The sequence below is a fragment of the Gobius niger genome (assembly GCF_951799975.1).
Source record: "Gobius niger genome assembly, chromosome: 23".
NCBI classification, from domain to species: Eukaryota; Metazoa; Chordata; class Actinopteri; order Gobiiformes; family Gobiidae; genus Gobius; species Gobius niger.
Window position 1 is genome coordinate 13,235,592 of NC_136874.1, and position 71,615 is coordinate 13,307,206.

Genomic DNA, 71,615 nt, shown 5'->3' on the forward strand with positions numbered 1-71,615 from the left:
CCTTATTGTTTGACTGCTGCACTAAACTGTAATAATAAATGCCACTGAGATGAGTATTGGATGTTCATTTGGCTCCCTCTTGTGGTGAAACTGGGTAATCATGTGGTCCTAGAGTTAGAAATAAAAACATAATGTGTACAGCTGTCCGATACTACACATTTTTAAGATGCATAATTATGAAGTAAAATACTGTTGATTTATTTTTCAGTGAAGCCAAAAAATGTGTGAAACCAAACCAAACAAAATCATGTGGAAATCGTGATATTTACAAAGAAAATGGCATGAAAACACAGAAAAACAAAAATAATTCTAAAGAATAAGGTGCACGAGATGAACTACATCTACTTTATAGATCCAAGTGAAGCATTTGTCGCTTAAATATTTACTCACAGTGGAAAAGTGGAAAATATTTTACTCAAGCAAGAGTACAGATAGGCCTACTTCATTAGAATTTTACTCAAGTAGAAGTAAAAAGTACTGCATGATAAAAACTCTCAAAGGAAGAGGCCACCGTTTTTCCATACTGTGATTTGTTCTTACCTGAGCGTAGACGAGTTGATACGTACCTGTCTGGTCTTTGTGCCCGTGGAAGAGCGCGTTCACTTCTAACTTCACCCCCTTTGGAGCCATAGGAATACATTGGGAGAGGCCAAATGCTAACAACATCTTTGGTCGTTTTGCGTGACTGAGCGCACGCACAAAGACCAGACAGGTACGCATCAACTCATCTAAGCTCAGGCAAGAACATATCACAGTATGTAAAAACGGTGGCCTGTTCCTTTAAGAAATACAATTTCTTCAAAAAGTTACTCAAGTACGTGAACTTAGCTACATGAAGCCCGCCTCTGCTTTTAATAAGAAGCTTTAAAAACGATAATTGTGTTGTCTCGTCTGAGAGATAAGCTAGCTATAGAGTTCGGGAAAGTCCACAGTTACCATGGAGATCCGCCATCTTTGCAGCTGTTAGCATACATTTCCATAGACTAACATTAGCTAAACACAGTATAAAAAGTGGTGAAAAAAGCCGTGGAACAACTACGTTAGCTGCAGAGTTACTACTGGTAAATACATCTAACACACTGTGGTGTCCAAGTGTTTTAATGTGAACATTAACTCCAGTATTTTAACTTTTAAAATCTCCATTAATTTACAATTGCTGCTAATCCCATATTGCTTAGCGATATGACGTCACATTCCCGAACTCTATTCCCTTATTTTTTGTTTCCTCTTTTTTTTTTTTTTTTTTTTTTTTTTAAATCTGACTTGCGCTATAATAATTCTTTCACTGCTTTGTTAAATGTATTTGTTTTTATAATTTATATTTTTTGTTTTAAAGAGAAAAGGAAAAAAAAAAAAGCTTGCAGTTGCGGTGACGTCAGACCAAAACAGGAAGCGCTCGCTGCGGGCTAACGTTAGCCTTTAGCTCGCCTCTGGGGACGGGGCTCAGAGAATGGACTCACAATGATTATATCAGAGTTTACGTCGTGATCACCCCGCGGACACCTCACGCGCTACCCCACATCCAGCATTTACTGTGAGTACAAGACGTCTCCAACGATTTCTGCCTGCGTGTTGTCGGACTAAAGTTAACGTAGCTCGATGTAAACATTAGCCCCACAGCGACAGCCTGACACTTGTTTTCTGTGGAGAATGACTTTAACACTGGCCTAGTGTGTTTGACTGAGCGTTATGTCTGTTTGCTCTGAAGGCCCGGTCCAGAGCCATCGGAACATGACATGGAGGACCGAAAGCTAAAGCGCAAGAGTCCCAGGACATCTACAAGTGGCGCAGTTCCCCCCTCGGGATCCTCCGCCCGGAAGACCAGCACTGCCACTGGGGGGAAACAGCAGAGCAACGCCGCGGGGACCAACTCCAGCCAGAGGAGCAAAGGCCGGAGGTAATGGGTCAGCCAAGTCAAATCAACAGATGCAAAATCACGGAAATTTCCCATCATATTTTATTAAGTTGCTTCTTTATATGTAAATTGTAGCATAATAATATGATAGTTATGCCAGCCTACCCACATGGGATTATTATTATTATTTTAGGGGAGTCAAAGAGAAACCCAGGCATCAGACAGGTCCGGGCGCCAAGGCTAACCCAGGCCAGACGGCGCCCATTGTCCAGCACTCGTTCCTCACCGATGTGTCGGACGTCCAGGAGATGGAGAAGGGCCTCCTGAGCCTCCTCAATGACTTCCACTCAGGCAAACTCCAGGCCTTCGGTAAGCGAGCGCTCACACAGGGGACCAGGATTGTGTTTTCAAAAGATTTCTGGGATTCTTGGCACATATTGACATAAAGAAGTATAGTCCTGTTTGCTAATCCTCTTGTGCGATCATGTGCCTCAGGGAACGAGTGCTCCATTGACCAGATGGAGCAAGTGCGTGAGATGCAGGAGAAGCTGGCCCGGCTGCAGTTCGACCTTTACGGGGAGGTGGATGAGATGCCGGAGGATCAGAAGAAGACCGCGTCCGACACTAACATGGACAAACTGTTGCTCAATGTAGGTCACACAAGGTCACAGGGGAAGCGATTATGAATGCACTTAATCTGCTTTTAGCGTCAGGCTTCAGTGAACAAGCTGCATGTATTTACCATTCCGCAAAGTGTAAGTATTAGTGTTCCTGCCTCTGCTAGGAAAGCAAGGGAGTTGTACTTTTGCAAATGATTAGAGAATAGTTTTACTGTGTGGAACCATCCCTCACTAAACTGATTCTGTCTCTTCTTTGCAGCTGGAGGAGCTGAGTTCTTCCATGTATCCTTCAAAGTTGTCAAGCAAACCCTGTTTTAAAGGTTGTTTCTTTTCTTCTTCCTGAGAGAGCTAGATATGTTATTTCTAGGGATGCACCGATACCACATGCTTGTACTCATACTCGTACTCATTCATGAGGTCCCGATACCAGGAACCGATACCATTTGACGTGTGGCCAGCGCAGCTACGAGGCGCAGCTCTCAGCTGAGGAGAGAAGAAACTGGAGAATTCTTTAGTGTAAATACAATATTCCACATAGATCTGACTTTATTACAGACTGCGCTCTCTAAATCAGAGTCTGTGCTGGATTTAACCAGAGCTAAATGTGTTTACAACATACAGGCTAACGATGCTAACTCGCGGCTAGTAGCAGTTTTGGCCATTCTGACGCCGTTTTATGCCCATGGGGTTTATTCATCTGAAAAACTAACCCAGCGACTAAAAAGTCTTCAGAAAATCCAAAATAAAGAGATACAGCATGTTTATATTGAGGGAAAATGAGCTGCAGCAGAACAATAAAAATCTTTGCTACACACGAGAAAATCCACACGGAGCTGAAGTAAAGACGAAAAGAGACCATTTAAGTAACATCTCAATGCTATTGTTAAATAAAAATACATAAATGAATAAAGCACAGGCTTTGCGAGGTTTTGGACATGGACTTTTGTGTCTATGATGGACAGTGCAATAAAAATGAAAAATTATATTGAATGAGAATAAAATAAATAATAAATGGCATCAGTACAATTCTAATATAACTGCTTTTAAATGTGTAGCAAATGAGTAAATTTACTAATTACAAACCAATCTGCTGTGAAGAATGTTGAAGAAAATGCCTTGTACTCGTATCGGTATTCGGTATCGGCAAGTACTTAAATCTAAGTACTCGTATCGGTTTTAGAAAAAGTGGTATTGGTGCATCCTTAGTTATTTCTATTTGTTGTATTTTGCTGAATGTCAAAGTGACTTGTATCGTGTTTTACCCTTAACTTAATTGTTTTAGACAGAAGTTAAACCTCGCCGATAGCCAGGAGGTCCCCAGGACGGCTGCCGTGTGAGAGGACGCACACCCTTCCACAGAGATGGCGTTTTAAAAAGATTCTGTGTTTTGTTTTGGTTTGGGAAATGACGCGGAGTATCGAACCTCACCAGCGTTTTCTGTCTCGTCGGGCACTCCAATCAGGGCGCACCGTGACTGGCTGAGCAGACAGACTAATCACTTTTATTTTTGTACTGCAAATGAATTTAACCTTTTTAAAATCTATTTTCTCATCCACGTCTATAGCCTCATCAGAGTTCTATGTCGGAGCAGCAGTGTTTTATTTATTGACGTAGCCACTTGTTACCGATCGATTTGCAATAACGCTAACCAAAGTTAAGAACGCAAATGTGCTTACGGTGGGTTCAAAAGGATTTCCGACTTATTTAAACGATTTCTGTTGTATTATACTGTCCGTGGTCAGTCAAAAGGAAGTGACGATTTGATCAAACTCTAAAGAAATGGTCTTTTATGGACAACATTATCATTGTTCTGTTTTATGAATCTAAATCAAAGGGTCCCAAACAGTTTTTTTGGCTGGGACCCCAAAAATTGACACATAAACAGCTCGGGTCCTCCATTGTATAAAGTTTTTGCTTCTTATGCTACTTCTGGGCAGGAAAAAAAAGTACAAAGTAATATATTTTCTTCCAAATAGTCTTCCAAATGTAGTGGAGTCAAAGTGCTCAACACAAATATGACTTAAGGAAATTACAGATCCTTGTACTATACTTACAGCAGTACTAAGTAACATGTTTACCTCAATAAATCCTTTTCTGAAGGGCTAATACAAGTGTTAATGGGATGATTGGGGGGGTCTTCTATCGCCCCCTGGTGTCTCTGGCCAGAAAACCACAATTGCAACTTCGCTGCCACCAGGTTGGAGTCACCAATACACACTAATGCTGTGTTTTTCAACCTGTTTTGAGCCAAGGCACATTTTTTTTCCATTGAGAGGCAGAAAATGTTAGAAAATGTAACTCTGTCGCCTATATTAATATATATTAAGTTGTTCTCATCAAAGTGTCTTGAACAGGAACACCGTACAGTCTCGCTAACCACAATGCCACTGTCACCGCCACCTGCTGCATCCATGCAGCACTAATTCTCTTGTCCCAAAGAAATTAGCTACCTAAAAGTATTGCATGGTTACTCTGCCGATCACTTGACAGCACAAATACTTCAAAACGATACATTATTTGCGGATAATGATGATTTTGTTAAAAAAAAAAAAAAAAAAAAAAACAATTAGGTGAAATCGGAAATTGGCACACCAGACAATATCTCATGGCACAGTAGTTGAAAAACACTGCACTAATGGAGTCGCGAAGAAGAAGCTAACAGGCTAACGGGGCAAAGCTAACTGCGGGCTAGCGCCACGTAAACAGTATTTACAGCCAAGTTTAAGTGAAAAAAAATGATCTCCATTGTGTAATTGAATGTACAATATCCCTCTCTCACTTTGTCTTTTCTGTCTGCGTAGTATTTACTCTCACGGACAATTAATGAGTAAAAAACTTAACATGATGATATGACAACTGCAGTGGCGCTTATGGCCTCTAGGGGCATGAGCTTCTTAGTACTGCTTTAAGTACAGGACTGAAGTAAATTTGATTAATTACTGCACCTCTGCACATGATATTGCACATGATTACTATTAATTTATTAGTTTTCTATGAGTCTTTAACATAATAACATAGGAATAACCCCGGGGTGTGAATCCTTCCCGGACCCGCTGCATCGTGAGTGGTTTAAACGTAATCAATGTTCGCACGATCATTCTTATACTCAGACATAGACTCGTCTTTCGTTCTCTGTAACTTGCAGTAGCTTTAATCCTCATTGTTACCGGGTCAGATGCCAAAATGTCCTGCAGCACTGAATGTAAAACCCAAGCTGTGACGTGTAAGGTTTCTCACGACGCCGAACGATTTGCACATACCCAAAATGCATTGCACACGACTCGCACCGAATGAGCTGCTGGAACCGTGAGAATGTTTTATCTGTTGACATCACTGTACGCCTTAATTTGAACTTTTATTTCCATGCCTTATCAGAAACTTCCACGCAAAGCATCTTATTCCATAATCTTTTCTCATGTTAATTCATGATCTACTTTTGAATTAATTTATCATTTTAATAAATCTTATGGGTGAAAGTTTAAGGCTTTGTTGTGTTTGATTATTATTGACTTGATGTCCTGCAGAGTGAGGAGATGATGAAAGGAACACTCAGGCTACTTCACTTTTCTTTTAACTTCTAGTTCCGTTCAATGTGAAGACAATAGGTTGCGTTTATGTTCTGGAATTTGATGTCATAATCTCAGATGGAGGGAGGGCCGGGGCCAATACAACTTCACAGGAGAGAAACGGTATTTGAAAGAAATCTCCAAAATGAAAATTGGCAAATGTTGTACTTTATTATTAATGGGTTCTGACTGGTTTCACAAATCTGCCATATTATTTCAAAGGCTGTAAGTACTTTCTACTGGCCAATACCATGCATATGTATTTGAATATCTTCCAAAATCTAAGACGGAAACCAGAGGAGGCTTTGGCCGTAGTGGCGCTGAGACTGGTCTGTTGAATGTTAAAATGGCCCAGTCTATTCCTGTGTTTAAGTTGATGAAAACCCACCTTTTTGCTCTGGGCAGGTCTCATGTATCACTGTTGTTTAATGTTTGTGTATCTTGTGTACTTAATGATGTTTGTCGTACAACACTATGGCAGATGTATCTATATCAATGTGCTCTCTATATATATATAAAGTTGACATTGATGTGAAAATAAATGGACCTTAAATCACAACTGACAGAGAAGACACTGAACTTTGAGACCATTTTTGTTTCATGTTGATTGTCCCAGGAATGACAGAGATATTAATCAAAAACTAAGACCAAAAAAAAAGAAAAAGAAAAGTAGCTAACCGTTTAAACCAGTGGTTCTCAACCTTTTGGAGCTGCGACCCCCCATTATAACAGGCAAAGCGGTTCGTGACCCCCCGCCCGGGTTACACCGTGAGAAATGGGAACATTAGCCAACGTAATTCTTAAAAACAAAGAAAAAAAACAAATGACTGGAAAAAAAATCATCAAACTACAAACAAATAATGGCACTCTGGTAACATAGCAAACATGCTACAATAAAACATTAGATTATATGCTAATGAAAATATGTATATTTTATCTAAATGATCTGGTGACCCCCCTAAATTTGTCTCGCGACCCCCTTGGGGTTGAGAACCACTGGTTTAAACTATAGAGTTCAGGAATGTGATGTCATACTGCTAAGCATCATGGGATTAGCAGCAATAATAAACTAATGGAGTTTTTAAAAGGTGCAATACTGGAGTTATTGTTCACATTAAACCACGTGGACACCACAGTGTATTAGATGTATTTACCAGCAGTAGCTCAACAGCAAACAGAGTTGTTCCACTGCTTTTTCTCCACTTTTTACACTGTTTGTACCTGAAGTTAGTCTGTTCTGAAGCAGAGAGCGTAGTATTCACCTCCGCTTCATTTGTGACGGAACACCGTGGAGCCCTGTCACGCAACTTGTAGCTTTCAAGTGGGAAAAATACCAGTTTCCTGGAACGCACCAAGCTCTGAGTGGACAAGGTGAAGGTCAGCTGCTCTCAACCGACCCTGTGCTGGAAAGTAAAGTCACATTTACGCATTACAAAAGCTGAACTAGCACTGACTCGCGCTGAACTTGCCATGTACTCGTGTAAAAGTAAACTGGGTGAATTACTCATGCGCACTGGGGCCGGACGGAGCAGCGCGCACAGTGAAGGAATGCGCGTTTGTTGGTGCGTCTCCAGGTTACACAGACCGAGGCCCCGGTGTCTCACGGACTGCACTGCGCTCACTCTGATTTAGCGGGAGCCTCCCGGGACAGGCAGAATGTCCACCGGCCCGACCCCTCACTCTGTGAAGCGCTGGCAGCTCCATGGCACGGACTACGAGGCGCCCGGGAGCCGCAGCCTGGCCTCCACCTCCGACACCGTGTTCAGCAGCTGGACTCCTCTGAGCAACAAGGCCAGCAACCTGCAGGTCAGTGAGGGATGAGGATGGGAAATGGATCAAACCATCCACTCCACTAGCACTTTTGGAGCGTCACATTTGTAGAGATGCATTTTTTGAAAGAAATCTTCAAGATGAAAATCGAATATTGTCACCCCTTTTGGCCAACTTTCATTGAATTAATTGGATCGTAGTTTATATGTGCTGGCAAAGAAGACATTTTGTGGAGATAACCTTGACGGCGGCGCATCGGTTAAAGTGATAGTCTGTAAGTTTGCAAAAGTGAGGAGAGACGGCGTGAAATTTGAAATCAAAATTTAAAAATGAAATTCCTCCCCTCTTCAACCAGAAAGCCTATTAGTTTGCAAAATGAGGAGAACGGGAATTTTCAAAAGTAAAACGATCAAGCTCCTCCCCCTCCCCCTCCTGATTGGACCCTGACAGGCTTGTTGACGTCTCATTGGTCAACACAGGAGGATACTAGATGGATAGTTGCTGAGATCCAGGAAGGAGGGACTTTACACAAAATGATATATAACTTACTTTACATCAAAATGCAAGACAAGGTGGTCCATTTTGCACGTTTTATAAAATTTGCAAAACATTAAGACTTCCAGACTGTCACTTTAAGAAGGTCCCCGGTTCGATCCCGGGCTAAGGACGGGGCCTTACTGTGGAGTTTGCATGTTTGTATACTAGGGCTGAAACGACTAATGGATTAATCGACAACTAATCGATTACTAAAATAGTTGTCAACTATTTCAGTAATCGATTAGTTGTTTTCTAGTGAACACAGACTAAAATAGAGCTAAAAAGACATGACAATTCTGTATTCTGATGAAAACCTACTTTGTTTTTTAAAGTGAGGGTCTGCAGTGTTTTGTACATTGTAAATTTCACAAATATCTGTCTTTGTCTCGTCCAATCAGAAAGCAGAATTAGCACAAAGAGCCTCCTACAAATGTTTACTTTAAGTTTACTCCATCAACATGTCCTCAAACGGCGCCACTTTAGCTTATGTGATAAAAAAATGTTAAAAATACAATTTCCGTGCACCTTTCACAGCCAAGCGATTAATCGATTAATCGTAAAAATGATCAGAAAATAATCGGTAGTTGCAGCCCTGTTGTATACATGTACTTGAGGGGAGTGGTGTGTTCATGTGTCGTATGTGACAGCCGATTTCTGAGCTATCTTTATTTAAATGAACCTATGACATACAAAGGGTCAAAGGTCATACAAAGCCTAGGTTAGGTTAGGTTAGGTTAGGTTAATTTATTTGTACCCGACCCGTGGGTAAATTCGTTTTGCAATTCTGAGAACTAGTCGACACATTAAAACACATTTTACAAAGATAAAACATCACACATATAAAATACAAAACTTATAAGTGCTCCACATACTAACAGGATGTGCCTTTGGTACAAAAAACAACTGAAATTTAAGCCACTTGACAGTAACAAAGATAAAAAACCTGTGTCAGGGGCAATTTGATCCCGACTTGTTCATAAAGGAAAGGGCAGCGGGAACAAAGCTTTTCTTAAAACGGTTCGTGTGGCTCATTGGCATCAAAAACCGACGCCCAGACGGAAGCAATCGAAACTCTGAGTGCAAAGGATGCTCAGTGTCTTTTGCGATGCTTCGTGTCGTCCTCTCTAACTGTCTATCATGCAGAAAGTCCAAGGCCAATGGTCTGAGGCCAATGACTTTACTTGACCACTTGACGAGCTGATTCAAGGCGTTTTTGTTTCTAACAGAAGAGCTCCCGTACCAGGCGACCAGGCAGAAAGCTCGGGTCGCTTCGATGAATGCCCGATAAAACAGTGTCATCACAGTTTTATCTACATGAAAGAAGGACAGTTTCTGAAGACAATACAGTCGTTGGTGGCCCTTTTTACAAACAGCAGCACAGTTTTCATTAAAATTCAGTTCAAGAATCTGTTTGTGCAGTTGTTTGAGAAGAGGGTCGACCTGGTCCTGCGCTGGTTCAGCTTATGGACCGACCGACAGAGGAAACACCTGCTCCACTCGCTGCTCGCCCAGTGCACCGGCTCGCAGCTCAAGTACGTCTCTTTGTGATCATTTCAGCGCTCAAACTGCCTTCACTACAGAGCCGTTTTACTCTCGCTCGCACAGGTACTGCAGGGATCTGTTGATTGAGACGCTCCCGGTGACCAGAGTGGACTTCGCCACGGTGCTTCCCAGATTCCTGTCGCTGTATGTGTTGTCCTTCCTGTCCCCGCGCGACCTCAGCTCCGCCGCCCAGGTGTGCTGGAACTGGAGGGTGTTGGCTGAGCAGGTGAGGAGCTGCTATGTGGGCCAACAGAGACGGAAATGTTAACTGAAGCATTATATATTCAGGAGACTGGTACCTGTGGCCTGTAACATAGTCATGGAAACTTCCTGATGAGAAGTATTCTGAAATCCCCATCTCTTCCCTCAGGACTGCCTGTGGGTGAGCCGGTGCGTCCCGAAGGGCTGGTTTCTCCCGTACACTCCGGCTGAGAAGGAATACGGCGCGTGGAAGAAGCACTACGTGTCCTGTGTCTCCACGCTGGACTGGCTCACTCCCCGAGAGGCCGCCCGGCTGTACGGCACCCTGAACCAGAGGAGCAGCGGGGCCGAGGAGGAGGAGGCGGAGAGGCGCAAGGAGCGACGGATACGGCAGATCATCAGGGAGAGGCTGCAGCATGAAAAGAGTAAGAGGGGGATGGCGATGTGTGGCATGTTCTGTTTCATCCCTCCTGAACCCTGGGTGGACAATGTGTGGCCCAGTGCTTTATAATACTTTTTTGTTCAGATGAAGTGATGAGAACAAGGAAACCCTGGGGCAGCAACATGAAATCCGTCAACATGATCACCCAGTTTACAGCAGCACAAAGCTTCAGCTCGTCACCTTCCACTTCCGTCCACTCTCCGCACCTCTCTCGCCCCCTGGAGGAGGGCTGGGGCAGCACAGCGCTCAGCCTGCAGAGCACTGACCGCTCCGGCCTGGTCAGGTAAGCACCAGAGCACGGCTTACAGCATAACCTCAAAGTCGATTGATTTGAAATGTAAAGACTTTTTCCCAGGCCTCCTTCCCGATGCGCACCGTCAGATTTGGCCTCCTCCAGCCGTCAAAGAGACCCCGAACTCCTCCTGCTGATCTCAGACAGAATTCCCGCCTATGAGGTACAGGAGTGTGACCGCACGTGCAAATGTTCCTCCTCCCGCTGATATCTGCGTCCCTGATCCAGATGGTCCTGAGTGGGGTGAGGGCGGGCGTCACGGTCATACTCTACGACCACAGGCAGACCCTCTCCGCCCTCCGGACCCAGGCGGAGGGGGCTCTGTGTGGGCGCACCGCGCTGAGGCTGGGGGTGCTCGCTCCAGGCGGGACGGAGGAAGTGCAGCTGCTTCAAAGTGAGTCGACTATTGTTTGTCTTTCGATCTATGGTTTTGAATGATGATTGACTGGATTGATTTAAAGCAGACATTTCCACAAACAGTCGTAAAAGTGGGACAGGTCATGTGATGCGGTGGGACATTGAGGGACAGACATCAGCACTGAGGCGAGCAGGTTCGGACATTCTCGGGATTGTTGATTTTCAGATAGTGTTCAAACTTCAAGCAGTACAAAGTAACTTGTGTGCCTTAACAAATCCTTTCCGTCGTGTTAATGGGATGACTGGGGGTCTTTCATCTCCCCCTGGTGTCTCTGGCCAGAAAACCACAATTGCAACTTCACTGGCTCTGGGTCAGAAGCCCCAACACACACTAATAGAATCACAAAGAAGAAGCTAACAGGCTAATGGGCAAAGCTAGCATGCGACGACACCTGCAGTGGCTAATTCATCTGGATTCTCAGGAAGCCCCCTGTCAGAAGTGACTCTGCTGGCCCCCGACCACAGGGAATTCTGGGAGAAAATGTGTCAGTCTCTCCGCCAAGCTGAAGCAGGAGGCGGGATCGACGTCTTCTGCCCGCTAGCTGCCTCAGGTGGGCGCGCAGACACGCTCATACACTAGTCCCCGTGTCCTTAACTTTACTGTTGTCCCGTCAGCTTCCGGAGTCTCGCTCATGCAGAGTCTCTCCGTCCTCACGGGGTTAGCGGTGCGGGCGCCCATGGGTCTGGCCACGGGCAGTTTCCAGAACAGTAAGTCTCGCCCGAACCAATGCAGAGGTGTTCAAGCTCTGCCCTGACTGCATTTCTGCTGCAGTCCTGGGAGAGTGGAGCGACGGCAGCCTGAGCGCTCCTCTGCCCAAAGCCCCGCCCCCTCCTCTCCGGTACCTCCACGACGGCGCCGCGCAGAGCTGGGCCACGCAGGCGCAGTGGATAGAGGCCAGTCTGCGCGAGCTCCGGGCCTCGTCGGGCGAAGCGCTGCAGCGAGTCAGCGCCCAGGTCAGGGGCCGCGCCCTCGGTACGACAACAAATCTGCAATGTACAATAAATAATGACAAGACACACGCCTGGCCTAGCTGTGAATTGGCTTGTTGCACGGTGTGGCTATGCTAGTTCCTCTGACCCGAAGGTGTGAGCGCCTGGACTTCCTGTCTGTTTTCTTTTCCTGGAATAATAATCCTATTTTCTAAAGATTACGTTGTGGCCGGTGAGTTCCCGGTAGATGATCATTTACTGTGTGTTCAAATCATGATGAACGAGTTCAGATCAGAGACACCTGTGATCATAAAGGATTGATAGTTTGTCTTGAAGCTAAAGGCTAACATGCTATGAAAAAATATATATAAAGGCACTATTTCAAGTTGTGTAATGCATTAACCCCTTAACTCCCACCTGAACCGAGCACATTTTCTCGACGAAAACAATGATGGAAATGTGGCAAAAATGTCACAAAAATGTCACAAAAAATTGACAAAAAATTGACAAAAAATTGACAAAAAATTGCAAAAAGTGACAAAAAAATGACCAAAAATGTGATAAAATATGACAAAAATATGACAAAAATATGACAAAAATGTGACAAAATGTGACAAAAATGTGACAAAAAAATGACCAAAAAATTGCTTGAATGTGACAAAAAAAATGACCAAAAAATTGCAAAAATATGACAAAAATATGACAAAAATGTGATAAAATGTGACCAAAATGTGACAAAATGTGACAAAAATGTGACAAAAAAATGACCAAAAAAGAAAAAAAAAGTGATAAAAATTTGGGGGAAAAATGGCAAAAATGTGATAAACAAAAGTGACAAAAAAGGGATGAAAAATGTGACCAAAAAAATTACAAAAATGTGATAAAAAATTGACGAAATAAAAAAAAAAAAAAAAAAAAAGTGACCAAAAAATGACAAAAAAGTGACAAAAATGAAAAAAAAAAAGAAAATCTGATGACGTGAGGAAAAAAGATCCTCTCGGTTCAGGCGGGAGTTAAGAGGTTAAATTAGCCTTTAGCTTCAAGACAAACTCACTGACCCTTACAAACATAAACGTCTCCTCTATGGAAATATTTCTACCAGGAACTCACTGGTCTGAGCTAATCTTAATGGAAATGAATACGAACAGGAAGCACTAGCGCCCACAGCTTCAGCTCAGAGGAACTAGCGTAGCCACATTGTGCAACAAGCCGATTACGTTTCTGTTTTTCAGGTCATTATTTCCAAGAGAACATCTGCCCCTCCGCTGCTCAGATGTCCACGGCCTTAAACCAGGCTCTGACTGAAGGGCTGACCGCTGCCCTCGCTCAAGAAGAGGTACAAACAAATACATTCCCTTCATCCGCTTTATTCATTTACCTTTTGACAGTTTTAAAGCACATGCATATCGTTGAGAAGCTTTGTTTACTGAAAATATGGCCGTGCACTTCCTTGGACAGTGTTTCATTCAGGTCAAATGAAAGGATCTGAATGCAGAAAGTGCCTTGGTTTTACTTTCCTTCTGTAAGTTTTGGCTCCTAAAGACCATAGAGCACCTTCGCACAGAGCATTTGTTTGACATAAACCCCTGCAGCACTTTCAAATAAGACTTTTTGTAAGTTTCAATTCTCCTGAAGTTTTTCAAAATGTATCTGCTGCAATGTCCACTTAAGCTTCACTTTAAAACATACTTCTAAATTCTAATTGCAATTGTAACAGCTGCCAAAGCCAAAGAGTTTGTTTTGACTTTCCTTCGCAGACCAGACAAGTGGAGTTCCTTTCCGCCTTCCTGACCAGACACGTGGGAGCGAGCGCGGCTGTGGAGAGCGAGCCTCAGAGCGCGGTCACACTGGAGCCCGATCGGCCCCAGGTAAAGATGATGATGTTAGCTTGTTCTTGGAGCAGGATGCTGACCGCCCTGTGTGTGTGCGTAGGCCCTGTTCGACTGGAGAGGGGCAGTGGTCAGAGAGATCTACCACAGCGAGCGGATGTACCTCAGCAAACTGGAAGCCGTGCTCAAAGTATGAACTAAAATCATTGACTGTTTTGATGTACTGAATCCAAACATCACATTGGTTTTGCTCAATCTATCCTGTCTTCAGATGACTCACCGTTGTTCATTGTCCTCCCCTTTGTAGGTTTACCAGGAGCCTCTGACGGCGGCCCTGGACTCCAACAGAGCCATCCTCAGCGTCACTGACATCCACATCATCCTGAGCCCCGTGTCGCACATACTGGAGCTGAACAGGTGCTGACAAACACACACACACACACACACACAAGGCCGTGGGAACCCAGGGTGCTGAGGGCGCTGCAGCACCCCCTGGTGGATCGTTTGTGAACTGCAGGCAATATTTTTTTTTTTTTTTTTTTTTTTTTTTATTATTCATTCAACATAAAAGCACAAGATACACTTACAGATAGTGCACCAACCCAAAAAACCCTCCCTCCCTCCCTCCACCCCCATTTACACTCATTCTCACTCATTCACACTCATTCACACAAAAAGGGCTTTTACCTACAGTACAGTACTCAGGCTCCCACAGTATACATCACTGCAGTCAGCAAAGAAACAAAGTTCGTGGCACAGGAAACTGCAGGCAATATTAACCCCTTAACTCCCACCTGAACCGAGCACACCAGCTTTACCCCCAGTCCAAAAGCTTCTGGAAAAAAGGTGTGAAAATAGCAACAAAACTGAGACGAAGACAAGGATGGAAATGTGAAAAAAGTGAGAAAACACTGACGAAAAAGTGACAGAATTTTTTTTTTAAATGACAAAAATGTACAAAAATTTGACAAAAAAGTGAGAAAAATTTGACGAAAAATTGAGATTTTTTTTTAAAAAAATGACAAAAATGGACAAAAATTTGACGCAAAAGTGATAAGAATTTGACAAAAAAATGTGAATAATTTGACGAAAAAGTGACAAAAAAGTGAGGAAAAAGATCCATTTAGCTTTGTAGGTCTTTCAAATGAGGCGTTTCACTGGCCTACAGGATTTGGGTAAAGCTGAACTGGAGAAAATGCTCTCGGTTCAGGCGGGAGTTGAGAGGTTAATAAATAGGATTTATGCACAGGAAAAGGTATTTTGGGGGTAAATTTAGTCCCTTAGCGCCCCCTAACTAAAATATCTTCCCACGGCTCTGAACACACACACACATAAGGCTGTCCCTGCGCCCTGTACATGAATGCGTCTGTCACAGAGCTCTGCAGGTGGATTTACACTCCCGGCTGCAGCAGTGGAGCGCCCAGCAGTGTGTGGGAGAGGTCTTTGTCAAATTCCTCTTCAAGCTCAGGGTTTACACCAACTACTTCAACAACTACCCCACCGCCCTGCACGCCATCGACGAGGTGAGGCCTGCAACTTTTCAAACCCTCTTTCATTCTTTGATCTTGGGGATAATCAATCAAAAGCTGTGTTTCCGAAAGAGTACGAGCACTTGTGATGTGATTATTTCCAGTGCAGAGAGAATAAACCTGCGTTCCGGGCTTTCCTCAAGAGAACAGACCGAACACTGGCGACCCACATGCTCAGGTAGGAGGTTCCCCGCAGGGTTCATGTAGACGTGTGTGTCTGTGTGTGTCTGTGTGTCTGTGTGTGTGTGTGTGCGTGTGTGTGTGTGTGTGTGTGTGTGTGTGTCTGTGTGTGTGTGTGTGTGTGTGTGTGTGTGTGTGTGTCTGTGTGTGTGTGTGTGTGTCTGTGTGTGTGTGTGTGTGTCTGTGTGTGTAAATGTGTCGGTGCAGTCTGCAGGAGCTGCTGCTGTGTCCGCTGTGGAGGATCCAGGAGTACGTCACTCTGCTGCGAGCCCTGTCCGTGCACACCCCCCCAGGACACGCCGACCACGGCCCCCTGTCCTCAGCGCTCGGGACACTGCGCCAGTACACACACTTCCTACAGAAGGTAACTGTCTGACACCACCACACGTATGTGGATGTTTGTAGGAGGTGGTGTTTGTGGTTAGCCTTAGGATTCTTATATGTGGGGAGTTTCTATGTCACTCTAATCAGGGATGTCGAACTCATTTGGGTTGAGGGCCGAAATCCGGCTTCCTCTGTGGGTGGCGGGCCGCATATAATGTTAACAGGAAAATACTATTGAGATTTTTTTTTTGATTTGATGACAGGATTGTAAAAATAAAAAAAACAGCATACACTTTACAAGCCACAAGTCACAAGTACACTTACCATGTGGATATTATTTGTTGTTTATATCCTATTTCTTATTATGACAGTGCCCTCTGCTGGACATGTGTGGAATTCTTTCTTTTTTTAAATTTAAGTTGCCCCCTAGTGCAGTGGGGGTCGCCAGATCATTTAGATAAAATAGCCATATTTTCATTAGCATAAAATCTAGTATTTTAGGCTATTGTAGCATGTGTTTGCTATTTTACCAGAGTGCCATTATTTGTTCGTAGTTTGATGACTTTCATTTTAGCCTTTTGTTTTTTTTTCTTTGTTTTTTAAGAATTATGTAGGCTAATGTTCCTATTTCTCACGGTGTGACCCGAGCGGGGGTCACGAACCCCTTTAACTGTTACAATGGGGGTCGCGGCTCCAAAAGGTTGAGAACCACTGCCCTAGTGGCTGGAATGAGTACAATGGTTATTTCCTTGAATAATCACAACACCATCTATCCATCTAAATTTAGCAATTTATTGTTATTTACAGTCTTTGTGTTTCCCTGGGGCCCCTTTGCTGTGGGGCCCCTCTGCAGCCTGTGTCAGCTCCGCCCCTGCTCCTGCTCCAGCCCTGTCTTTGAGCTGCAGCCTTACGGACACATTTTACTATGAGAATGTTTCCTGCTAACAAGGGCTGCATGATGTTGAGAAAACCTTCGATTTGGATGTGCAAAGGATATGGATATTACTGAATTCTTTTTATTTACTGTTTCAACACCGTCTGCTCCATCCATTATGAACACTAATTGTAAGTAATAAAATCTTCCATATTCTACGTGTAATGAAAGTGACCTTTGTTTCAGTTAAAGCTTTCCTCACTCCGCGACAGACTGATGGAGGAGACGCAGCAGATGATACACGGCTGTCCGGTAGGAGATAGTTTCACCTTTCCAGTACGCCATACTGATTGTTAAATGTATTGTATTCACTGAAATGCTGCGCTTCTTTGTAACAGAACCTCGTAGAAGGAAACCGGCAGCTCATCACCACTGAAAACTGCGCCCTGTATACGAGCCCAGAGGAACAGGCCCCAGACAGCGTCCGGTAATCACAACAGAAGATGTCAAGAATTGAATTTGAAGTAACTGTATGTGTTTGTAGGAGCTTCGAGCACGTGGCGGATATGGGCCTGTTCCTGTTCAGCGACGCTCTGGTTCTGACGCGCCTCCGCCTCCGTCAGGTCCCCTTCAGCGTGGCCCAGAGGAGCGGCCACGCCTTCGTCGCCTCGGTGGCTCTGCACAGGCTGACCGTGAGGGAGATCGGCCACTCGCGCTGTACGTGTCGCCATGGCGTTCATCGTGACCGCCCTCAGTGACTCTTGGTACGTGCGGCTTTAACGGGACGCCTGTGTGCAGATGTGTCCCACGCCTTCGTCCTGGAGGGCCCCCGTCGCTCCTGGGTCTGCGCCGCGGACAGCGAGGCGGACAGACGGCGCTTCCTGTCAGCGCTGCGGATCGCCATAGAGACGGCTCTGGCGGGGCATCAGGGTTGAAGACGCCAGGGACAGAACAAGGTAGGAATACACACACGCTTTTCTGTTAGAGTGGACTTATACTGCGTACAAGTGGGATACAACATGCAGTACCTCTCAAAAGTTTTCACAATGTCGTCACCAGAAAGACGGTTAAACCATTTCAGGTGATGACCTTATGAAGCTCTGTACTTTTTGTCTACCTCTAAGTGTTGATATTTCATAATGTGTAAAGTGATGTTGTGCAGCGCTCTCATATACAGATACAGACGGCATCTCTGGAATCGCCCATATATGGTCATGTTTGAAGCAGTTGAGGGGGTAAACAAAGGAGAAAAATGTAAACTTTCTATAATTTCTCCAAAGCTACTTTGACAAATGCTGAATTATGAATATAGTTTTCTACTAAATAAAGATACAAAGACATGGGGAGGAGCAAAGTGGTTCAACAGCCCATAAAAACAGAAATAACAGAGAATGCTAACAGGATGTGTCCATCATGCTACATGCTAACGCTAGTCATGACTGCCGTTTTTTCACCTTTACTGAACAATCTGCTGTGAAAAGTGGAAAATTGTGTTTCCCAAAATCTATTCCCTTCCCCCTCGGCGAGGCCGCTCCCCCTTGTATGACGAGATGCCGTCTGTATCTATATGTTCATGTTCAAAGCAGCCAGAAGGAAAACAAAGAAGGAAAAAAACTAAACTTTCTTTGATTTCTCCACCATTACTTTGACAAATGCTGAATTATCAATATATTTTTTACACTAAATAAAGAAACAAAGACATGGAGAGGAGCGGTTCAACAGCCGGTGTAACATAGATAGCAGAGAATGCTAACAGGATGTGTCATGTTAGCAACATGCTACATGCTAATGCTTGCTATGACTGCCATTTTTTTTTTGCTTCTACTGAACAATCTACTGTGAAAAAGCATCCATATGGACTCGATTTAGACTTGACTTTCTTTGTAAGTTTATATTCCACCAGAAAACAGCTAAAAAGAGTGAAAAATTGTGTTTTCAAAAGATACTTCCTTCCCCCTCCGTCAGGCCACGCCCCCTTGTTTGATGCGTTGCCGTCTCTATCTCCACTTTAGGACTTTTCACTTTTGTTTTCTCTTAAGTCTTCTAGTATAAAAAATCTTTATTGAAAACCAACAGTAACACAAATGAAACATTCAGGATCTCGAACAAAGGACCCCGTCTTTTATTTACATTATTTCCACTTAAACACAATTTTACACTTTGCTCCAAATATACGAACTCATCAAGGAATCCGGATTTAACAATAACACGTTATTCCCCACGCATCGTCTACATTACATTTTACATTGGACCTCTAGTGACGCAATGTTTTAACACATAAAACAACACAGAAGCTAAGATTGTGTTCCAAAAGAGCACCACAGATGAGGTAAAGTGACATGAGCAGTGAAAAAATAGAAAACTCCACAGTATAAAACGGTTCTCCTCCCGGCCCGTCCCGCCCTCCGCCGTCAGAGTCTGCGGTTCACCAGGTTGGGGTTGTTGTTGTTGTTGTTGTTGGCCGCCGTCGCCTGCTCTCGGGCGCCGTTGGGCTGCTGCGTCAGGATCCGGCCGTGCCCCCCCGAGGACGCCGAGCCGCCGGACCAGCCTTTCTGCGAGCCGTAGCTCTTGGGTTTGGGGATCCTGGTCGGCCCGGGGCGTCGGAATGATTCGAGGGGTATCTGCGGACGGGAGAGGCACAGTGACAAGGCTGACGGTGACAGCAGAGGCACGGGAAAGCAACAGTGACAGAGAAAAGGGCGAGTAAAAACGGGTGGAAGAAGCAGCAACAAAGAGGCGACAAAAGAGCGACAAAAGAACGACAAAAACGTGCCGGAAAAAGCAACAGAAACAGTTAAAAAAGCAACAAAAACAGTGACCAAAACTCGGCGAAAATACGTTAAAAAAGCAACAATGACAGATAAAAGGGCGAGTAAAAACGGATGGAAAAAGCAACAACAAAGAGGCGACAAAAGAGCGACAAAAGCGTGCCGGAAAAGCAATAATAACAGTTAAAAAAGCAACAAAAACAGTGACCAAAACTCGGCGAAAATACGTTAAAAAAGCAACAATGACACAAAAAAGGGCGAGTAAAAACGGATGGAAAAAGCAACAACAAAGAGGCGACAAAAGAGCGACAAAAGCGTGCCGGAAAAAGCAATAATAACAGTTAAAAAAGCAACAAAAACAGTGACCAAAACTCCGCAAAAATACGTCAAAAACATACAAAAAACATATAAAAACGCTTCAAAAATGCAGCAACAAAGTGACAAAAAAAGTTTATAGGTCTTAGCTTTCAAATTGAGTGTCACACTGGCCTATAGGCATGGAGAAGCTTTTAGATTTAGGTAAAGCTGAACTGGAGAAAAATTGCTCGGATTAAAATGGGGGGTAAGAGGTTTAATGATACCAGTTTGGTAATGGGGGGAAAAAAAGTATAATTTTTTTCCCAATTTTTGCCATTTTTTCCCCTATATTTCCCCATTATTGGATCTATTTTTTCCCCAAAGGTTGCCCCATTTTTCTCCCTTTTTTTGCCCTATCTTTTCTCATCCCCCCCCCTAATTTTTACTCATTTTTTATTTTTCTTGTTACTAATATTTCCCCAATTTCCCTCACTTTCCAATTTTTTTTAGCCCATTTTATTCCCCTTTTTTCCTTATTTTAGCCCCATTTTCCCACCAGCTTTTCCAAATCCCCCCTCATTTTATTCCTCATTGTTCACACATCTCTTGACATTGGAAATGAACCCGATATTGTAAATGTGCAGAACTTCCACACATTATTGTTCTGTGTTCAAATAAGTTAGTATCAGAAAGTGTAGCAGTCCCCAGCCCTAGCTACGACTGACCACTAGATGTCACTAGATCGTCTTATTTCACTGTGAGTGCTCAACCTAGTTAAAAAAAAGAAAAGTAGTTGGGTTTTTTGGAGCGTGAATTCTTTTTAAACTTCCTGTTTAGCGGAGTTATTGTGTGACCCTCCCTCTGCCAAAATGTACCAAACCTGAACGATTATGTTGACGTTCCACATGTCTCCCTGCCTAATTTATGCCTTTAGGAGTGACATTTTTCACGCTCGGAAAAAGGGGAGAGTCTGTCGTAAACATGTTGTGTTTTTTTCCCCTAACTTGTTCTCTAAACCTTCATTCTGAACCCCAGAGCGTTTACTCTCTGTGGCATGTTAGTAAAAGTGACTGATCCCTGTTTAAATGGGGAAACTTTTTTTGCAATAATGAAGTCCATGTTTCAGAGCTAATGGTCCAGAAAATGTCCCGTGTGCAGGCACATACGTCCCGACACGGACCCGAGACTCCGGTGTGTGGGCTTTGTTACACACACATCAGCGGTGCAGCAAGAGTTCAGCTGAGAACTTCCTCTGTCCGCGGCTCAGCCATGACGACACCGCTGTCGCCCCGGCAACCAAACACAAGCTTTGTTTTGGTTCTTGTGTTGCAGTGGGAAAGGGCTACTTTTACACCGACTCGTGTCTCACATTTACTCCATAAAACCCCTTTGTTAAGGAAGGCTCAGGTCCTGCAGGCCCCGCTTTGCCCTTTTAAAGTCAGGGCTGTGTTTACGAGACTGAGAGACTGTGCACGAGCGGACGAACGCTGGGAAACGCTTTGATGTGCTGCTTTTTCTGTTATTTCAGGACTATTTACACTGTAGATTCTCACTGAACGTATTCATTTATGAATGAACACAGGTGGAATTACGTTTTAACTGGGTTTATTCAGGTGGCAGCAAGTTAAATTGAATGATTTTTAAATGTTTTTTTAATGCCCAAAAGCTAGATTTTTAAGGCAACATGCAAAGAAAGTCTGTGCATGTATAATCTATCTAAAAATAAAGATATTTCAAAGCAAACTGGACACAACAGCAAACTTTTGAGCAAACATTATGTAAAACTGTATCAGAATTGCCCAACATTTTCTGCAAAACCTGCCATTGAATGTGTTTTGGAGCATTTTGTTCCAGGCCTCCAGGATAAAAGAGTGAAACAATGTCTCTATTTCCAAATAAATCTTGATTTAAAGCCTGTTGGAATCAATAAACCATTTTTTTTAATGACAATTAAAGGGATATTTCAGGATTTTTTTTCAGGCTTTATATTTGAAGAGTTTAGTGATGCTAGGCTAATGCTAGGCTAGTGCATGTCTATGGTAACTAGTAGCCTGCATTCAAAACAGTCTGACCCAAGCACAGAGCACCTGAGGCAAATCACTTCTAACACCAGACTAACCATATACATGTCTGTGCCGACTGAATACTTTTTGAAATACAACCATTGTGCATCTGAAAGAACTTGTATTTGAGCAGCATCTGCTTCCTGGTTGTAGCTACGCAGCGGCGGAGTGATCTGCTAGCTTACCGGATCTACAGTAGTTTGTTTACCTGCGGCCGCATTACTACACGTGGAGGAGCTTTCTACACATCAGATATGGCAACGTTTGGAGGACGACCCCATGATTTTGAAGAGGTTTTTTAATGCAGGCTACTAGTTACCATAGACATGCGCTAGCCTAGCACTAGCCTAGCATCACTAAACTCTTCAAATATAAGGACTGCATCAATTAAAAATATATATATATCTCCAGAAATGAACAACACTCTGGATAGCTAGGAGATTAGGCCCTATGTAAAAAAAAATCCTGAAATATCCCTTTAATGCCTGATCTTTAGCTCATGACTTTTAATGCTCGACCTGTTGACTCTTCAAAATCACTGCCCATATTTTTGTTTCCTACATAATCCTACATGTTCATTCACAGTTTCACGTCTTCAATGAGAATCACACAGTGTAAATAGTGTTGAGCGTTTCCAAACTTCTGACCAGTGGCGTTGGACGTCGGTTAAAGCGACTCCTCCTCCTTCCGTGATCCGTCTCTGCCTTGAACAAACATTTTGAACTGAAGCGACCGTCTCCGGGCACTCGTCCCCCCCCCCTTTCGGATGTGCAGCTCCTGAATCAGAGCCCGTCTGCAGTGACTCAGGGGGTGAGCGAGGTCGCAGACGGCGGAGCAGCTGCGCCCGGGCTTTATCAGGTGCTCGCCTAATGAATAGAGTGTTTAGCCCCCGCCTCACTCCAGCTGCGCTCCTTTCCTACTCACTTTTAAATCCCCTAACCGCGGTATGAAGAACAATGTTTTCTTTTTTGGTTTTTTTATTTGATCACAGCAGCGTTTTTACATGGCTTCAAAGCATCATCATCATCATCATCACATAATTCATCGTCTACGTGTTTACTGCGAGAAAAGGGACAACACCAGGTTTATTTGTTTGGCGGTCACACTTTACTTTGCATGCATCAAAAATAACATCACACAATCTTTTCCAAAAAAAATATATATATATAGATTTCTCCCCCGTTGTTACTCTTTAAGAAACAATCCACACGTGCCACGACGTCCAGCTAATCGGCATAAACCACGAGATTTGCACACAACAACAACAACAAAAAAAATCAACAACAACAACAAAAAAACCCCAATGCAGCCTGTTTTAATATGAAGTATAAAAATAGTATGGTACATCAGTGTGAAGGGTCTGCGCGGCGGAAAAAAGCCACGGAGTAAAATACAGTAAGTGCACAAGTTAAAGGAGGTGTTAAAACAAATGCTTTTGAATACTCTGGGTCCATGCAAAGAGTTAACTCACACATAACGAGGGCCGGGTACCGTTACTTGGTTTTCGATACCGATATCTGAACGTGATACTTTTTTCGATTCCTGTTTGCCGTCAAGAACCAGAAAACGGAATAGTGTTTGGAAGATCTGCAAATTTACGATTTAAGGTTCAGCTCCAATGTCAAGGAATGTGTTATTAATGGGGGATAATTTGGGGGAGAAATGGGGGGGAAATATGGGAACAAATAAGAAAAAAATGGGGATAAATTTGAAAAAATGGGGGGAAATAGGGAAAATATTAGTTATATGAAAATGAGCAAAAATTAGGGGGAAAAATTGGGAAAACGAGAAAAATTGGGGCTAAAATAAGGAAAAAATATTGTTAACAATTGGGAAAAATCTGGTAATTATTAGGTATTTTTTTTAGAATTTTTTTTTGGAAAAAATTAGAAAAAAAAATTCAGAAAAAAAAATTAGGTATTTTTTTTAAAGTGAAACAACCAAGTCAAAGTCCTTCAAAGGGGCGACATGCAAGTTGGCCATTTTATACTCACTACTGCCACCTCAGGTCATATATGTAACTGCACCTTCTATATTAAGCTTGTTCATGACGGCAATTTGGACCCGAATTAACACCTTTTTGAGTGACAGTGCAAGATTGGACAGGTCTGGGCTCATTCTACGCATTAGGACATTGCTGGAACATGCAGAGGGAGTAAAACACATCATTTTAACATTTTTAAACTCCGTATAGTCCCTTTAATGCGGTCCCGGGACCATCAACATCAAAACTTGGATCTTTTTTCAATACTTTCTTTTTTCCAATACCAGACTGGTGTCGTTTAACGGTACCCGGCCCTACACATAACCAAGCAAAAACATCCACATTATGACAAATGCATGGCTCGAGGAAAGGAAGAAGTATGTATCGGGTTGTGGCGGGTTGGGATGAGCGTCTAAGAGGGTTTCACTGAGTCACGGGGTGGATTCTGTCACACGGGATGGGGATGAAGGGTCAGTCATAAGCATTACTTACTGTAATCTGTGCTGGTCTTTGGACTGGGCTGGAGCTGGGCTTAATCATTATGCTGCTTGTGATTTTGCTGTTGCCCTTGGCAGCGGGGGGGGCGCCGCAGTTGGCCAGCGCTTGGGCCCTCTGCTCCTGCGCCCCGGCGTTCGGTGCCGGGCCGCTGATGCTCTGAATGAAAGGGCTCCCGAGGTGAATGTGTATCTTGTTGTCTTCCGTGGTGATGACGTTTGGCCCCGTGCTGTTGGACCTCTGGACCTGCCAGCTGCTCTGTCGCTCCGGGGTCACCCTGAAGACCGCGTGTCCGCCCAGCACCTCCACCGGCTCGGCGGACACGAGCTGTATCGGGGACATGGCTCTGTCGGGGGTCACGGAGCCACACGAGTCTGGGGTCATGGCCCTGGAGAACGTGGCCACGGTGAACGGAGACAGGGCCTTGTCGGGGGAGCACGGGTCGTCCAGCGTCGGGGAAGCTTTACACCTGGGAGAAATGGACTTGGCGGTGGGCGATAAGGAAGCGTTCTGGATGATGGTGATGCGCTGTTTGGGCGGCGCCCCGCTGGTGGGTATGACCGCGGTGCTGGTGAAGGACTGGGGGTGTTCTGCCGTGGGGCTGGTGATCTCCAGTGTGGCTGTGTTCTGTCCATGGTCAGGAGTCACTTTGATGTGCAGAGGCTGCCCCGGACTGTGTGTCAGCACCACATCCCCCGGCTGCACAGGGCTGCCGTTCTGTCGAGGCGCCACCTTCCCGTTGACCTGCTGGGCCGTGTCTTTGTTCTTCAGGAGCGGCACTCGCGCTCTCCTGATGTTGTTGTTGAGGTTATTGACGTTGTTGATAACCGAGGGGCTGCATTTGTTGATCTGAAGCTCGTTGTTGTAATTACTGTCGTCTTCAGGTTCACTGTCGACATACAGTTTCCCATTGACCACGGCGCGTTCGAGTGGTAATATAGTTTGGTTTTGAGGAGACATGAGGTCTTCTGGCTCAGTCTGGACTTCTTTGGTGGACAGATGCAGGTCTGAGAAGCGCCGCCCGTTCATGCCGGGGCGCAGGCTCTTGCTGAAGCGCCTGTACCGCTCTAGCTCCCGAGTGAGAGTCTCCATTTCTCTGGCCAGCTCTTTATTTCTGACCTCCTGCTGGGTCAGTTTCCTCTGCAGGGTGGACTGATCGGTTTTCATGCGACACATGGAGTTCTCAGTGCCCATGTATTCATGGATCTTCTCTTTGAGAGCTGCGACCTCTCGACTTAAATGACTGGCTTTAGCCTCTTCCTCCTTCAGTCTCTTGTAAAGCACCGTCTCCTGGTTGCACTCTTTCTTTTCTGCCAGCTGATATTTTGAAAGTTCTTTTTTGGAGATTTCCAACTCTTCCATCAGTGCTTTGGCTTTCTCTTGTTCATTTGTGAATCTCTTCTCGAGTAATTCAACCTCCTCTGTTTTAAATGAGTCGCCTTCTACGACTTTCATATCTTTCAGTTTACGCCTGAGGTGCTCCACTTCCTGGGTTAAATCCTTAACCTTGTTGTCTTCCTGTTGAAAGCGATTTGTGATTGGTGTTTTAATGTGATCCTCTTTAGCCTTGTTCCTGAGATACTCCCTCTCCACATTCTCCAAGGACTGCAGCCGTTTCTTCATCATACTGATCTTTGACTCTAAGTCATGGCTCTTCTCCTCCTCAGTGTTCAGCTTGGCCCTCAGCTCATCACGTTCTTTTGTGGCGCAGCACATTCTCTCCTCCAGCTCCGCCTTTGACCTTAGTGCTTTCTTGCTTTCGTCTATGAGTTTCTCAGTCACTGAGGTCACTTTTTCCTGTTCTGCCTGCAGCTTACCAGTGCTGTTGTGCACTTTGTTCTCCATTTGCTTTAACTTTTCGCTCATTGCTTTCCTTTCATCCACCAGCATCACTGTTAGAGTCTTTAACTTGGACAGATCCTCTTTTAATGTCAGCTCAGTCTTTGCCAAGTGACTTTCAGCACCCTCTAGTTCTCTGACCCGAGCTCTTAAACTTTCAAGCTCGCTGTACAGCAGCTTGGATACCGTCCTTTCCTTTTCAAGATTGCTTTTGAGCGAGTTGCATTCTTGTTTGCTCTTGCTAAATGCATCCTCTAATTTTTCCAAGTCCATAATTCTGTGGTTGAGTTTATCGACCTCAGACTTCAGGCTCTGGCTTTGGCCGGCCTCCTTCTCTAGTTTTTTGTTAAGGTCTCTGCAGTGATCCTCCATTCTAATTAACTCTTCGTCCTTCCCCTCCATTTCGAGCACCCGTTTCCGCAGCTCCTCCAGCTCGGACATGAGGCTGGAGTTGCCACATTCTCCTCGGCTGATTTTTTCCCTCAGCTCCTGCAGTTCCTCGTCAGCTCTGCGCAGCGTTTTGTTGTTCTCCTCCAGTTCATCCAGCTGCCGGCTCAGAGCCGACAGTTTGTGGCGCAGCTGTCTGTTGTGAGCGTCTTCATGGGTCAGCTTGGCCGTCATGGCCTCTTGTTCCTGGTGATGTCGGGTGGCCTGGTCACTCAGCTGGGCTTCTAATCGGCAAACCTTTTGCTCCTCCTCCTGCAGACGGGCATGGGCCGAGCTCAGCTCCTCCTGGGCGTGTGACGCTGTGGCACTCACTTCTTGAACCTTTGCCGTTTGTTGTTGTAGCTGCTCACTCAGTCGCTGTTGTTCATCCACAACCATCAAAGCAAAGGACTTGAGTTTAGTCAGCTCCTCCTTCAGATTGGTGATCTGTTGGCTGTGGTCTTCCTCCTTTCTCTCTTGGTACGTCTTTTCTTGATCAATCAGCAGTTTCAACCTGCAGAAAAAAAGAGTTAGGGTTAGAAAAAAACTTAAACAACAGGGTTCACTTTGTGTGAAAATCAAAGTCATGTTTTCTTGAGCTGCTTTCCCTATTCCTGCTTCGTGGGTGACAGGTGCTTTAGCAACAGTATCGTTTATGCCCAGTGAATTCTTCAGATTAATATCCGAATATCATAGTCATGAAAAAATATCACAAAATAAGAAACAGTATGAAATATGAGTGGCTACTTTTGCGTTCACTTGTTGCCGACTCATGATCTGGTGGCTCGAGTCGCTGCTACCTACAGATCTGAAGAGAAAGCACAACACAATCACCCCCGAAAAGCGTCCTCTTAATCCCGCACATCCTCGTGATAAAAGGTGCAGGCCTCCACTGTGAAAGCCGCCCGAGCCCACCGCCCCGCGAGGCCGCCGTGTGCGCAGCTGCTTGGCATTTCTGCCGCCGTCCGACCATCCTGTAATTAAGGGGTTGCTCCGTGAGCGACAGACCTCCGCTCCACCAAAAGCTACCACCAACACACTCCACTTTTCTCTTACACATTAAAAGGAATTCCCCCCCCATCAGATTACAGCGCTCGCATGTTTACATAGAAATCTCCCCAAACACACACACACACACACACTGCTGTACGTGCGGCACTTACACGTACACACTGGTTTGGAGCGCTGGTATTCGGTCAGCACGGATCACATGTGTTAATGCAGTGTCAGTTTGTTTGACCCAGAGCAGCTCAATCTACAACAACAAACACCTAGGCCATCAGAAAACAGCCGTATGAACCTGTTTTAGCCTTAAGCACTAAGATGCCATGATCATTTCTGTAAAGATTCCTTGGGATGACGTCGTTGGCTGGAGCGCAGGCACAGAGGCTGCGCTTAAAGTTCACTCAGTGATACACGTTATCAGCCCGTGGTATCAAGAATGAGCCGTGATAGCGACATCGCCGAAAACACGACGTACTGTGCAACAAACAACTGAAAAGACTGGCAAAGCGTTTACTTTTCTATCAGACCGGTGTGGGGTTGTTGGTTTTTTTCATACTAAATCAACTTTTTTTGGCTCAAAGCTGAAAAGAGTTCAGTCCAGAAAGAACACTGCGTTACAGAAGGTTATTTCTAAGATGAAAGTGGATTATATTTGGCTTTTGTATGAATTGGGTTTGGCTAGAGCTTGATTTTGTAGGTCTATGATTTAGAAAGGAAGAAAACTCCTCAAACCTTTTAAAATAAACATTCGACTGCAGTGTGCAGTGGAAGAAAGGAAGAAATGACATTTACTTCAAGTAAGAGATCAAATCTAAAGTTTGAGTAGATTTGGTCTGGTCTTGGATGAGATAAAACCTCTTCTTGCCAGTGGAACGAGCACATCTTTTTTCTTAATTCTGATGATTTTATGTAATTTCAAGTGAAAAAGACACACATTTAAAAGATTTGTATTATTTCAAGTGGGATTCCTGCTTGTTCCTTTGGCTTTTATCTCATCTTAGATTAGTTCAAACAGACTCCAACTCAACATGAAGCGCCTTAATTCAAGCGATTGAAAGTCATTCATCTAATTCAAGATGGTCCTTGTCCCAGTGTAGTCCTCTGAAAGTCCGTTGTAAAAGCTCCCCGGCCGGCTTTTTTTTCAGATAATACCGAAATCTGTGCCTACCTGTGTCAAAGGCTTCCCCCTGCGCCGCTGCCGTAGGCGCCGAGTTGCCGAGTTGCCGCGCTCTCAGTGTGTCTGCCTCTCTCAGCGGCAGTAATGTGGGCATTCCTGCGCTCAGACCAAACAATAAGGGATGTGCTCCTGCCTATGGACCATTACATCATCAGCATGTCCTTATATGGCGCTTCTCACTGCACACGCTCACAAGGAGAGGGGGTGTCACCGGCCTCATGGGCTGCATGTGCGCGCTTGTATTTGTGCCGGAGAAACTTTCTCAAAAGTATCTGTTTTAAGTGATGGATGTGGCACTCGGGGGAGAAGTGCTTTGGACGCAGGGACTGTGGGAAAGGGACAGGCATGGACTTCACCGTGGTCTATTTCCATGTGGCAAAGCGCATTTACTCTGCAGAGTGGAGAGACTAGAATGTGATGTGTAATGCACTGCTAGAGATTAGTAACAGACATTGATAAAAATGGATACAATTGGAGTTCAGGGTTTCTACAGGCGGCACAAAGTCAAATTTAATGCTCTAAATACTCTATGTTTAATGCCACAATCGGCTTGTTGCACAATGTGGCTACGCTAGTTCCTCTGAGCTGAAGCTGTGGGCGCTAGTACTTCCTGTTTGTATTCATTTCCATTAAGATTAGCTTAGACCAGTGAGTTCCTGGTAGAAATATTTCTATAGAGGAGACGTTTATGTTTATAAGGATCAGTGAGTTTGTCTTGAAGCTAAAGGCTAATTTAAGCTCTGTAACTCCCGCCTGAACCGAGAGGATCTTTTTCCTCACGTCATCAGATGTTTTTTTTCCATCATTTTTTTGTTGGGTGTTCAACTCATTTTTGTAGCTTTTTTGTCATTTTTTTGTCACTTTTTTTTTTTTTTTTCGTCAATTTTTTGATCAAATTTTTGTCTTTTTTTAGTCCATTTTTTGTCACATTTTTGTCATTTTTTTGTCAAAATTTTGTCCATTTCTGTCAATTTTTTTGTCATTTTTTGGGTCAAATTTGTATCACATTTTTGTCCTTTTTTTCGTCAATGTTTTATCTCATTTTTGTCACATTTTGGTCATTTTTTCGTCATTTTTTGTAATCAAATTTTTGTCATTTTTTTGGCACATTTTTGCCTCTTTCTCATCAATTTTTCGTCACTTTTATGTCAATGTTTTTGTCTCAGTTTTGTTGCTTTTTCACAGCTTTTTTTCCAGAAGCTTTTGGACTGGGGTAAAGCCAAACTGGAGAAAACGTGCTCGGTTCAGGCGGGAGTTGAGGGGTTAATGCATTACACAATTTGAAATAGTGCCTTTTTCTGTATATTTTTTCATTTATATTATTATTCCAGGAAAAGAATATAGACAGGAAGTACTGGCACTCACACCTTCAGGTCAGAGGAACTAGCATAGCCATACGGTGCAACAAGCCAATTGGAAAAATGTATACATCCTGGCATTGCTTTTGTAACCATTCAATCAAACAGAGGAACGAGGGGTCATTTTGATATTCAAAACCAAATTGGATACAGCGGAAAACTTTGGAGCAAAAGATTGTGTCAAATTTCAGTCCAAACTGCAGCTGGATTTGTTTTCAAACCACTTTCTTTGGGCTTCGCCAGGGAACATTTCTTTCAGTTATTTCTTGTTATTTATCCACTGAAAACAGCCTGATAAAACGTCTGGCGCTGAGTTCTTTTGACCGTGACTTCATCTTTTGTTCGGCGCTTGAATAGTTTTTGCATTTTTGAAGAACGTATGCAGGAAAAATGGTTGAGCAATGTCGTCGAGTAGATTTAATGCCAGTTTGAATCCAGTTTAAAGTTTTTGAATGGCTTTTAATGCCCAGCGGAAACCCTGGAGTTGGATATCGTTTGCGCTTGGTCATAGTTTTTCTCCTTTCCCTGCCGAGTATCATCAAGCACAATGTCTACGAGTTATAAGGACCCGGCGGTCACTCTGAAGTGTTCTGGCTTCTCGATCCTGTCCGTTTCCTCGCCACAAATTGTTTGCTCTCGTAATAAACAATTGGGTCATCCGAACCCCGCTTCTATTTGCGGATGGGGCTGCGTTCACCGGTGTGAGTGCCTCGCTCTGAAACAGATGTCCCGGATCAAACGCGAGCGGGGCCACACGAGCATGTTTGCTGTGACAAGCCGCTGCCAAATGACAAATAGTGCGGGGACGGAGGTGCGTTATGTAAGCTCTCTGGGACGCCGGTTTCTCTGACAAAAGGCCAATAAAATGTCCAGGCTGCGAGCCGCTTAGATGAGCCACATCTGTGAGTGTGTTGAGAACCATGTGGCAGGGCCGTATCAGGGCCGTCGTGAAGTACACGGAGGACTGGACAAATATTTACTCATATAGGAGTATTGCTGCTTTCGAATCATTGTACTCAAGTAGGAACTATCCATGTGAGACCAAAAGAGGCAAAAGCAAAAGCTTGTTTGCCTAAAACAGTTTCAGTGCAAGTACAGGTGAAACGTACTCTGACAAACTTTTCTTAAAGCAGTATTAAGTAACTTATTTACCTTAATAAATCCTTTTAGTCCCTGTGGGGGTAATACAAGTGTTTATGGGATGACTGGAGGGTCTTTCATCTCCCCCTGGTGTCTCTGGACAGAAAACCATGTTTGCAACTTGACTGCCCCCGGTGCGGAGAAAGCAATACACACTAATGTAATCACGCAGAAGAAGCTAACATGCTAACGGGCAAAGCTAACTGCGGGCTAACGTCACTTTAAACAGTATTTACAACCAAGTTTGAGTGAAAAAAAATATTTCTATTGTATAATTGGATGTACAGTAACCCTCTCTCCCTTCGCCTTTCCTGTCAGCGTCGTATTTACTCTCCAAGACAATTAATAAGTTAAAAAATCGTAACTTGCTACTACACCTGCAGTTGCGCTTATGGCCTCTAGGGGGAAGAGTTACTTAGTACTGCTTTAAAACAGCTGTAACCTCTGCCGGGGACCTCAATAAAAGCACTCCTCGAGGTTAGGGATGCAATGATCCAATACTGGCATCGGATATTGGAGCCGATACCGGAAAAAATACGATGTCGAGTATTGATTCCAAATATCCGATACTGAACCGATACCAGTTTTGGCTCTCATTTTAAAAACACTACTTTCGCCAACTAAATCTAAGTGAATATGGGCATGTTGTGTGTCATTTTGAAGCTCAAAACCTGGAGAATTCAATCACCGAGTTAGTTTTTTCCTCTGCAAATGTGTTTGTAGTCGTCGCACAAAATGCTGTAGCTAGCAACAGTAAGCTAATGCGAACCGCAACTAATCCAGGCTGGGTCCGAAACTATGATTGGATCATCTTCAGTGCCTCATTAAATAAGAAAATGGCCCCTGCTGGAGTGGCCAAGTGTTTGTATTTTAGTTTATGAAATCTGACATATTTGTAATGCATACGCTGTAATGATCAGATCACTTTATGTGAGTTGTTTATATTAATATCCTTCCTAAATAGCCTCTTGTCCAAGGATTTTTAGTGTTGAAAAGTCCAGTGATCCTAGTTTAATGTTTGTCCTTTACAGTTTATATGATAATTGATTTGTAACATCTCGCTTGCCAAAAACTAGATCTGACTTTATTGATCTGACATTGGTGAAAAGAGGATGACTTTTTCACTCACAGCTTTTCAGACACACACTTTTAAGAATTGGTATTGGTCACCAGGGGCGGACTGGGACTGAAAAACAGCCCCGGACTCAGGCCAGTCTGGCCCAAATAAGCGCAAATGAGACGCTTCCACAAATACATATGTCAACCTCTTACCCCCCGCCTTAACCGACAGCATTTTCTCCAGTTTGGCTTTACCCAAATCAAGAGGCTTCTTGACTGGAGAGCAACACTGTAACGATTCATTTGAAAGCTCAAATCTAGAAAAGTGATGGTAACTTTTTGTCACGTTGTCGCTGCGTTTTTGTCATGTTTTTGTTGCTTTTTCATTACTTTTTTGTTGCTTTTCCAGCACATTTTTGCTTTTGGATGCTTTTCCTTTAAGCTTTTAGATTTGTGTAAAGCTCGGTTTCGCCCGGGGGTAAGGGTAAGGTAAAGTGAGAGGCCAGACCGGTGGCCCTAGAGCCAGTGGCCCTTCTGTGCTCTTCCAGAATGGACATATGACCAGTCCGCCCCTGTTGGGTCCTATGGGATATGGGCACATACTCAAACCCCAGTGTCAGTAAACCCTCTCTTGTCTCGGTGATGCATGTAGACGATGAGCCCACTCAGGGGTGACGTCGAGCGGTGCATCACCCAGTCGGCCCCGTGCTGAAGCAGCTGGGCCCCTGCTGTCATCCTGCACATCACACCGGCTTTGGCAGACGCTTTGGCCTGGTCTTGCCCGGTATCGTCAGCGCCGCGGCCCCGGGGGCTGTGTTACCTGACTTGCGTACATGACATCATCCGGCCCCAAATCAACTCCACATGTCTGCTCCCTCTTCCCTCTTCCCACTCTATCTCGCCATCTCCCCGGAATCCAGCTTTCCATCTGAACATTCGACTTCTCTGTGTCCGTTTTTTTTCTCTCCCATGGTTGTAATCACTCCCCCACTCTTACAGTCTTGAAGTGGACTTCCAGGATAACACATCAGACGTGGCCTTGACCGTTTACATTTCTCCCCCAGGGGACATTTTTCGTGCTTGTCTCCTCAAAGGCTTTTATGACCGCGGTTTACTTAACTGTGTAGCTGTCATTCTGTCAGTATTTCGCCGTGGATTACATAACCAGGAATGCCTTGTCATAGTAACCCTTTGCTGACAGAGGGGTAAGTCACTGGGGTGGCAGAAAACAGACAGCGGTTTTCTCCTCTCCATTCTTTCTTCCTATTAACTAAAAGTCCGCAGACACAAATAGTAAAAGTGCGCTGACAAGAGGAAACCGGGCTTCTGTTATCAGCCGGGAATGGGCTTTCTGTTGTGTTCGGTCTGGCTGAGAGCGATTACTCTGCTGCCATTGTTAAAGCACAACCGTTACGTGGCTCGAACACTGTTTGCTCAAATGTGGAACACTTTGAGGCTACCAGACTAATCTCTTAATGTTTCCTTTCCTGCAGGTGCTCTCCACATCCACACACCACTACGACTTTAGATTTTTATTAAGGCAAGACACTGCAGGTGAATAGGGAAAAAATGTATATTTACAGATATCAATTTGATACTGTTGCTGTAGATTATTTGCTTAAATGTGAGAAAAAAATACAGTGCAAGTTTTCTGTCATTTCATCTTTTCATATAAGAACAAGGTGTTTTATGCCATCTTTTCGGTGACGAAATCTGAATAATGGATAGAGCTACATTCAAATTTATGGTTTCATTTTATTGATGAATGAGTTGCCAAGACGTTTTCAGAGGGGATTTTGGATTTCTTGTTTAGTTTTAAAAAAGGCTGTTTTTAGTGGAAAAATGTGTAAAAAATTTAATTTTCGCCTTATTTTTTGACATTCAAAACTCAATAAATGGGGCTTAGGGATTAGATAATAAAAAATCCCTCTGAAAAAATCTTCCAAATATGGTTCAGTCCAAGGCTGGAAAATGTGAAGTCTTTAGGTCCGACTGACGTGGACATAGTGTCGCCACAATGACAGAAAAATATGTTTTGAGAAAAAGGCCCTTGAAATTGCATTCTCCCATATAAGTCTATGGGGGAACATTGAATCAGCACAATATTTAAACATGTTATTGTGAAGATTTGGTATATTTTCTGTTTCCAGGTGAAAGCTTGTATGTTCAGAGACCAATTTGGCCCAAAACCTGAAAACTGAAAAAAAACTGAGTTTTGCCTGTAGTGTCTCCCCTTAATCTACCGCTCAAAAAAACATTTCAGGGACGACCTTATGAGGCTCTCTGAGAAAATACCAAGAATTATGGCCTTCAATGAGAATCACACGATTTAAATAGTGTTTCCAAACTTCTGACCGGCACCGTGCTTCAAGAACACCGAACAGTCTTCATGCACTCGCAGCCCGTGTGACGCTTGCTTGTGTCTTTGTTATGTCCCTACTATAGACGCTTGTTACATTTGCGCTGTAGAGATTGATTGTAGTTCCACTGTCATGTCAGCTTTCTTTACGCTTATGAAGACTGATCCCTTCCTCCCACTCGCCGGCCCACGCAGCTCCACTCTCCAGCTGGAATGTAAATGACAGTGAGGACGCCTTGGTGTTCCTCGACCTCTCACAAATGCGATGTCGAGTGTGAGTTATGCGTCGTCCTGCACCGGAGCGACCCCTGTTCCTCTTCGTTCCCGTAGACATGTCAGGCTGATTGTTTTCACAGTTTCCAAAAAGCTTGACCACCAATCAAAGCAGTTTGCGAGTTGAAATGAGGACAGGCTGTGTGATTCCTTTCTCTGAAACAGGGGTGACGTCCCTCCATCATCAAACTCTGGCCCTCGAGATGATTTTGAGAGACATTATGACCCAAATCAGTGATCAAATGCCTGTTAAAGTACTCTGGACATGTGAGAAATACTGTCAATTCCTTAAAATGTCTTAAAGGAATAGTTCACCGTTTTTCCATGCTGAGATATGTTCTTACCTGAGCTTAGACGAGTTGATGCGTACCTGACTGGTCTTTGTCTGTGCCCGTGGAAGAGCGTGGTCGCTTCCAACTTCACCCCATTTGGAGCCATAGGAAAACATTGGGAGAGGCCAAATGCTAACAACATCTCGCGTCGTTTTGCGCGACTGAGGGCACGCACAAAGACCAGGCAGGTACGCATCAACTCGTCTAAGCTCAGGTAAGAACATATCTCAGTGTGGAAAACTGGTGAACTATTCCTTTAACAGAGCACCCTTATAGGCCATAATACTAAAAGAACACTCATCTATGGGTAGAAATGACTTAAATCTGTTTGAATTAAGAGATTAAAGTTGGAGTAGATTTGGTCTGGCCTCAGAGCAGATAAAACCTTTTCTTGCCAATGGAACAAGCACAAGTTTTTTCTTAATTCAGATTATTTTGTGTAATTTCAAGTGAATAATAAATGTTTTTGTAAAGTAAAAGTGAATTTTCCTGATTTCCAGTGGGATTTCTATTTGCTCCATTGGCATTAGCGTTTTTATCTGATCTTAGATTAGTTCAAACCGACATAAATTTAACATAAAAAAACTTTATTCAAGTGATTTTAAGTCATTTATCTAATTTAAATGGACATGTTTAGAATGTGTTTGATGTACAACACTGGCATGATAGAAAGTGATGCTTTACTTCAGATCCTTCAATTGGAGGTCTTTGGTCTTTTGACAATGAAGAAAACCGGCCCTCCACCCCGACCCCTGCCCTATAAGATCTTTTATTTTCGTGCTGGACTTCTTACTTCATGTTTGCAAACTCTTGGAAGTTTGTAAATGTAGAATCTCGCAGGGTTTGATGCAGAGTCATGCTTTTGTTCCCCCCTGTGGAAGATCAACCCTCGAATGGCGATCGAGTCCCCGTCTCGGAGCGTCGAAAGGAAAGGGGGCAAGTGTTCGGAGTGATGTCACTGTCTGGAGAGACGGGGCAGTCACCTCGCGCAGACTGAACGCAGCAGCTGGCTCACATCTGGAGCCCCTCAGGCTACAGACCTCGGCCCTCATCCACATCAACGCCAACTTTACTCAAGAAACGATCCCTGGCGCAAAACAAACGCACTGTCGGTCAAAATCACACGCTGAATACGAGATCGTGGAGGTTAAGAACTAGATCAGGCCCAAAGCACTTGGATTTTTCTGCTGATTCCTAAGTTTCGACCCAATTCTATGTTGGACGATCTTGACCGACCCCGACAAAAGAAGTCTGTCATTAAGAATACGAATACAAAACAGTCCTGGGAAGCGTCGCCAAGCACGGAAAAGGAGTAGCTGCTCGACGGGATGATATTTTGGGGTTTACGGCTTCTTGAAATGTGAGCTCATAATTTTCTTTGTCTGGCAACCAAAAAAAGAAAAAAAAAAGAAAACAGAAATGTGCCTTTGAAATGAGCTCATGCTATACTTACAATGAATTAGAGAGATCCAGGCCTAGCATTTGCTCCCTCTTTGTTTGCTCTAAGCTCAAACCACGGGTGCTGTGCTCTGGGCTCACCCGGAGTCGAACGGGACGGGGTGGCGTGTTTTTTTTTGGACAGGACAGGTGATAAAAGCGAGATTTGACCCCTGTGGTGTGTTCTGATGCGCTCCTGACGTAGACACTGATACTTCCTCTCTCTCCCGCATCGCAAAAAGTCATAGGAGGCTTCTGAAACCGGAGAGATCTGTAAAAACCCCACTCTTTAGTCATACTCCTCCCCCCCCTGTTCCTCTCCCCTCAGTGCCAGCCGGATTCGCTCGCTTCCAGGCCCAGAAACATTTGTCCCGACACATCAACCCCCCGCCCGTTTCATCACTCTCTTCCCGTCATCCAGAAACAGTCTGACGCTCGTCCACAGGTCAGCGCGCGATGAACCCCCCCGAGTCTGAATGAAATCGTCCACATCATCTGCTCTTGGAAAAACACAATGTAATTGAGGTTTTTGGGCTTGGATCAGTTTTTTTTTCTTGGTTCTTACTCGGGAAAGGGTTTCTAGGAAGCGCAGCAGTTATGGGAGGATAAAGGCTTGTTCTGTCGTCCGGACGTCTCTGTGCAAACTCATTGTGGCTCAGGAAATGATGAGCTGTAAAACCCCGGTTAAAGGGCTGTTCAGTCAGACGTATCGCTGAGGCTTGAGTCACATTCGCAGAGCCACAGTGGGTTCGTCAGAAGGGCTATACCACAGCGTGATTATCGTGTACATTTCTTTTTTTTTTTTAAAGGGAAAGGTGTGTCCGTGAAGATTATGTTTGCTCTCGTAAGTCTTTTTCTGACGTCGAGATCCGGGGAGGAAAGACCTGTCATCAATCATCTCCAGAAGCTTGCAGCAGAATGAGCCAACGTTTAGAAAGGTGCAGACGTTTAAATGCCCGGCCCTGGCTTTCAGTTCCTGCTTTGTGCGTCCAGTCATAGTGCGTCAAAGGATGCGATCGGACTGGGGTGGACTGGGAGATCCCTTCCACAGGTCACGGAGGTTCTGTTTTACTCCTGTCACCATAGGAACGCAAAAAGGGCCTGAAGTTCAAGAAAACACATGACGAAGTTGGTGTTATGCTCCCCACAAAAACCAGCATCGTAAACCTTCAGTGTCACTATGAGAAAATACAAATACGCAGCATTATATTCCAGGCCGACAGCCCCCGCGACAAATAACACTTCTGCCGGTCACACAAACTCCGTCAAGGAAAAGTAAATGAGTTGTTCTATAAACCCCTTCATTAACAGCTCCCACCACTCATCAGCTGCTTCCGAACTCTCCGGGGAAAGTTACAAGAGCTATTTTCATTTTATACGCATCTCATAAAACCCCTCTGTGCACAGCGACAGCGCAGGGATACTGCAGTGACAACAGCACAACACAGTAGTAACTTCATGTTAACTGGACATTTGATGCATAAATGTGGTTTAAAGCCGTTCTTTTGGGCTCCTTAGTTCGTTTGTTTTGAACAATGTGTTTAAACAGAAACGCACACACTGACAGAAAGAAGAATCAGGGCAACAGTGCTGCTCAGAAAGGAGTGGGAAGTAGTTTCAAACGTATTCAGTCCCACCCCCAGCCCTCTCAAACACCAAAAACACTTATCACTGCTTCCTGCAAGTTCAAGAACAAAACAAGTAGCTGCTTAGCAACCCATATCACAAATACCAAAGGGAGCCAGAAGAAACAAAAACATCTACGATTATACCTTCTTTTTGTCGTATACTTTGTTTTATGCTTGTGCACATTTGTATCTCCTCACACACGTTGTTTCACTGCTGTATATAAGAAGAAGAGAAGGAGAATGTAATAAGAAAAGTGGATTTTGGCCCCACAACAAACATCGTAATGACATCTCTTTCTCCAGCCTGTCCCCAACTGTTGCCACATGAGGACAAGAGTCGATAAATAATCACTGTGCGTGAATAATGAGAGCGTGCTTGAGTATGACGTGTGTTGCGTAAGTTAAGTGAATCAATGAGCTCACAAGGCTATGATTCCACAGTCGAATGATAATGATAAATCTCTGCCAGAGGAAGTATCACAGTCTACCCCCCAATTTGCCCGGTGAAATATCCCCCCTGATCAAGTGACTGATGATGTCATGGTAACTACTCGCTAGACGTCTTCATTAACCTCTTAACTCCCGCCTGAACCGAGAGGATCTCTTTCATCACGTCATCAGATTTTTCTTTCATCATTTTTTACTTGGGTATTCAACTCATTTTTTGTCACATTTTTGTCATTTTTTTGGTCATTTTTTGTGAAATTTTTGTAATTTTTTCGTAATTTTTTCATCAAATTTTTGTCATTTTTTTTGTCTGTCATTTTTTGTCAAATTATTGTCATTTTTTCGTATTTTTTTTAAATACATTTTTTGTCATTTTTTGTCCAATTTGTAATCATTTTTTTGTCATTTTTTGTCATATTTTTGTCATTTTTTCGTAATTTTTTCATCACATTTTTGTCATATTTTTGGTCATTTTTTGTGAAATTTTTGTCATTTTTTCGTAATTTTTTCATCAAATTTTTGTCATTTTTTTTGTCTGTCATTTTTTGTCAAATTATTGTCATTTTTTCGTATTTTTTTAAATACATTTTTTGTCATTTTTTGTCCAATCTTTTATCATTTTTTTGTCATTTTTTGTCATATTTTTGCCATTTTTTCGTCAATTTTTTATCACATTTTTGCCTTTTTTTGTGTCAAATTTTTATCATATTTGTGTCATTTTTTGTCACATTTTTGTCATTTTTTCGTAATTTTTTCATCAAATTTTTGTCATTTTTTTGTCACATTTTTGTCATTTTTTTGTCACATTTTTGTCACATTTTAGTCATTTTTTGGTCATTTTTTGTCATTTTTTCGTCCATTTTTCGTCAATTTCTTGTGACATTTTTGTGACATTTTTGCCACTTTTTCATCCATTTTTCATCACTTTTTTTGCCAATGTTTTCTCACTTTTTTGTCACATTTCCACCATTGTTTTCGTCTCAGTTCTGTCACTATTTTCCCACCTTTTTTCCAGAAGCTTTTGGACTCGGGTAAAACCAAAAACTGGGGAAAATGTGCTTGGTTCAGGTGGGAGTCAAGGGGTTAAATAAGCTATAGGACTCATCTGGTCGTGCATGGTGGCTGTACTTATCCTGACCACATTTATAATAGTGTGTGTGGCGCTTCACGAGGACGACCGTGATCGTCGTCTCATTAAGGCTGTTTGTGTCCGTTCTTCTGCCGCCGGACATGAGGTCATGACACGCACTGACAAAAAGCTCTCAGGAGACTCATCCGCCCGGCATCGCTCCCAACGTCTCCGTCTAAAGAGATGTTGAGCCGGCTTCGCTCCTCGGCGTCCACCACCACCTCCGACGGGGTATTTAACTTGGCAGATCCCGACGAGCCGCTTCCTCCCCGCATATTTCCCTCACTATCTGGACACGCTTTGAGACAGACGCATTGTTCAGACTCGGCCGCCGCCAAGTGCGAGGGGTGTGAATGCGCCGCTTCCTCCCCGGGCCCCGACCAAGAAAACACTTTTCTTCTTTTTCTTCAACGCTTGTAACTCATAGAAAAAAAGGTAACCGGCGGAACAAACGCGGCGTATCGGTCTCGCTCTCCGGGGGTTTTACGTGTCACACTTCCGATTTTTTTTTTTTTTCTTTCTCGCAATCCCATCCCCAGGTCCCGGTCACGGTTCACAGCAAGCGGAGAAATGTCATGCTAGCTCGACATTAGCCGCATTTTTGCTCCCCTGACCCTGCCCCCCTCCACCCTCGGCGCTATTTCCTTTCACAAATAGAAGATTAGCTCATGCATCACGCGAGCAGATCACAGGTCGGCCTTGTCATTTGTCAGGCTCTACGGGCTTTAGCGTTGTGTACTGCTTTAACCCTGACAGATGGAGGCTGTCGAAACGTCTTAATAACATTCGGGAAGGGGGGAAAAAAGTGTCAATCCTGTCGTTTTTTTGTTCTCATGGCTTGCGACTCGAACGCAAAGCGCGCGCTGTGTAAAGTCTGTTCCGAGTGCGGGTAAATAAAACGAGGCGGTGGGAACGGTCCAAGCGCCGGGCCTTTTTTGCGGTTGGCGAGGTCTAATCTCCGCATTCTGCCTGCGAGATGTAATCACATTACGCCACTCACTGTCGACTCCGGCGGATTTAATTACAGCGCGGCAGCCTCCTCGCATGAATCAGCTCCAGTGCACTCATGTTGAAGTGTCGGAGCTCAAGTGATTCGTCCGTCCGTGGTCTTCGTTTTCCCCCTGATAAAGTGAGGAAAACTCTTCACCCCAAATGTTTCTCTTACTCGTTTCATTCCTGATCAATCAATACACAGTAGACCCTTCATGAAATCAGATAGTGCATGGTCAAGAAGGTCATTATGCAATCATCTAATTATCCGTCCAGGGCTTAAGAATGAGTCCCAGCTGACCAGTCGCATTAGGTCAGGGGCTTTCCAATTTTTTTTATTGAGTGGATAGTAACAAAAACAGAAGATGCATTGAAATGTCTGTTTTACGATGAGTGAAATGCTCTGCGACTTAAGATTTTGGAATTGGAGCCTCTTAACTCCCCCCTGAACCGAGAGGATCTTTTTCCCTCACGTCATCAGATTTTTTTCCCCATCATTTTTTGTAGGTTATTCAACTTATTTTTGTAACATTTTTGTTATTTTTTGTCAGATTTTTTTAATTTATTTTTTTATTTTTTGTCACATTTTTGCCATTTTTTGTCACATTTTTTTGTCTTTTTGGTCACATTTTTGTCATTTTTTGTTCACATTTTTATCACATTTTTGTCATTTTTTTGTCACGTTTTTGTCAATTTTTTAGCACATTTTTGTCATTTTGTTGTCATTTTTTTGTCATTTTTTGTCACATTTTTTGTCACATTTTTGCCATTTTTTGTCACATTTTTTTGTCTTTTTGGTCACATTTTTGTCATTTTTTGGTCACATTTTTGTCAAATTTTTATCATTTTTTTGTAATTTTTTTGTCACATTTTTGTCATTTTTTGGTCACATTTTTGTCATTTTTTTGTCCTTTTTTTGTCAATTTCTTGTGACATTATTGCCACTTTTTCATCAACTATTTCTTCACTTTTTTGCCAATGCTACTTTTTTGTCACATTTCCATCATTTTTATCGTCTCTCGTCTTTCGTTTTGTTGCTATTTTCACACCTTTTTTCCAGAAGCTTTTGGACTGGGGTAAAGCCAAACTGGAGAAAATGTGCTCGGTTCCGGTGGGAGTTAAGGGGTTAAGTAATAATAAGCATTATTTTTCTGTTTAGGGTTGCTGGTTAGAGTTATTGTTAAGGTTAGGTTTACATTATCGATAATTAAACGTGACCGGCCCCTTTTCCTGGGATTTCAGCTCGAGCTTTAAAGTGGACACACCCTGCATAATGGACACTTAATGCATTCTTTTGTGAAGCTCGGCGCTGGTATTTTATCCTTTGCAATCACGTTTGTGTGATTAAGAGACGGAGTGCGGAGAGAGAGACTTGGCTTGGGTTTGGGAATGGCCTGGAGCGCCCTCTGCAGGCAACAGTGGGAACGAAGCGGGGATAGAACAGTGAAAACAAGCTGTGAGTTTTGATTGATGATGAATTCACTAAAGTTGGTTTTGTCTAGTATTATAGTCTAACATTATAGTATAGTTTATAGTTTACATTTCTTAATAGTGTCTGTATATATGCCTCGTGAAAGGTGTTTGCCCTTGTACGTCTGCTCTCACTTTTCCCTCACATCTCATCATTCATCGCGCCCAGAGTCCGGGCCCGGCGTGTAGCAGGAATCTGTGAGGTATTTTGGGGAGGAATACAGGTGTGCTCTTCCTGAAAGCCGTGAAAGATGTCACGGCTTCTGGAAGACGTGCACGATCGCATGTCAGCGGCAGCAGATGAATGGGCCTGATAGCCGTCTTCTCCACCAGTTTTGCTGGACTGATAACATCTTAAGGACCTGAGGTGAGGACAGATCCTGCTCATACACGCAATCACATCAAGAGTCCAGCTGCGCAACAACATCCCACAATATGCCGCTGTTTGTTCTGGTTTTAGTCTTGATTATTCTGGCAGGACCTGCAGTTGTGATTAGATCTGTGATTTACGTTTTAAAGTGGACATGTCCTACAATAGAGGCTTAAAGCTTCCTTTTGACGTGTGGAAAAGACACTTTAGGTGAAGTGACTGTGTTGGTCTGCATCTGCACTTGGAATGACCCAGAGTAAAGCAGTAAATATAAGCTTTGATCTTTACAAATCCATGGCACAGTGAAGGACTCACTTTGCACAAAACGGGCCCAGTGATGATTTAGAGACTTAAATATGTGCTACAAGGAAGTCAAAAATGAGAAGTAGTATAATATGTCCCCTGTAACAGGATTACTCAAACCTAACGTGTGTGAAATGAAATACTACAGGCAAGTTTTTGACCAGTTATAACATGATAAAATTACATGACTTTGTGCAAAAGCCCCGCCCCCCTTTGCCAATGTTATCTAGCTCCATGAAGAAGTGGAGTTTATCACGTTTTATAATGGGGTGACTCTTTTTTTTTTGCAATACCAGCGCAATATCCTCCAGATTGAGGCAAAATGAGTAGCAATGTGCAGTGCAGGAATATATTCGAAATATGCAACGAAGGGAACACTTCATCTATTGAGGCTAAATCACCAGTGTGAGAAGGGAGTCGGAAAATATATACAATACAATGGACTTGTCATTCTCTTTGCACCACTGGGTGAGTTCTCTTCTTATGTTAGTCCCATATCCTGGCTGTGGAGAAGGGAGAGGCTGCGCTGGCTTTGTCTCCCCCGGCACCGGGGGCCCAGTGAGGTAACATTTAAAAATCATGATTCCCACATACATAATACATTTACGCTGCGATGTCCTGAAAGCTGAAATATCAAGGCTCTGCTCAGAGCTACTAGACATTCAGTAACACTTTATAGTGAGGTGACATGAAGTCATGCATGACGATATCAGGACTCAACATGACTGCATGTTCTTTCATAGATGGTTTCATGCATGAGTTAATTAAGTAACTACTGTAAGGAATTCATGAGATATCATGATCTTAGAATCATGATGAATTCACTAAAACCTTTACACATTAAGTAATTGTAGTTATGAAGTTAATGCATGTTTGCAAGTTTTACCTTAATACAACATTTACTGCTGTAGTGAACTCATCATGAGATAATCCTTAGTTCATTCATGAATTCATGATGATTGCGTCGCCTGTACAAAAGTGATGCAACTCATTTTCTTAAAAATCATGATGAATCATGATATTCATGCATAAACATCATAATTACAAAATTTAAAAATCTAAATGCTTTAGTGAATTCATAATGACATATTAACAAGATTATCTCATGAATTCCTGACAGGAGTTTCTTAATTAATTCATGAAGTCATCTATGAAAGTCATGTTTACTCATAATGAGTCATGATATCATTATGCATGAATACACCATGAAATCATGCTTTATTCATTTCATGTTGTTCATGCATGACTTCATTTGACCTTCTTATAGAGTGTTACCAACACTTTTTGTAGCAGATACAAAGTAAAAGCGTGACAGATACTCCATCCGCAGAAACAGCTTTTTTGTGACGACAACGACAGCTCATGAAGCTCTTGTCAGACGACAAGGTGGACGTAAACGAGTGTTGGCTTGGCTCTTGTGAGCTGTGGAGTTTGAAGCTTTGAACGGTGACAAACGGGTCCTGCGCCATTTCTGTCTATCTGGAGACTGTACGGTAGCAACAGTTGCTATGAAGCATGACTGGACAATGACCGTTTTGAGGGCGGGGTTTTGCGAAAGGTCAATTGTGCGCGATAATTGAAGAATCACATGCATTCCAGAACATGCTTGTAGAGGCGTAAACTACAGGATAAGCATGTTTATGACGCCCTGCGGGAAATGGAGATCTTGTCGTTTACAGAGAACACTGTTTGGCCTAAATAATTGCAGCTTTTGCGATTGGCCGAGTGCGACCGTTGAAATCTCGCAGCCCGAGTTTGTGGAAGGCGCTGTGCAGCTCTGAGGTGACCCAGCGGGGGCAGGGTCGCTAAAGCATTAACAAGGAAAAATCCAGCATCGTAAAGTGTGTTCCTTTTGAAAACAGGGCAGGTCTGGATAATAAGCATCTGAGCCACCATGAGGGCATCACTGAGGAATGTTCTCCATCAGATCCACATGAGTGATGTCACCGCTCTGAAGTCAACCAGATGGCATGAGGATGTAGTGCTTTCCCTGCAAATGATTAGGATGAGGCTTGTTTGTGCAGCTACCGTGCTCTCGCTCTGTAAAGTTCCGATCATTAACACTCGCGCTGCCAGTAAACTCTGTCAACACGTTGGTTTTGTTATGTACAAGACGTCTTCTCCCCGGGTGACATCAGCCGCCAAAACCTTGTAAAAAGCCGCTGCGTTGTGCAAGCGTTTTGACGAATGCAGCGTTGAGAATTTACTGCTTCAACATCCCAATAGTAATACGCACCGGGCATGTAGCGTTAATGAGGCACAGAGGCTTCTCTGCCCAGGCATGAGAACATCAACATGGACGTCTTTATCGTCTGCACAGCGTCTCGCCAAACCACTGTGATCCCAACGCTAGCTGATGCAGTCGCCATATAAGAAACAACAATACATCTTCTTATGTATACACTTCTGATAACAGCAACAAATACACTAGACCCTGCAAAAGTGTGTTTATTTTGCTATTCCTCATTTAGCCTTGTTTGTTTTTTTGTCTGTAAACATGATTTTGACCTGGCTTGACCTGTAAACAAAAGGTTTTCGATTTTTGTTTTAATTGAACAATTCTATAAATTTGAGTATTTGCTTTGTGAAAATCCGAGATACATGCCAGCCATCTGTGTACTAACAAACAAATCTGTGCAATACAAATACCATGTGTACTTAGACAGAAATGTCCAAGTATTATAAGTTAAAGGCCCTATACCTGTTTTTTTTATTGTAAACAATGAAAGGGGAAGCCACTAAATTCAAATGTTAGTGGTGGCTATAACTCATTTGTAACTTTCCTAATATATTTGTAGTATCCATATTGTTTCCTGGGACAAGTTTCTAGGCACATTTCACCATTTGCAGGGTCACTTTTCAGGATCACCTTCACAAAAATGCAAGAAAAATAGCCTGAAGTTCATAAAATTGATACAAATGTGTAATGCGTTTACATTATACCAAAGAAAGTATACCAAAATATTATCAAAATAAATGTCATTCCATTTCTAGAAGTAAAATCAGGTATAGCTCCTTTAAGTTAAAGGGGCTCGATGCAAGTTGGCCATTTTATACTCAATACTGCCACCTCAGGTCTTACGTGTAACTGCAGATTCTATATTAAGCTCGTGCATGACGGCAATTCAGACCTGAAGTAACAACTTTTTGAGTGACGTTGCAAGATTTTAGGGGCAGTTGTGGTGAACAGGTCTGAGCTCATTCTACACATTAGGACACGGCTGAAACATACGTAATTTTAACATAGTTAAACTCTCTATAGTCCTTTTAAGTTAAGTTATACTTAATTAATCTCTGTAGAAGTTTTTTTTCTCTGCATTTGACCCATCCTCAATGTCACTGGGCGACCTGCAGGAGCTGTGAGCTCCAGCATGGGCCGGCCCCATCTCCATGATGTGGAGCCAGGCTGGTGGTCAGAAACACTTGGCTGGAGAATTAACCTATTGCACATGTTTTTACCACTAATCGACGCAGACACACTGAGAACATGCAAACTCCGCACAGAAAGGCCCGTCCAGGTGGGAATCGAACCCGGGACATTCGAGCTGTGAGGCTGGCAAGTAAAAGTATCTCCCATTATTTATTTTGTTTCTCAGTGTGACATGTTGAAGTTTGTTCTCCATACCACGTATATGGAAGAGTAATGTGTAGTAAATGAATGTAACATACTGCATCGACATGGTAATAACATAGTTTTCACATTATTCTAAACAAGATGGCGCCCTTTTATTCCCTGCCTTCCCTCTCGCATCTGTGCAACAACAACACTAAACCTTTTTGGATGAAATGATCCCAGACCAGCTGGCTTGGTAAACATTTTCCTGCCGTTACATCACAAGTTCGGGTTTCATGCCTGTAGCTGTCGTCTGCAGCCATCAGCAGGAGCCCACTGCGGAGCCTTAAATGGTAACGATAGCACACTTCCCACTGCCCTCCACTTGAGCGCAGTACAAAGGGGAGCGGAGCTGCTCGTGTGCTAAAGCTCACGCCTCAACATCTGCTGATGGTTAGGGAGGTGCTGCTCAAGGCTCCCACACCCCTGCTGCTCCCGCTCCACGCAGGGCCATTAGGTCATCACTGTGGGACGACTCCTCAAGCGACAGAGTAGAGAAATGTGCTCAGAATGTTGAAGATTCTCGCTGAGTCTTGTTCCACATACTACAAGTTTTAAAGTTACATATCAAACATTTTTTTCCAGCCAATCAATTCTTATCCATTTTAATGTAAACGTCTACTTATTTAAACTTGATTTATTCCTATATACAATGACAGTTTATCTGAAAACTTAAGTTGTGATTTTACCCTATATTCTGAAACCTGGATTTCAAAAGTGATTTTTTGTTTTAATGGCATAAAAAGTCACTGTTTACATTACAGAAGAGGCTGTAGATCGTGTTGCCATCGACTGTCGCCGTGGTGAAATGGCGCTCTGCCGAACGCCGAACATGATTGATAATTCTCCGAGCCATTATGTCGGCCTTTTCTTTTTCTTAGCAGCATAAATCTCTCGTCGATTCTCACGGGGTAATTAGCGGCGCGGTGGACGGAGCTCTATTTTTCATGGCAGCCCGTCCTTCCTGACGTGCACGGTGACAAATCGCAGACCGTCGTCAGCGCGGCGCCCCGTCCAAGTCAAACACTGGTGCTACAAACAGGCCTGGGCCGGCGTCCAGCGCCGTGTCCTTCTGCTGTTCGCTGCTTTCTGGACACAGGTGACTGTCCTGGCTGTCTGACAGCAGATGTGATAACGCCGCGCTTTATTTTTGGAAACATCGTCTAACGCGATTAATCACAATTCACTGCAGACAATAATTACACAAATTACACTTATTTGACCATATTGGACAAGTCTGTCTTCAGATCATCCCTGTCTAGACATTTGAGCTTAAGTGTTTGATCAGTAATGCTCGTGTTTACACTTGTCTTTGCCGACGTCTCTCAGCACCAGTGTTGGAGGTGATGTATTACAAAAGTCATTACAATCAAAGTAACTCAAGTTACACGTGCATTTAAATGGTTTGTAATGAAATGCAGCACCAAATCGATATGAATGCTGGTGTATAAGATCTGCAGTAATGTCTTCAAAATAAGATGCGAGAGAACGGGGGAAAGCAAAGGAAAAGAACATCTTTGACTGCACTTTTGCTCGGTGCCATTATTACGGTTTTCAGTTTAGATCTTGCCAAAAGTAACTCAAAAGTAACTCCAAGTAAATCCAAGTAATTCAAAAGTAACTGAAAGTAACTCTAAGTAACTCAAACGTTACTCCAAGTAACTCAAAAGTAACTCAAAGTAACTCAAAAGTAACTCAAAAGTAACTCAAACGTAGCTCAAACGTAGCTCAAATGTAGCTCAAAGTTTCTCAAAGTAACTCAAAAGTAACTCAAAGTAGTCATTTTTTAAAACCGTAAGTACTGATATAGAATATATTACAATTTTATAGAAACTTGCCCCACACTGCTCAGCACTAAATACCTTGTACTTCTGGACACTTCACTTCAGTTAAAGTGGCTGAAAATGACAGCACTGGTAGATAATGGATCCTGGTGGTGCCACTCTTTTTTTCTTCAGTCTGACTGTTACTTTGTGTCTTTTCTGGACATTTCACTTCTTACAACCCTGTTGGCCATTGGCAACAAATGTTTAATGGTTCTGTTGTCCTGTCCCAATATTTTTCAAAATGTCACGAGAGCTGCAACCCTCTGACCAGCTTACCACAATTTATGAGTTTTCAGAGTTTTTTAGATAAAATAGCTGCATTTGCATTTTACGTTCCTCCCATTATAGAGATCACCATCACCTGGAACACCTCAGTCCAACAGGCTTTAAGTTTTACATCATTTCGAGTTTGAAAAAGTGAAGAACTATCTTATAAACTATCTTATGTAATAATGGTGCATGCAGTGTAGAACTGAGATTGCAATTTGATAGATCTTTGTGTCTTTCATGCTGTTTTATTGATGTAACTAAAGAAAGAACAAAAGCAACATCATCAGCGCTGAGCTCTGTTAATCCGATAATGCCCCCTTCTTATATTCAATACAAACCCAACTGTGTTTTTGTAAAAGTAAGAGCCACATACCAAGAACACCCAGCTAGTATATAAGTATAGTTTGTCATTTTTATTAAAGCTGCAGCGAAAAGTGTCAATGAAGTCTCTCCTTACGACGCCCGGGGGTCAAACATGTCCAGGCAGAGTTTCTCTTGCTCAATAAAAAGTGACCGTAAAAGTTAAGGACATAATTCTGTCCGTGGGAACTGCGCGCATGATGTTTTTTCCCTGAACTTGTTCACAGTTCTACACTGAGCACAAAGTAAACTGCAGAATTGATCTCATCAATCAGAACATTGACACAGGCAGGAAGCATGTTGGCTCAAAGAAATTCTGAACTCATACAGTATCTATCTCTAATTGTATCTTTACTGTGCTGCATCAGCTTCACCTTATGTCAACTTGCCTGGAGATAATCTGTTGAAATGATTGAAGAGACACTGGATATTTGAAGAACACACTGACATTGACTGGCAAAGGCACTGCCAGCCTTGTGATGCAATTAGGCATAAGAGCTTCTGCTAAAATAAGAATCCGTCAGGCTGATCTTAAAGTGCCAGCCCCGTCTCCTGAATGTCACTGTCACACAGAAAGGCTCCTCTGAGCTGAGGGCAGAGTGTCTGTGCTGACTTTATGTTTCAGCCAGACTCCATTAGTGCCTTAAATCAAGCTGAGCTGGATGTGAAAGTCCAGGCCTTTGGGTGGGTGTATTTATAGATGATGTGCATTTAGCCTGTGGAGGAGCGGGGCTGTGCTGACATGTGGCACAGTGTGGCATAAACACTGACCTCTCACGCTCCTGCTCCAGCAGGTTGGTGAACTCGTCACTCTTCTTCATGAACTCTCCGTGGTTCCTCTTCTCATCCTCCAGTTTATACAGGGCCTGTTTGTGCGACTGCTCCACCATCAGCAGCTGCTCCAGCATGCGCCGGTGTGTCTCTCTCTGCTTCTCTACCAGCTTGTCCAGCTGCAGCCAAGACAAAGGACTTACACAATTGAAGGATTGATCAAACTGGACTAAGGCAATAGGTCATAAGGCTGACCCTGTATAAGGATTCTGTCTTTCTGATGATATTACCTCAACCATTGGCTTCTCATAGATATCTTCTTCATAGACCTCTGTTTTCCCCTGGATGCCGTCTCGTTGCAGTGCCTGCAGCACTGTGTGCGGAGTGACAAATCCATATTTGGCCTCTAGAAGTGCCAAGTCGATCTTCTCTGCCTTGAGCACAGTGATCACCTCATCTCTGGCCTGTAAACAGAACACATACTCTTACATTCAGCTCTTTGGCACTGCTGTCTGTGCCGTATTATCCACAAGGCCGCACTGTCCAGGGATTCTTGGATCCAGAGTTGGACTTACAGGAAGTGCTCTCAGCTGTTATCTGTCCATTAGCACAAACGATTAGCTAATGTAAGTGGCCACGGATCATGAGCACATGTCCAGCTGGGCCGGGGCCAGGTCTGCCAGTGTGTCTGCTGTGTATCAGTGCTGGTTACCTGCAGCTCTCCCTCCAGCAGGCTCAGCAGAAACACCAGGTCGTCTTTGGAGAGGTCCCTGCCCTTCTCTTTGCGGCCAGTCTTGGCGGTGCCGGCTGCGGCTGCACTGGGGCAGGCGCTGTTCTTTTGCGCCCTGTGGTTCCTCTGTATAGTTCCAGTGTCGTCCGGGGCCTCCCTGTGCCGGCCCCTGCGCTCTCGGCCCGTGGGATCCTCTCGCTCCACTGTGCGTTTGCGAGTGTCCGAAGGCCGAACCCGGGTGACGTCCTCCAGACTGTTGCTGCGGGACCTCATGTTCGCCACCTGCAATCGACATGGAAATGCAAGTTATTCCCATGACACAGATTCAGATAGGGAGGGGTCCAGGGACTTGGTTGTTCAAAAACATGATACAAATTTAAACATTATTGTGCAGTTTTTTGACTGTAGACGAACAGTATTTTAGTTTAGGTTTCGGAAAGAGGTATTGTATTGGTATTGAAAACTAAACATCCTTCAAGTATTGGTAACGGTAAAAAAAAATAGACGACCGACGGCATCTCTGGAATCGCCCATATATGGTCATGTTCAGACCATGTATGGGCATCCAGAGTGAAAACAAAGAGGCGAAAAATGTAAACTTTCTCTCATTACACCTCCATTACTTCAACCTCTTAACCCCCACCTTAATCGAGTGCACTTTCTCCAGTTCGACTTCACCCAAATCTAAAAGATTTCTTGACCAGAGCGTACACATAGGCCAGTGTAACGTCTCATTTGAAAGCTAAGTCCTAGAAAAATTGATCATAGCTTTTTTGTCGCATTGTTGCTGGTGCTATGTTTCATTATGGAAGAGTTTTCGTCTCTTTTTTTTCTCTTTATGTTGTTGAGTTTTTGTTGTGTTTTCGTCACTTTTTTGTTGTGTATTTGTTGCCTTTTTGGCACTTTTTTGTCGCTCTGTTGTGGCTTCTTCGTCACTTTTTGGTTGTATTTTTGTTGCTGCTTTATTGTGTAATTATTGCTTTTCTGGCAGTTTTTATTTTTGTTTATTTTGTTGTATTTTCATCCTCATTTGTCACTATTTTGACACTGTTTTCAAGAAGCTTTTAGATTTGGATAAAGCCAAACAGGGAAAAAAGTGCTTGGTTCAGGTAAGGGGTTAGGAGGTGCTAATGCTAATGCTAATAAACATATATATTTTTCAACCAAACACAGATATAGAGACATGGAGAAGAGCAAAGTGGTTCAACAGCCCATAAATGCTTAAAAAACGGACAATGCTAACCAGGAAGCTAACGTTAGCTTCATGCTAGTGCTAACGAATGCCGTTATCCGCTGCTACTGTGCAATTTGCTGTGAAAAACTTCCACGTGGACCTCAATTTTGGCTTGACTTTATTGGTGTGTGATAAATATGTTAATAGTCGGCCAGAAAAGAGAAGTTTTCCTGAGAAATTAATTTGTATGACGCGTTGCCGACCGTATCTACCCTCTGAAAGGTACATTATGAATCTGCCTGAATCATTCCTCTGTAGCGTCTGTTATGTCACACACTTTATCATCGCTCAAACACACGGCTAACGTCCCCGGTTTTTGGTTTGTCATTAGTCACAGCAGCATGCCGTCACAGCGCGCCGTGTTATTATTAGTTACTCAGTGGAACAAAGTCGTCATCACCACATCACACCGACAACCGCCGGAGCTGTTATGGGAAGAGGACTCCAGGTCTGGTCCCACCGAGTTACCCCAAAGTCACGCAACCCAGAAAAACACTTGTCACAAAACGTCCTGACAATGGTTGGCGTCGTTTACGGTCACACACACAGGTTCCTCGACCAACGAAATCCAAACGGAAAACACAAAGGTCTGCGGCTTGGTTTTTGGACGCGCACTGGGACTCGGTGACATCTTCCCATGAGCGGGCAGATCGACGAGTAAACAAATATCGCGAGCCGGGTTCTCGCAGGGAATGGAAAAAGTCTCTGTGTCGTTGCCAGGCGATTCATTTACAGCATTGTTCTTCCCCCGGAGTAAATGCGTCTTTAAAGGACAAGGAGAAACACAGGCATGCTGGGACGGATTGCGGTGTTTTGATGTGAGAAAATGATGCGCTCGAAGGCATGACATCATCATCCGCGTATTCCAGCTCCGAGGCAGTTACTTCATAGCTGTGTCATTTGCTGCTTTGTTTTGCAACGAGCCGTCGGACTCCCAAATGATGGTTTTATTGTTCAGTTGCAGTCAGAGACGATGAACAAAATGTGCTTTTGAAAGCGCACCTTGTGAAATAAACACTGATCTGGACTTTTTCACTCTATTCTAAGCAGCTGAAGGGTTTATGTTGTTTTCTTGTTTCCTCTCTTGAGCTTTTCCTGCAAGCAGAGAAACGGTCCAGTCCAAACACCAGGAAAACATCTCCATCTTAAAAGACTATTAAGATCAATTCTTTTTTTTTGTTTTCCCAAGGTGGTGAAACATGGTGGTTTTATTGACAAATGTTGAATTTTGCATCCACAAACCTCACATATGAACCTAATCATACTGACCAACATCATCCCCTTTTGGAGACCTTTATGAAAGAATAGTTGGAAATGATTTGTTGTATGCGCCGAGAGTGAAGACCTTGGACATTGTGTTTTTGTTTCATATCGATTGTCAAAGAAATGACGAAGATGTTAGCCATTTTGACAGTTACTAATAATAATGGATTGGTTTTATACAGCGCTTTTCTGGACACTCAAAGACGCTTTACATTGCACTATTCGTTCACTCCACACCAGTCTGCGCCATCGGCCCCTCCGACCACCACCAACCACTCACTACATTCGCTAGACTTCCTGGTGTTCCCAAACGGTCTCCCATCCAAGTACCGACCAGGGCCTTCCCCGCTTAGCTTCCAAGGTCTGACGGGCAGAGCAAAGGCGGTATGGTCACAAAACAGTTACCATAGCGACTATCGTGGAATTCTGACCTGCACTGCCTTAGTTTTACTGTGGTTCTTTATAATGTTGTGACGTCATGCGAATGCAACCTATTCTAAAAACAAGGCCTTGACCTTTTTTAAAACCTTTTTCTCAACCTGTATTTAAAGCAGTACTAAGTAACTCTTCCCCCTAGAGGCCATAAGCGCAACTGCAGGTGTCGTAGCAAGTTACGATTTTTTAACTTATTAATTGTCTTGGAGAGTAAACACTACGCTGACAGGAAAAGCGAAGGGAGAGAGGGTTACTGTGCATCCAATTATACAATGGGAATATTTTTTTTCACTCAAACTTGGCTGTAAATACTGTTTAAAGTGACGTTAGCCCGCAGTTAGCTTTGCCCGTTAGCCTGTTAGCTTCTTCTTCGTGATTCCATTAGTGTGTATTGCTTTCTCCGGACCGGTGGCAGTCAAGTTGCAAACATGGTTTTCTGATCAGAGACACCAGGGGGAGATGAAAGACCCTCCAATCATCCCATAAACACTTGTATTACCCCCACAGGGACTACGGAAAGGATTTGTTAAGGTAAACACGTTACTTAGTACTGCTTTAACTTTTTTTCCCAATCCAATGTTTGTCTTCCTCTGCTGTGAGAGACCGTCATCTGTACTGGATGGTAGTGTTCAGGAAACTGCTTGGGGCGACTATTTGTCTGCTCAGGTTTCCTCTCGTCTTCCTTTCGCCCCGTCTCACCTGCTCAGAGCAACATCTACTTTGAAGCTGTGAGTTGTCAACAAGGATAATTGTTTTCTCGGAGTCTTCTTTTTCTGGCACAAAGACGTTCATACATATTTCTGGCACTTGTAGCCCAATTTAGAGAGTCCTACAACTCAAAAACACAGTGTAAAAGCCCTCCCTCCAATCTCCAGTAGCCGGCGACGCTGGGCCTATCACAGCGCTCCCGACATATAGACGCCGACTGGACAAACGCAATCGCGAAAACTTGCTCGACCACTCCCAACTGGAGATCATCGTTTTGGTGTGAAAGAGTCACAATTGCCAACTGTGAAATTCTCACTGTACAATATTCTTATCAATCTGCCCATGGGTCTGATCGTGTTGCTTCTTGAGTCTTGTTTGTTTGTTTAGCCGTTAATACCTGAAAAACGATGAACGGTATTTACAGTTTGTGCCCTGAAACCTCATTTTGCGCAGTATGTTTGTTAGTGTGAATGAATCCTTCTGACAGTATGTAAGAGTAAGAAGGATGGCGCACTGATTGCGTTGTGCACACTCCAGGCAAGGCGCCACATGATTCAGAGCTGAGGTCATTCCCCGAGGCCCGGCACGGACTCCACTTTCGTCAAAGATCGGAGCTGCACACATCCTCCTGAAGCGCATTGTTGCCTTATGTATTTAGTGTTCGGAACGGAACCTCCCCTTGTTCTTTGGAGCATGGGACTCATCAGTTACAAATGGATGACAAAGACATGATTCTGAAAAAGTGTGGATTCCGCGGGCCGTTGGGAGGTTACTGTTGCTAATGCTCTGGCTGCCCATTGGGGACGGCCGCAAGTGCAGGTGTCACATATCTGCAAAATGTTCAACACCGATCACAAATATACCACGTCCTTCCGAGAAAGGGTCACGGAGAGGACAGCGTGTCCGAAGACTGCGCCTTCACGGCTGCGCGGGGAGTCCGAGAGCAGGTCATTTTCCTGATGTGGATGGCGTCAACTGTGTTTTGGGAGTTTGGACAAAAGTTTCCAAAGTTTGAAATAGCAAATCGATGTTACAAAACGATCCAAAATATTCCAACGCTCTTATGCAACACCAAAGCTTTTAGTAACAGAGCCTTCCTTAGGATTTATTCATTTATTTGAGCTTCATTTAGCCAAGACAGCCCCCTTGGGTTTCTTGTTGTAACTGTCTAGGAGAACAAACTCCTCAAAGAACATTTGTGTAAGCTCTGCCTAGACTTTTCTATTGCGTCAGAGGTTATCTGCTCGACTGAGATGACCTTTTGTCCCTGTTTCTTCCCATCACTCTTAAGTCAGTCTTGTCTTCGATCTAAGAGCAAGAAAAAGTCTGTGAAGAAAGAAACTTCCTCAACCTGGATCTGAGACCTTCTTGCTGTGAGGCGAAAACGCTAACCACTACGCCACCATGCCTTCATCAAAACCAAACCCTGGCTACTACTCATTCATTAGCCTTCTCATCATCGTTCACGTCCCGCTTTTGACAAATGGCATTCAACTTTTACATACGTTTTGTTTATTGTTAACTCCTTGCTTCAAGTGCTGATGACAGATTTGAATCCTTTTGTAGTTATGACTTGGTTAGATGGAAAACATCTGTTGTAAGAAATCTCATTTCTGTGAAGCAGCGACATAGAAAGAGGAAGTTCCATATTCTGATTCACAGTTTAAAAATGTTTGCCCCTAGTATACAGAAGTCATATCCATATATGGTCATGTTTGAAACAGTTCAGGGGAAAACAAAAAAGAGAAAAATCTGAACTTTCCAATTTTTCTCTCTAATTATTAAAAAACTATTGTAAGAATTGCTAAATTATCAATATAGTTTTGTACTCAATAAAGATACAAATAAATACATAAATAACAAAGAATTCTAACATCGTGCTTCAAGCTAGCGCTAGTTAGCGCCCACTACGACTGCCGTTTTTTTCGATCTGCTGTGAAAAAACATCCATATGGACCCGATTTACACTTGACTTACTTTGTGTGATAAAAAAAAAAAAAAATGGCTAAAAAGAGTGGAAAATTGTGTTTCACAAAAGATTCTCTTTTCCACTTGGCGAAGCCACGCCCCCTTCTATGACGATGCCAGGAACAATAGTATGCCGCGATTGGTCTGGTTGGTTTTGTAATGTATACATTCCATCCAGAAAACCTACCAGAAATCCTGAAAAACCTGAAATAAAATTGATCCAGGAGTGTCCTACAGGCCAGGGTGGTGTCAAGCTAACCACACTGGGTCATTGAAAGGTCAACGCATTTAATCAACTTTTTCTCTTCGCATAAAAAGTTGCATAATGAACCTTTAACATTGTTTCATGATAGTTCACTGTCCATTATAATTAGCTCATGTTTGTATATGCTTTGTATAGGCATGCCTTGGTAGTGAAAATCACATTCCCGGTGACATCATTTCAAAAGGACTTTTAATAAGAGTTTTCCTGTGCATTTGCTCAGAGTTCCTCGGTGTTTGAACCTGCTGTGACGTGATAGCTGTTGTTTCTCTGATATCGCTGGTTGGCCGGGCGTGCGCGGCTCGCTGGACCTGTTCACTCTTTACCTCGCGCTTCACCCAGTCCCTGTTGTCACAGGCCTTCGCCAGCCTCCAAAGACATGTACGAGCACAGTCTCTTTGTTAGCAGCTCAGCCATGCCAAAAGGTGACGTTTTGATTTACGGCTCGCTTTTCATTGAGGACTCATTCAAGCGCATCTGGATTGCACAAACAGCTTGGCCTTTTATTTGATGTACTGTATGTATTCCATTGACATCGTATTGTTTGCTTTCCCAAGGCCAATCTGTGTATTCAAAGCCAACTCCGTTCCAAGAAATGTCTGGCTTCACAAGGTTTACTGAGGATGTCACGATGGAATGATCAGGAATTTTACACGCAACAGTGATGCAAAAACAAAAAATAAACGCTCTTGATTCCTGTGAGATTTTACTAAACTAATTCACCACAGTACATTCCATAGCATTCATACTAAAACTCAATAAACCGTGTCAGAAAAAGACTAAACAAAACTTCAGTTTGCATTATTTTCCCGACTATAAGTTGCACTTTTTTCATATTTGGCTTGGGGTGCGACTTATATATCAAAATATATAATTTCACATGTATGTTATTTTCACACTGACAGTATCTGCAACTTCTGTACCACAGAAGATTTACAAAACGGTAATCGAGCGAGAAACTTGTGAAGGACTGGAGAAAAGCGGAGGTTACTCTTACTGCAATGAAGAAAACAAATAAAGGTAATCGTGGGCTAAAGCTAAGTGACCACAGCTCGAGGAACGAGTTCACAAATGAGAGCTTGAATAACGTGATGCCGGGAGAGGCTTGTAAACGGTGCAGTTACGCCTCCAGGCCCAGGTAGTTGCCACGGCTGGTGTGACTTATACTCCGGAGCGACTTGCAATGTTTTTTTCTTCATCATTATTGGTTTTCTGGCTGGTGTGACTTATACTTCGGCACGACTTATATGTTGTTTTTTCTTCTTCATTATGCATTTTTTGGCTGGTGCGACTTATACTCCGGAGTAACTTATATATGTGTTTTTTCTTAATTTTAGATTTTTTGGCTGGTGAGACTTGTACTCCGGAGCGACATATATATTTTTTCTTCATTATGCATTTTCTGGCTGGTGAGACTTGTACTCCGGAGCGACTTACATATATATATATTTTTTCTTCTTAATTATGCATTTTTTGGCTGGTGCAACTTATACTCCGGAGCGACATATATTTTTTTTCTTCTTAATTATGCATTTTTTGGCTGGTGCAACTTATACTCCGGAGCGACATATATATTTTTTCTTCTTAATTATGCATTTTTTGGCTGGTGCAACTTATACTCCGGAGCGACATATATATATTTTCTTCTTAATTATGCATTTTTTGGCTGGTGCAACTTATACTCCGGAGCGACATATATTTTTTTTCTTCTTAATTATGCATTTTTTAGCTGGTGCAACTTATAGTCCGGAGCGACTTATAGTACAGAAAACATGGTGCGTTTACATGCCATGGGATAGAGAGTGAAATGTTATTGTATAAGTCTAGTCAAGTTGTTTTTAAACCTAGCAGATGAATTCCAACTGTATATATCTCAGCCATTTTGTAATATATGATGGATTTTTGCATGAATATTGTGTCACATAATATCACGATAACAATAGTTTGGCAATATACATCAGGATCTGTGTTCCATCATAGCACATACATCAAGTAACTCATGTTCACAAATAAATCAAGATACAAGAAGCACATATAGGATTTTTTTCTGTTATTTCCAGGCACAAGACACATATCAGTAAGTCAGCCGAATGGGGCCAAAGCGTGGGGTCAAGCGTTAGGAGGCAGGTGGGACGTCCCCTCTGAGACCCTGCCCCCTCGTCTCAAGTGCACTCTCTACATGTGCATCGCAGGTACACACCCACCGCCGAGGAGATTCCTGGCGGCTGACATCACGGCCCTGTCAGGATGATTGAAGGCAAGAGGAAGGTACATCAAAAGAGCCGTGAGCGGGGCAGGGGGAGGAGAGAGGATCCCACTACCCTCCTGCTCACTGTCCACAGCGGCAGTAAATCCACACGCAGAGGCCGCGGCGACGGGTTTTCGCTTTCATCATGTGTTTTTACAGTGACGCAGGTGCTCCCTGGTGCGCTGTGGCAGGAGCAGATGGAGATACGGACTTTCGGTTTGTCGTTCCTTAGTCTTTAGGTCTTGTGTCTCTTTTTTCTCCAGAGGAATCATCTATGACGGCGCTCTGGTTTAGTCCTGGTGTAGTCGAAACAGGTCGAAACAGAGTCATTCTGAAGAATTAAAGTACAGGAAATACAAAGTACTTCAATTTTATGTGTCCGTGTGAAGCCGCTTGACCTCTTACCCCTCTCGCCTTAACCAAGCGCATTTTCTCCGCCTCGGCTTTACCCAAATCGAAAAGCTTCTCGACCAGATCTAGAGTGACGCCTCATTTGAAAGCTAAGACCTACAAAACCAATCGTGATCTTTCTGGTTTGCGTTGTCGCCGCATTTTGTCACATATTTGAAGCGTTTTTGTCTAATTTTCGGGGGGTTTTCAGAATTTTTTCTTGCTTTCTTATTTGCTTTTTTATGCTTTTTTGTCATGTTTCTGTCACTTTTTAATGGCTGTTTTGTGACTCTTTTTTTGCTTTTTCATGACTTTTTAATCGTGTTTTTATCGTTGTTTTGTTACTGTTTTGTCCCTTATTTTGTTGTGTTTCCATCCTCGTTTCGTCGCTGTTTTGACGGGTTTATTTCGAGAAACTTTTAGGTTTTAGGTAAAGCCAAACTGGAGAAAATGGGATTGATACGGATACTTCAATATAATATTACTCAAGTAGAAGTAAAAAGTATGATAAAACTACTCACTACTAAGTTTACTGTTGCCATAAAGCTTTGTTCTCCTTCCTAAACAAATACAAATAGTTTTAGTCTAGAAACAACCACAGTAAATTGTACATGTTTGACAGTTTAGCACAATGTCACTTGCTGCTTATTTGGAGACACTGAGAACACTGTGCCCAGACACCACAGTCACTGCGCCCCCTGCTGACGTCTCCGCGTGTCTGCACTGACTGAGGGTTTCCATGACAACAGCAGAATGTCCATCATTTGGCCCTTTTCTCTTCACTTTAAGAACACCTGATAGATTTGAGCTAATTAGTCCTGCTTTCAACGTGCTGCCACTAGAGGGGGCCATGTTTCTATTTATACAGCGCTTTTCATTCATTCACACAGACAACCTGAGCCGCTGTCGCCCCTAATGCAAAACATCTTTCACCCCAAACCTCATTTTAGGGAACAGTGCTGTGTTTCGTACTCATTCTCTCATTATTTGTTGTTTGTGGATCTATTGCCTGAAAAGAACTCATCATTTCTCAAATCTTTACATAACAATACAATCACATAAGCGCCTAAACAGTGACCATGAGTGTGTTTAGACTCCAAGCCCCCCTTTTCCTATAACCTTACCCTGACACAGGGACGGCGCAGCGTTACTATGGCAATTATATTTTAAAGTGGACGTATCATGCATATTGGGCTTTTTCAAAATGGACTTAAAAACATTATTCTGGGTGCCTCAGCATTGATATTATGTATATATTTTCAGGATTTGAAATTATGTTTCTGTAAAAATGGAATTGGAGAAGACTTTGACTGGGGTTCCCACTCATAGAAATAAAAAGGAGACGCGGCGTTCGACCCTAACGTCTGCAGACGTAGCAAGTCCGCTAGTCCTGCTCAATGTATTCTCCCTATAGCCGTTAGCATTAGCCATCAAATATCGCAAATTATGATCCAGATGTTTTCAGCTGTTGTCAATCCATCGACCACATTTCGGTCAAAGCATAGATACAGACGGCATCTCGTCATAGAAGGGGGCGTGGCATCGCCGAGGGGGAAAATAGAATCTTTAGAGAAACACAATTTGTCACTCCTTTTAGCCATTTTCTGGTGGAATATCAACTTATTTATCACATACAAATAAAGTCAAGTGTAAATCGGGCCCATATTGATATTATCTCACAGTAGATTGTTCAGTAGAAGTGAAAAAATGGCAGTTGTAGCAAGCGCTAGCTAACCGTTAGCATTAGCCCGATGCTAACATGTAGCATCAAGTTAGCATTCTCCGTTTTTCATGTATTTATGGGCTGTTGAACCACTTTGCTCCTCCCCATGTCTTTGTATCATTATTTAGTAGAAACTATATTCATAATTCAGCATTTGTTACAGTAGTTTTTGAATAATTAGAGAAAATATACATTTTTTCAAGATTGTTTTCCCCCTTAACTGTTTTTAAAAATGACCATATATGGGCGATTCCAGAGATGCCGTCTGTATCTATAGTTACAAATCATCAATCAACCATTAATGAGTGTACAGAACTTTTTAGATTTCGCTTTAGATACAAATGGGCGTGTGAAAGTGTCTGAGCTAAATGCTAAATCATATTCAGTTGCGTTTCTGCTTCCTGTTGGTTCGGATACACATCTAATCAGATGTTAATGATAAAGAAACCGCAGAAATGAGTGCAGAACGAAGCAGTGACACCGTAGAAGAAGAAACAGCTCATATTTTGTGTTGTTTATTGCTTCACTTCCTTATTGGACACTGACAGGAAGTGACATAGATAGAGGGGAAAACATTTAAACCGCAAACCATGGTATACTAATGAGAAATGAGTGAGTCAGAATGTGGCTTTGATTGCAGCGGTCAGTCATTAATGTAGCCGAGCTTGGAGTTGCCAGATGTTTAAGATGGAGAGGTACAAGTATGTGGAGCTCCTCATGTTTCTGCTCTTGAGAAACAGCATCTCACACGTTTTGGATTCTGAGATGGGACATGTGAGCCCGGAACATGCTCCAAACATGCCCCGTGTTATTTCCTGTCCTGTATCAGTAGCGTCTGCCGGCGGCCTGTATCCGTGTCCTCGACACAGCTGCTGGTTTTGAGTAAGAGAGGAGATCTAAAGCGCACGGTCAGCTCATTCACAACACCACCACTGCTACTCACTTTAAAGGTTCTCCAGCGCTTATTGTCCCTCACGACTCCACCCACGACTGTGCAGTTTATCCTGTGACAGCCAGTACATTTCTGAACATTTCACCCGCCTCCAGGCCTGATGGAGGTGAGGTGTGAATAACTGGGGTTTGACTGTCACCACAGGCCACCAGAGACGAAGACAGACGATCGCTGGGCCTCCTCCTCCTGACGCAGGAGTGTTTCCCATTTATTTACACTTTACAAACATTAATATTTGTGTTGTGACAGTTAGCAAGTGTTCAGAGTCCTGCACAATGTGTTTTTCCTATAGCCGTTAGCACTAGCCATCAATCATCACAAATTATGAGCGATCCAGCTGTTGTCAACCATCAACCACATTTAGATCAAAGTCTAGTTAGAACTCATTATTGAACACACTTTGGAGATTCTACTTAAGATTCTATTTAGTCTATAAAAGCTCTTAAATTCTGTTTTTTGTGGAGTCGGACACACATCCACTAAACATCCTCTTATGTTTATGATGAAGAAACCACAGAAAACATATACATTCCATGAAACATATCATACGTCGCCATACTTCAGTGTTGTGCCTGGCTTCCCTATTCATTTGTATAGGAAGAGGACGATCATTTTGAACCGCTCTGGGATTCTACGACTGACTCAGCTCAGATTTAGCTCTTCAATTCTTTCTGCGCCCGACTCTCCGGATCTGGGGGGGGGGGGGGGGGGTCACACAGCTGTCCTCACACCACAATGCTAAAGGACTATATACAGCAGGGCTCCCGGTATCACACAGCTTTCTTTTGCCTGATCTCCTCGGTGGTCAGCCCGGTCCACGGCTAAATTTAGGGGTCATCCAATCCGCGTTCAGCAGAAGCCTGAGCGGAGAGGGGCAGGGCTGGCCACGTAGGACCAGGGCCACACGGCACACGCATTAGGGCATGGAAATGATGATAATGTAGAGATATCAGTTCAGAACAAAACTTGAAATGTAGGTGTCTGTCGGTACTTTAAGTGGAAATGTTACCAAAATAAGAGAAAGAAAGAAATTAGTAGAAAATTTCCATGTGCAGAAATGATGACTCTAAAATCTGAAAATATTGAAAGCATTGATTTGTTGCCTGAACAAAAGTCAGGGTTTTACTCTCGACTTATGGGATACCCTTGTCTGTATCCTGCACTCTTTGGCCCATCATGTGGGGATGTTTGAGGCGGGACAAATGATACTGATCTTAGTGGATTCAGCTGACCATGATAGCCTTTTGTGGATATATTTGCCTGTGGTGTGAGCTGTTGATCTGAGTAGTATTAGCCATTTCGCGGAGCCTCTTGTGATTACTGGGACATATATTACATACGAGCATCTGCCATGTTCCCGACAATGAATTGGGGTGGTAGAGTTTGGAGCCATAGGTGGGAATTGTTCCAAAATTAGAAATCTCTCACCCTCTTTTCCTAAAGTCAAATCTACTTAAACTGAAGGATCTCATCAATTATTTCACCGCAATAATGATGTTTAAAGCTAAAAATGATCTATTACCAGCCAGTATTCAGGATTTCTTTCGACAACAGGAGGAAGGGTTTAGGAGGAGTTTCTGCCTTGCTGTTTGCGGCGTAAATCTATGGAATAGCTTGAATGTGTCACTCAAGAAATGTACCACAGTTTTGCCAATTTAAATCAATGTATAAAAACATGGTCTTCACAAACTATAGAGCTGGATGTTAATTATAATTTAAACAACAATTTAAACAATCAGTAACATTATTGTCGCTGGATTTCGATGGCCGTGATGTGTATATTGCGGAAAGACATTCATAGTTTGTAAAACAATTGTTGTAAATACTGAGTTGTGCAGGTTGTTGTAAAAGAAGAACGACATGAGCTTCTTTTGCTCCTGTAAAAATATCAAGTAGAAAAGGGGGCGGGACTAAATAAGGTCACACTTCAACCCACTCCTTTTTGAACAATTGCTGTATTAGTATCCATTACTTGTATTATCATTGTTTTTAAATTGTTCGAAATAAACTAAACTAAAAAAAAGAAGAAAAAAAGAAATCTGATTCCAACAGGCAATACGTCTCAGTGTCTTTAATGGTAATGACATGGCTCAACTTTTCTACTCCATACGTTCCAAATGTTGTCCAAAACACATGTAGCTGCAGTTTTTGCAGAAAATATCTGTCGATTATGCACAGATCTATGCTCTCAAGTTCCCCAGTATGTCTGCAAAACTTGTGAAAGTGACTTTAAAAAGAGGCACAAAACCCAAACCATTCTGATTCAGTCTGGTGCAGGATTCTGATGCCGTCCCAGTCCTACTCAGATTGTAAATATATTCACACTCTGCATGTTGACTTGTAGCTAGTTTTCCTCATCCTTTTCATGAACTTCATATCATCAGATTTGGTTTATTCCTTGAGTCTGCCGCTCTTAGGTGCAGCGTTAGTATTCACGGGCCGCTCCGCTCTCCGCTGACTCATCCCTTTTATGAAGCAGATTCCTCTCTCAGACGCAGCTTGAGTAGAAACCTCTGCAGAGCGGCTCCGGTTCCTCAGACCTGGGTGAGTCATCCACACGTCTGAGCCCAGGTGTGTGAGCCGCTCGACCCCGACGTACCAACAAAGATTAAACGGCTTTTTTATTTCCAAAAAATCAAAGCGCCGTTAGTCCTTGGATCTCAGCTTTTGTTTCCGCCAACGGAAACAAAAGCTCTGAGTGCGTTTGTTCAAAGTCTGAAAAGGAAAAGGAATAAATAGCTTTCTATTTTGGGTGATATGTTGCATGACTCCTGAACATGGAACAGGGGAACGAGCTGCAACTGTTCCCGAGCTGAAATCTAAAAACAGTGACGCTTTCTGTTTCTGCAGATCATTCGTCAGCACTTTGAGCAAAGTCTTCCAGTCATTCCTCCTGACATGGACAGAGGAAATGAAGGGTTGTAGTTCTGGCACTGAGCTGTGACATTTCTCACACCGCCTGGTCGCACCTCTGTCCACTTAAACCAGAGGGAGAAGGGCCTTTCTTTAAAGCGGGGCCAGAGGGGGGAACATGCATCTGGGGAAGCGAACCAGGTCCAATGGGGGAACGGCAACTCGATGTGGCGTTGTTGATTTTAAGGCCATTAAAGTGATTGTCTGTAAGTTTAAATGTTTTATGAATTCAATAGATTGTGAATAATTGACCGCCTGGGTCAGAAATCTGACGTAACGAACGTAATATTGAATAATCGTGTTTATTCTTTGCTGGTTTCAGAAACTAATCAGAATCTCCGGGCCATCACTTTGACCAATGAGACGAGTCTGGTCCAATCAGGAGGGAAGGAATGTGATTATTTAGCATCAATTTTCACTCTCACTCCCTTTAATCATTAATCTTTAAGCACTTTAAGCATTAGGGCTTTCATTTATTTGCACTTCCTCTGTCCTCCATACTGACATTTAGTTTCTGTGAACGAAAATGTGTTGTGAAGATAAATTAAAGTGGTAGATTGTGAATGAAACAGACAGGTTGATTTCAAAAGTAAACAATAACTCTTAGTTTGCAAGAGGAGGAGAGAGACACGGACTATGGTCACCGCAGAAAGTATTGAACTAGTATAAACATCAGTATAAACATCTCAATTTGAGCACAATAATCCAAATTTTAGTTGTTTTGACAAGTTAAGAAGTTCTTGGGCATTTGTCCTAGATTATTTCACTCGTTCTGAGCTGTTTCTGACTCGTTTCGATACATTTCGTCCTTATTTCAGGTCATTTTCTTTGCCAATGGGGAAAGAAAATTGGTCTTATCTCATTGGCAGTTTTACTTTCTTATTTCAGGCGAGATTTACCCTAGAACTGGTCTGAAATGTCCTCAAACAAGCAAAGCAAACTTGGTCCGATCAGGAAAAGTGTCTAAATGAGTGAAAACCGCTCAAAACAAGATACATTTCCTCAATTCAAGTCATTTAAGCCAGTGCTTGATATTCACTTTTTGCAGTGATGCCGTCAATATTCCGGTTTCTGAAACATTTGGAATAACCCATGCGTGAGCAGCAGACAGAGTTACTCTTTTATACATGGTAATCAGTTTGGATATCCCCATCCAAACCGAGCCTCACTTCCGTGCTTCTTCTTTCTGTAAAGACAACAGCAGCAGCAGCCCATAGCCGTCACCTTTGTTTGTGCTTTAGTGCTGCACTGCTGGTACTGACTCACTCAGCAGCACTTGACTCATTGTCTTCAGTAATAGAAAGAGAGAACGTGAAGAAGGTGCGTACAAGTACTTCATGCATTCAAAAGTCCAACATTCCTCGAGGATAGAACATGTGCAGATCATAAATTCATGTTCCTTTTGATGTAGATATATTCCAGTACTCGCATATGACCAAAGGGTTTTTGACTGCATGTAAACATAATTTTCAAAAGTAGATGATCAAGCTCCTCCCCCCTCTCTCCTGAATGGCCCCAGACAGACCGGTTCACAGGAAAGCTCGTCTCATTGGTCAAAGTGATAGCCTTGGGATCTGAAATCAGCAAAACTTAACCAGGCCGTCAATTCTACACAATCGATCACATTTGTAAAACATTTAAACCTTCAGACTATCACTTTAATACAAAAGGAACGTGCAGATTCATCTTCCCCGTTATATTGAGTGACGTCGTCCTGGCTTAATACATTTCAGATTAACAAATTACCACCACCACTGCCAACTATATAAATGTGCATGACATCGACTCTCACATATGCTGCGGTGGCCCTCATGCCGGCTCTGCCCACTCTCTGATCACGCTCAATAAATAGCCCTGACAAAGCACTACAGGCCATGGACACAGACTGACCCGACAGTCGCGTGCACCCCTTGACCCATGCCCCTGCACCCCCGACACTCAACGTCCAGCTTTGTGGGAACTCCTTGTGGCTGTGGGGGGCCCCCTCTGTGTCCGGGACGCTCGGTTCGCCTTCGCCCTCGCCGCGGCTCTGGGGCAGGGAGAATGCCACGAGGTCGTCAGAAAATAGCCCTGTAATTGAGCGTTTCATTTCGCCGCGCCGCTGAGAGCTATGCTAAGCCCCGGGTCATCTCGCATGTAAGGCCGTGTCCATTCCTATGACGACCGTAAACAGACAAATCCGCAACAATGGGGGGGCTTAAGTCCGCACCGCGCTCTGTTTTTTTTCCCTCCCCCCAGTGCAAATTTAGAAGCGGGGCTACCACCTGTGTAGCTTGGAGCAATCACGCTACACATGCAGAGAATTTCACAACCAGCAGTGTGTACGTTCAGAATGGCATAGAATGCTTTAGTGCAGCGCAATCAGGTCTCAATTCCATCATTTTCCAAAATAATACTAAAGGCCAGAGCAAAAGTTTGGCAACCTTGAATAATTAACGCCTCGTAGCCCCCGATGTGGCAGTTCTCACAGCTTTAAACACGTTTCCAGGCAGCTGAGAGTCTTTCAGCTCTAGTTTGAGACTTCCTTACTAAAGTCTTCCAGAGCAAAGACATTATATGGGCTGTTTGGAGATCCATCCACAGATCTTTGATGTTTAGGTTACAAGGCCACAGCAAAACCTCAGACTCCACCTCATTATGTGATCCAGCATGGATTTTGAGCTGCGTTTAGAATCATTGAGCCTGGTTCAAACGACGGGATAAGCAGAATATCGTGATGGCTCTAAAGATAATCTTATCAGATAATCCGGTTCTCGTCTGCTCTGAAGGTCGTTGGGATCTCGAATCGGGGATGTTGGACATGTTGGATTGTTTTTGGCCTGATTTCTCTCGGTGTGTGGTGTTCCCCGAGGACAAATGAGCGCACAGCTTGTCGTGTAGCCGATCAGAAAGCGAGGTGACGAAGAAGCACCAGGAAGCAAAAATCAGCTGTCATGGCGCTACAGAAAGTCCGGTGGTCAAACAAACTCCAAACTATGGCCACTGTCTCTTCTTCGTCCGCCATGTTTGTTCATTCTGAAATCACGTTTGATCTCAAGAGATTTAGAGAGATTTAGAGAGATTTCAAGTCTGACCTGGGAATATTCTTGAGTGAAATCGTTGCTTGTGCGGTGTGTTGATTTTTTTTTTTTATCGTTTTTTTTTTGTCTCTCAGGTTTGGAAAATCTTCTCGCGTGAACCAGGCTTTGTGGAAGCCCTTTGTTTTTCTGACTGTCACAGATGGTGTTAGGTTTTCCTTCAGAATTGGTTGGAAATGAATTTTCTTGTGCCACTGGCTGCAATACAACCCCAAACAATGATGGATCCAACCTCAGGCTTCACAGTTGGACAGAACCGACGGCCAAAAAGTTCTACCTGTATTTTAACCTCTTTTTGTCTACTTGAGGGTCGTCTAAATGTTGTGCCTAAACTTTCGTAAGTAAAGAAGACAATCCAGCCCGCCCATGTTCTTGTATTAAGTCGCTTGCAGGCTTGCAGGGTTAGAACGTTCTTGCAGAGATGACAATGATCCGAACAAATCCATCCGAAAGCCCTCTAAGCCACCACTTTCGCGCCGCTAAAAAACACTCAAACTGAAAGTGGCGGTGCGACCCGAGTCCGATGGCCGCTGCTGCATCATGGAAAGCCCGGAGGAATGTGAGGTCAGCGGGTCCTGGCTACATTCCTCTCATAGAGCGGAGGCGCTAAATACAGACGCGAGATGACGCAGTTCCAAATCCATGTGATGTGTACAGGAGTAATTAGGAGGGTTGTACAGGTCCCGCGGATTGAGTAAGCAGAGATAGCGATGCACTATGGATTGGATTTCATTCATAGTCGAAGAGCTCGGACACCTTTGTGAGAAAACAACCCGGCCTCAGTTCATTTGTGTAGACAGAAGAGACGTAGACCCAGTACACTGCGTTCCAAATTATTATGCAAATGACATTTTTCATTTTCGAAATCGTCAACTTAAATGAGAGTCAGCATAATTTTCAAGTCTTTAACTGGTAGAGGATCATTTAAAAAAAAAACTCCCACTGATAACAGTATTTAAAAAATAAATAAATATAGTAAAAACCTCAAAATCCACTGTTCCAAGTTATTATGCAACTCATCGTTTCAATACATTTTAAAGCTTGTAATTAACTGAAAATGGTCACTTGTTGAATTTGTAGCATTAGGAGGTCATATTTATTGAAATCAAAAGCTATTTCAATCAAAAAAATATTAACAGGTCAAGTTATATTTTACCATAGGAGCCCTTGTGTGATAGCAGCTTCAAAATTCTTAAATCCAATAAACTTGTGAGTTTTTGGACAGTTTCTGCTTGGATTTGTTAGAATAGCCTCCCAGAGCTGCCGTTTGGATGAAAACTGCCTCCCAACCTCATAGAAATTTTTTTGTTGAAGCTCCAAAGGTTCTCAATAGGGCTGAAGTCAGGGGAGGAGGGGGTCCACATCATGAGTTTCTCTCCTTTTATGTCCATAGCAGCCAGTGATGCAGAGGTTTTCTTTACAGCAGGACATGGTGCGTTGTCATGATGAAGAGGATCTTGTTCAGGAAAACACGGCTCTTCTTTTTGTAGTATAGAAGACAGTGGTCAGTCAGAAACTCCACATATTTTTCAGAGGTCATTTTCACACCTTCATTATTATTGTTTCATTATTATTGTTTTTTTTTTGTTACCTTTTTGACACAAAAATCCAATTTGCATAATAATTTGGAACGCAGTGTAAATACAGATTTTGTTAGCCACAAAAAGCTAATTTCACGGTCAACCATTGAAACTATAGAAACAACTACACAACTTGGACCTGTCCTCCACCTCGGTTTCAAACTAGAAGCTCTGTTATGGCTACTCTTCTCTGAGACGACCCCCACAAAGAAATCCCAGCCCCGGAGCCGCCTCACAGATACCTTAGTGAATCATTTATGCGGCTGTTTCCGCGGCGATGCACCGGGTGAACGTCAGCGCGCCAGTGAAGTGTCAGCAGTAAAGCGGAGCGTAAACAGTTGGGAACGGCTCCCCTGAGCGATGTGATGATATTGCTCTGATTACCTATGGAGCTGTGGGGTCGAAGGGCAGGGGACGCCCCGGGGCACTTCCATCTGCTGCTCGGACATTACATGGGTTATTTGATTCACTGTTTTAATGTTTGGTGCGGCCCTGCGAGGCAAGTCCTGTTGTGATATCGAGCGTTGAACGAATGTGTTCGAGTAACCCTTGAAGTTCGGTCTATGAGTTTCAGCACTTTACATTTCCTCCCTTCATTGTTTGGATGGACTGGATTGACAAAACAAACCACATGAACGTATGAGAAATGAAACTCCTGATTGTTCAGCAGGCAAAGCACTATACACTGTCAAGCTGAAGGGAAAGGAAATGCTTGGCTCACTGACGCACCAAAGCAGAGAATTCTAGAAGCTCCCGCCTTAGAATGAAGTAGTGGTGTCTGCCCTGGTATGACTTTGTTGCTCAGAACTGTTCGAGTTAGTCTTTGCGTCACTGCAGCAGTAACTTATTCAGTGGCGCGGGACCGTGGCCTTGGCCCTGTGGGTGTGCTATAGCTTGCAGCACAAATGGCACATTCAGGAGTCCTGGCCCTACACCCTGTTTCATGCTTTATACTGTCTCACACAATAGAGGGACTGAAATGTCTGCAAAATAGAATTATTAATGTTTTTCTCAAGGACTTCTTGATGGTGTCTCTGTTAATGAATAATTTTGGCTTGATCCTAGTCGTGGCTTTGGGCACCTCAACATTGATATGTCATGTTTTATGCTTTAAAGATGGTGTACTATGCTTTTTAAAAGTATTTGGTAATAATCTCAAACACATCTTTATCACTCCCCTCCTGGAACATGGATGGATGGATGGATGGATGGATGGATGGATGGATGGATGGATGGATGGATGGATGGATGGATGGATGGATGGATGGATGGATGGATGGATGGATGGATGGATGGATGGATGGATGGATGGATGGATGGATGGATGGATGGATGGATGGATGGATGGAATGGTGGGTGGGTGGGTGGGTTTTGGATGGATGGCTGGATGGATGGATGGATGGATGGATGGATGGATGGATGGATGGATGGATGGATGGATGGATGGATGGATGGATGGATGGATGGATGGATGGATGGATGGAATGGTGGGTGGGTGGGTTTTGGATGGATGGGTGGGTGGGTTTTGGATGGATGGATGGATGGATGGATGGATGGATGGATGGATGGATGGATGGATGGATGGATGGATGGATGGATGGATGGGTTTTGGATGGATGGGTGGGTGGGTTTTGGATGGATGGATGGATGGATGGATGGAATGGTGGGTGGGTGGGTGGGTTTTGGATGGATGGCTGGATGGATGGATGGATGGATGGATAGAATGGTGGGTGGGTGGGTTATGGATGGATGGATGGGTTTTGGATGGAATGGTGGGTGGGTTTTGGATGGATGGATGGATGGATGGATGGATGGATGGATGGATGGATGGATGGATGGATGGATGGTTGGAATGGTGGGTGGGTTTTGGATGGATGGATGGATGGATGGATGGATGGATGGATGGATGGATGGATGGGTTTTGGATGGATGGGTGGGTGGGTTTTGGATGGATGGATGGATGGATGGATGGAATGGTGGGTGGGTGGGTGGGTTTTGGATGGATGGCTGGATGGATGGATGGATGGATGGATAG

At 43.4% G+C, this 71,615-nt stretch overlaps 3 protein-coding genes across 3 annotated transcripts; 2 read left to right on the forward strand and 1 right to left on the reverse strand.

Annotated features, from left to right (window-relative positions):
• Positions 1–1,392: 1,392 nt before the first annotated feature.
• ccdc28a (coiled-coil domain containing 28A) lies at positions 1,393–4,394 on the forward strand. Its single transcript, XM_079581535.1, has 6 exons — positions 1,393–1,534; positions 1,709–1,897; positions 2,049–2,224; positions 2,351–2,505; positions 2,735–2,757; positions 3,758–4,394. Exons 2-6 carry the CDS (start codon positions 1,737–1,739, stop codon positions 3,810–3,812), a joined length of 570 nt encoding a protein of 189 aa, XP_079437661.1. The 5' UTR covers positions 1,393–1,534; positions 1,709–1,736; the 3' UTR covers positions 3,813–4,394.
• A 3,303-nt stretch (positions 4,395–7,697) lies between these two features.
• ect2l (epithelial cell transforming 2 like) lies at positions 7,698–17,858 on the forward strand (the record flags this gene model as incomplete). Its single annotated transcript, XM_079581666.1, has 21 exons — positions 7,698–7,847; positions 9,768–9,880; positions 9,954–10,116; positions 10,261–10,516; positions 10,618–10,816; positions 10,889–10,988; positions 11,054–11,219; positions 11,665–11,793; positions 11,858–11,950; positions 12,015–12,215; positions 13,405–13,508; positions 13,930–14,040; positions 14,105–14,191; positions 14,309–14,418; positions 15,377–15,524; positions 15,635–15,708; positions 15,918–16,074; positions 17,155–17,220; positions 17,307–17,395; positions 17,453–17,625; positions 17,707–17,858. The coding sequence occupies 21 exons, from the start codon at positions 7,698–7,700 to the stop codon at positions 17,841–17,843; spliced, it is 2,826 nt and encodes a 941-aa protein (XP_079437792.1). The 3' UTR covers positions 17,844–17,858.
• A 1,264-nt stretch (positions 17,859–19,122) lies between these two features.
• On the reverse strand, positions 19,123–51,116 carry filip1l (filamin A interacting protein 1-like). The gene is made up of 5 exons (XM_079581517.1): positions 50,810–51,116; positions 50,388–50,561; positions 50,098–50,276; positions 24,513–27,294; positions 19,123–19,529 (listed from the first exon to the last, which is right to left on the reverse strand). Exons 1-5 carry the CDS (start codon positions 51,098–51,100, stop codon positions 19,320–19,322), a joined length of 3,636 nt encoding a protein of 1,211 aa, XP_079437643.1. The 5' UTR covers positions 51,101–51,116; the 3' UTR covers positions 19,123–19,319.
• Positions 51,117–71,615: the final 20,499 nt, after the last annotated feature.

What these genes read in the sequence shown, in the direction of transcription:
- ccdc28a (XM_079581535.1), top strand. Translation starts at nt 1,737, where the DNA reads ATGGAGGACCGAAAGCTAAAGCGCAAGAGTCCCAGGACATCTACAAGT. An exon ending in TGGACAAACTGTTGCTCAAT is followed by an intron (nt 2,506 to 2,734) that starts GTAGGTCACACA and finishes TCTTCTTTGCAG; the next exon opens with CTGGAGGAGCTGAGTTCTTC. An exon ending in GAGGAGCTGAGTTCTTCCAT is followed by an intron (nt 2,758 to 3,757) that starts GTATCCTTCAAA and finishes TAATTGTTTTAG; the next exon opens with ACAGAAGTTAAACCTCGCCG.
- filip1l (XM_079581517.1), bottom strand. Translation starts at nt 51,100, where the DNA reads ATGAGGTCCCGCAGCAACAGTCTGGAGGACGTCACCCGGGTTCGGCCT. An exon ending in TGCTGGAGGGAGAGCTGCAG is followed by an intron (nt 50,562 to 50,809) that starts GTAACCAGCACT and finishes TTCTGTTTACAG; the next exon opens with GCCAGAGATGAGGTGATCAC. An exon ending in ATGAGAAGCCAATGGTTGAG is followed by an intron (nt 50,277 to 50,387) that starts GTAATATCATCA and finishes TCTTGGCTGCAG; the next exon opens with CTGGACAAGCTGGTAGAGAA.